The 72089-nt window shown below is 47.6% G+C and overlaps 1 protein-coding gene across 2 annotated transcripts; it reads left to right on the top strand.

The window, feature by feature from the left end:
- The first annotated feature begins 12869 nt into the window (after nucleotides 1-12869).
- Nucleotides 12870-65329, top strand: LOC144498925 (ras association domain-containing protein 8-like). Of its 2 annotated transcripts, none has more exons than XM_078220839.1 (6): nucleotides 12870-12916; nucleotides 47005-47158; nucleotides 51564-52468; nucleotides 61418-61574; nucleotides 62476-62583; nucleotides 65087-65329. In XM_078220839.1, exons 2-6 carry the CDS (start codon nucleotides 47032-47034, stop codon nucleotides 65113-65115), a joined length of 1326 nt encoding a protein of 441 aa, XP_078076965.1. In that variant the 5' UTR covers nucleotides 12870-12916; nucleotides 47005-47031; the 3' UTR covers nucleotides 65116-65329. The 2 variants fall into 2 exon arrangements, with proteins under 2 accessions (XP_078076965.1, XP_078076964.1); XM_078220838.1 differs by lacking the exon at nucleotides 12870-12916 and adding an exon at nucleotides 12943-13198.
- Nucleotides 65330-72089: the final 6760 nt, after the last annotated feature.

Below are 72089 nucleotides of genomic sequence, written 5' to 3'. Positions count from 1 at the left end.
ATCAGGAATCCATCCATCCGCGCTTTAAACATATTCAGCGAGGTAGCCTCCACCACCTCAGTGGGCAGAGAATTCCAGAGATTCACCACCCTCTGGGAGAAGAAGTTCCTCCTCAACTCTGTCTTAAACCGACCCCCCTTTATTTTGAGGCTGTGTCCTCTAGTTTTAACTTCCTTACTAAGTGGAAAGAATCTCTCCGCCTCCACCCTATCCAGCCCCCGCATTATCTTATAAACATCATATGCCAACTTTTATATTCTATGCCCCGTCCAATAAAGGCAAGCATGCCATATGCCTTCTTGACCACCCTCTCCACCTGTGCTGCCACCTTTTAAGGATCTGTGGACTTGTACACCCAGGTCCCTCTGTGTGTCTATACTCCTGATGGTTCTGCCATTTATTGTATAGCTCCCCCTTACATTAGATCTACCGAAATGCATCACTTCGCATTTATCTGGATTAAATTCCATCTGCCATTTCTCCGCCCAATGTTCCAGCCTATCTATATCCTGCTTTATTCTCTGACAATGTTCATCACTATCCGCAACTCCAGCAATCTTTGTGTCGTCTGCAAACTTACTGATCACACCAGCTACATCTTCCTCCAAATCATATGGTGTATATACCACTAGTCCAACCGGAAAAAGACCCCTCCACTGTTACCCTCTGTCTTCTATGGCTAACACAGTAAGAAGTTTAACAACACCAGGTTAAAGTCCAACAGGTTTATTTGGTAGCAAAAGCCACACAAGCTTTCGAGGCTCTAAGCCCCTTCTTCAGGTGAGTGGGAATTCTGTTCACAAACAGAATTTATAAAGACACAGACTCAATTTACATGAATAATGGTTGGAATGCGAATACTTACAACTAATCCAGTCTTTAAGAAACAAAACAATGGGAGTGGAGAGAGCATCAAGACAGGCTAAAAAGATGTGTATTGTCTCCAGACAAGACAGCCAGTGAAACTCTGCAGGTCCACGCAACTGTGGGAGTTACAAATATTGTGACATGAACCCAATATCCCGGTTGAGGCCGTCCTTGTGTGTGCGGAACTTGGCTATCAGTTTCTGCTCAGCGACTCTGCGCTGTCGTGTGTTGCGAAGGCCGCCTTGGAGAACGCTTACCCGAATATCAGAGGCCGAATGCCCGTGACCGTTGAAGTGTTCCCCAACAGGAAGAGAACACTCTTGCCTGGTGATTGTCGAGCGGTGTTCATTCATCCGTTGTCGCAGCGTCTGCATAGTTTCCCCAATGTACCATGCCTCGGGACATCCTTTCCTGCAGCGTATCAGGTAGACAACGTTGGCCGAGTTGCAAGAGTATGTACCGTGTACCTGGTGGATGGTGTTCTCACGTGAGATGATGGCATCTGTGTTGATGATCCGGCACGTCTTGCAGAGGTTGCTGTGGTAGGGTTGTGTGGTGTCTTGGTCACTGTTCTCCTGAAGGCTGGATAGTTTGCTGCGGACAATGGTCTGTTTGAGGTTGTGCGGTTGTTTGAAGGCAAGAAGTGGGGGTGTGGGGATGGCCTTGGCGAGATGTTCGTCTTCATCAATGACATGTTGAAGGCTCCGGAGGCATGGTACATTGGGGAAACTATGCAGACACTGCGACAACGGATGAATGAACACCGCTCGACAATCACCAGGCAAGAGTGTTCTCTTCCTGTTGGGGAGCACTTCAGCGGTCACGGGCATTCGGCCTCTGATATTCGGGTAAGCGTTCTCCAAGGCGGCCTTCGCGACACACGACAGCGCAGAGTCGCTGAGCAGAAACTGATAGCCAAGTTCCGCACACACAAGGACGGCCTCAACCGGGATATTGGGTTCATGTCACAATATTTGTAACTCCCACAGTTGCGTGGACCTGCAGAGTTTCACTGGCTGTCTTGTCTGGAGACAATACACATCTTTTTAGCCTGTCTTGATGCTCTCTCCACTCCCATTGTTTTGTTTCTTAAAGACTGGATTAGTTGTAAGTATTCGCATTCCAACCATTATTCATGTAAATTGAGTCTGTGTCTTTATAAATTCTGTTTGTGAACAGAATTCCCACTCACCTGAAGAAGGGACTTAGAGCCTCGAAAGCTTGTGTGGCTTTTGCTACCAAATAAACCTGTTGGACTTTAACCTGGTGTTGTTAAACTTCTTACTGTGTTTACCCCAGTCCAACGCCGGCATCTCCACATCATGACTTCTATGGCTAAACCAGTTCTCCACCCATCTAGCTAGCTCACCTTTTATCCTGTGAGATTTAACCTTTTGCACCAGCCTGACATGCCATGTAGACAGGGGCATGTTCTCCTTTACGTTTCCTGAAGTCAATGACAATCTCCTTTGTTTTGTTGACATTAAGGGAGAGATTATTGTTGCCGCACCAGTTCACCAGATTCTCTATCTCATTCCTGTACTCTGTCTCGTCATTGTTTGAGATCCGACCCACTACGGTGGTGTCATCAGCAAACTTGAAAATTGAATTGGAGAGGAATTTGGCTGCACAGTCATAGGTGTATAAGGAGTATAAGGAGTGTATAAGGAGTATAAGGTGTATAAGGAGTATAGTAGGTGGCTGAGAACACAGCTTTGTGGGGCACCGGTGTTGAGGATGATCGTGGAGGAGGTGTTGTGCCTATCCTTACTACCTATCCTTCAATGTCATAAAACATCTCAAGATTCCTCACAGCAGCATTACAAAGCAAAACTGGACATCAACTTGCATCAGGTGATATTAGGTTAGAGAGACAGGCAAAGGTAAGAGAGGGTTAGGAAGTGAATTCAAGAGCCGGGACCCAGGCAGCTGAAGAAACAAAATAGGTGGTGCAGAATGAAACAGGGCCCAGCTAGAGGGCCTGAAATGGATTGGTTTCCCATTAAGCTGGGAGTAGTCAGAAACCAGTCTAATTCTCTTTCTATTTGCTAGAAATTGTCCATTTTGTACATAAGCCCAAAGTTCAATTTCAGCCCTGGTTGGAACCGCTGAAATTCAGAGGAAATCAAGAGTTCCAGAAAGATCAATGCGTTCTATGATCAACCCGTCATCAATTTCTCTCTCTCCAATCCCTCAACCAGCCTTGTTCCATTTTAATAATAGAACATAGAACATTACAGCGCAGAACAGGCCCTTCGGCCCACGATGTTGCACCGACCAGTTAAAAAAAAAAACTGTGACCCTCCAACCTAAACCAATTTCTTTTCGTCCATGAACCTATCTACGGATCTCTTAAACGCCCCCAAACTAGGCGCATTTACAACTGATGCTGGCAGGGCATTCCAATCCCTCACCACCCTCTGGGTAAAGAACCTACCCCTGACATCGGTTCTATAACTACCCCCCCTCAATTTAAAGCCATGCCCCCTCGTGCTGGATTTCTCCATCAGAGGAAAAAGGCTATCACTATCCACCCTATCTAAACCTCTAATCATCTTATATGTTTCAATAAGATCCCCTCTTAGCCGCCGCCTTTCCAGCGAAAACAATCCCAAATCCCTCAGCCTCTCCTCATAGGATCTCCCCTCCATACCAGGCAACATCCTGGTAAACCTCCTCTGCACCCTCTCCAAAGCCTCCACATCCTTCCTGTAATGTGGGGACCAGAACTGCACACAGTACTCCAAGTGCGGCCGCACCAGAGTTGTGTACAGTTGCAACATAACGCTACGACTCCTAAATTCAATCCCCCTACCAATAAACGCCAAGACACCATATGCCTTCTTAACAACCTTATCTACTTGATTCCCAACTTTCAGGGATCTATGCACACATACACCTAGATCCCTCTGCTCCTCCACACTATTCAAAGTCCTCCCGTTAGCCCTATACTCAACACATCTGTTATTCCTACCAAAGTGAATTACCTCACACTTCTCCGCATTAAACTCCATCCGCCACCTCTCGGCCCAACTTTGCAACCTGTCTAAGTCTTCCTGCAAACTACGACACCCTTCCTCACTGTCTACCACACCACCGACTTTGGTGTCATCAGCAAATTTGCTAATCCACCCAACTATACCCTCATCCAGATCATTAATAAATATTACAAACAGCAGTGGCCCCAAAACAGATCCCTGAGGTACACCACTTGTAACCGCACTCCATGATGAATATTTACTATCAACCACCACCCTCTGTTTCCTATCCGCTAGCCAATTCCTGATCCAATTTCCTAGATCACCCCCAATCCCATACATCTGCATTTTCTGGTTTAAATATGTAGTGTTGCTTTGTCATGTCAAAGCCAATGCTTTGTCACATTGGTGAATGACACCATTCTCTCTGACACCCTGTGGTGTCTAATCCTCCTCTGCGTGTCACAGTGGAAGCAACTGCTTTCTCCTTTGACCTTTTCATGACATATCTTTTTGCCCCTTTAGCTCCTCTTCCTCAGCTACCTTGCAACCCCTGTGATATTGTCTGTATGACAAGAGCAGAAACTGATAGCCAAGTTCCGCACACATGAGGACGGCCTAAACCGGGATGTTGGGTTTGTGTCACACTATCAGTAACCCCCACAGCTCGCCTCCTGGACTTGCAGAACCTCACTAACTGTCCTGGCAGTACACAGAGACAATACACATCTCTTTAACCTGTGCTTCATGCTCCCTCCACTCACATTGTCTGTATCTTTAAGACCTGGTTGGCTGTAGAGATTTGCGTTTTAATCAGTATTCTGTAACTTGATTTTGAGTCTCTGTGCCCTGTTTGAGAGCAGATTTCCACTCCATCTGACGAAGGAGCAGTGCTCCGAAAGCTAATGGTATTTGCTACCAAATAAACCTGTTGGACTTTAACCTGATGGTGTTAAAACTCTTACTATATTGTCTGTATTGTCAGGGGATCACATTTCCTGGGCAATGCCCAGCTCTATCTCACCATCACTTGCTGTGACCTTTGGTCCCACTAGACTGTCTGTCTGAGGAGACTGGATAAAGCAGAGCGTCTTCTAATTAACCATACTGACATTATAAATCTGCCTCATCACCAGGTCCATTCCTCTCTCTGGCTACTCCAAAGGGTTATGCATAATCGCCTAAATGTTCCACACCAACACTAAGCTTACAGCACATTCCCTCAAACACTTTTACCTGCCTCTCTATCACCTCCAGTCTTGATTTCACCAGCATCATCCTTAATAGCACTCAAACAACCACCCCCCCCCCCCACCCACAAGCTCCAACTTGTCCAAAACTCTTCTGCCATTATCCTTTCCTACACAAAATTGGACAATCCCAACGATTTGATTGCCTACATTGACTCCCTGTTTCTCAATAGGTTTTCAAACTTGAAGGCCACACCCTAATGCTGGATCAGCAGCAGTAAGCTTGACTGATTCTCCTCAATCACCCTGGGACATGAGGACTTGCTGTACCATGCATCATGTTTAATTCCAACTGGGAAACAGCGTGGCACGGTGGTTAACACTGCTGCCTCACAGCTCCAGGGACCTGGGTTCGATTCTTGGTTGAGTCACTGCCTGTGCAGAGTCTGCACGTTCTTCCCGTGTCTGCATGGGTTTCCTCCCACCGTCTGAAAGACGTGCTGGTCAGGTGCATTGGCCATGCTAAATTCTCCCTCAGTGTACCCGAACAGGCGCATGAGTGTGGCGACTAGGGGATTTTCACAGTAACTTCATTGCAGTGTTAATGTAAGCCCACGTGTGACGCTAATAAAGAAACTTTGAACAAAATATTTGAGAAGCTGGAAATCTGAAATAAAAACAAAATTGCTCAGCAGGTCAGGCAGCATCTGTGGAGGGAAATGGAGTGAACTTTCCAGGTCCTTTCATCAGAACTGAGGAAAGATAGAAGTGTAATATTAGTGCAGGTGACCAAAGGCATGGTCAGAGAGGGAGCTTTGAAAGAGTCTACTTGTGACAATAAAAAATAAACTTAAAAACATTTCATAGAATCCCTTCTCTGACAGAAGATCTTATCCAAGCCCTATTCCCTCAACCTGACATATTTACCCCACTAATCCCCCCCTAACCTACACATTTTGGGACACTAAGGGTCAATTTAGAGTGGCCAATCTACCTAACCTGCACATCTTTGGACTGTGGGAGGGAACCGGAGCACCCGGAGGAAACCCACGCAGTCAATGGGAGAATGTGCAAACTCCACACACAACCCAAGGCTGGAAAAAAAACCCCAGGTCCCTGACATTGAGGCAGGAGTGTGTGCACCGTGCTGCCCCCGTCTTCATGTAGACCTTTTCATTTTATTAATTTGCAGGTTGTGGGTGTCACTGGCTAGACTAGCATTTATTACCCATCCCTAATTGCCCTTGAGAAGGTGGTGGTGAGCTGCCTTCTTGACCTGCTGCAGCCCCACAGTGCTGTTAGGGATGAACTTGCAGGATTTTGACCCGATGACATCGTTCCCATTGCACTGAACCTGGGATCCTTCTAGTTTCTATCGCTCAGTGTCCAACACTGGAGGCTATGTAGGAACAACAGTAGGCTAGCCAGTACTGGATAAGCAGAAACTTCCTTGAACTAAATGCCATTGTGTTCAGTCCCCACCATAAACTCTGTTCCCTTGCAACCAAATCCAGCCCTCTCCCTGACAACTGAACACAGGCTCTCTGTAACCTTGGGATACTTGACCCTGAGATGTACCTCCGACCATAACTGCATTTTCACTCCGATTATTTCCACCTCTATAAACAGGATGACTCCAGTCTGTGGTGCTGGAACCCTCATTCTTGATTCAATTTATTATCACATATATTGGTATACAGTGAAAAGTACTGTTTCTTGCGCCCTATACAGATAAAGTATACTGTTCGTAGAGTACATAGGGGAGAAGGAAAGGTGAGAGTGCACAATGTAATGTTCCAGTCATTGCTAAGATGCAGAAAAAGATCAATTTATTATAAGGTAGGTCCATTCAAAAGTCTGATGGCAGCAGGGTAGAAGCTGTTCTTGAGTCAGTCGGTATGTGGCCATTTTTGATCTTTTTCCTGACATAAGAAGGTGGAAGGGAGAATGTCCGGAGTGCATGGGTTCCTTGATTATGCTGGCTGCTTTACCGAGGCAGTGGGAAGTGTAGACAGAGTCAATGGATGGGAGGCTGGTTTGCGTGATGGAATGGGCTTTGTTCACGACCCTTTGTAGTTTCTTGCAGTCTTGGGCAGAGCAGGAGCCATACCAAGCTGTGAATGCTTTCGATGATGCATCTGTAAAAATTGGTGGGAGTCATTCATGCCTTTTGTTACCTCCAGACTTGAACATTCCAACACACTCCTGGTCAGCTTCTCACATTCTACCCCTTGTAAAATTTGAGAACATCCCCCGTGACTTAGCTTGCAACTGCTCGCTGACCCCCATTAGTCCCGATTTAAGCACTGCCTTACCTTTAAAATTCTTATCCTTTGTTGTCAAGTCTCTTTTGTGGCCTCACCACTCTCTCTGACTGTAAACTCCTCCAGCTCCCCCACCCTTAACCCTCTGCACTCCTCTAATTCCAGCCCCTCGTGCAATCTCGATTTTAATCCGTCCACCATTGGTGACCATGCCTTCAGCTGTCTGGGCCCTGAACTCTGGAATCTCCTCTCTAAGTCTCGCTGACTCTACCTCTGACTTTCCTCCTTTTGAGACAATCCTTAAAATCAACCTCTTTGATCAAGCTTTTGGTCATGTCCCGGTGTGGCTTGGTGTCAAATCTTGTTTGCTAATGCTCCTATAAAAGTCTACCCCTGTTCTTTTGGATTTGATTTATTATTGTCACATGTATTAGTATGCAATGAAAAGTATTGTTTCTTGCGCGCTATACAGACAAAGCATACCGTTCATAGAGAAGGAGAGAGTGCAAAATGTGTTACAGTCAAAGCTAGAGTGTAGAGAAAGATCAACTTATTGTGAGATAAATCCATTCAAAAGTCTGACAGCAGCAGGGAAGAAGCTGTTCTTGAGTTGGTTGGTACGTGACCTCAGACTTTTGTATCTTTTTCCCGAAGGAAGAAGGTGGAAGAGAGAATGTCCAGGGAGCTTGGGGTCCTTAATTATGCTGGTTGCTTTTCTGAGGCAGCGGGTAGTGTAGACAGAGTCCATGAATGAGAGGCTGGTTTACGTGATGGACTGGGCTTCATTCAGAACTTATACCTTTTATTTACGACTTGTATTCACATTCTTATACTCTTCTATGTTAAAAGTGCAACGCAAATGTGTCATGGGATACGGGTGTTGCTGTCACTGGCCCATCCCTAATTGCCCTTGAGAATCATAGAATCCCTACAGTGTAGAGGGAGGCCATTCAGCCCATCAAGCCTGCATTGACAACGATCCTAACCAGGCCCTATCCTCATAACCCCATGCATTTACCCTGCTATTTCATCTGACACTAAGGGGCAATTTAGCACGGCCAATCAACTTAACCCACACATCTTTGGACTGTGGGAGGAAACCGGAGCACCCGGAGGAAACCCACGCAGACACGGGGAGAACGTGCAAACTCCACACAGACAGTGACCCGAGGCCGGAATTGAACCCAGGTCCCTGGCGCTGTGAAGCAGCAGTGCTAGGTGCTGTGAGGCAGCAGTGTTAACCAATGCCACCCATGCAGAGAAGGTAATGGTAAGTTAGGTAACCTTCCTGAATCCTTTTTGCTATTTGATGAGATTGTGGGTGATCTGTACCCCATTTACCTCATTGTGCTCCATTAACACCCAGCCCAAAATAATCTCATCAGTCTCTGTCTCGAAAGCACTCAATCCACCCAGATCCTAACGATCCTAATCCGGATTGAATACAGGATACCTAACCAGGATAAGAATTTTAAAGTTAAGGATTGTAACTGTTTAAAAAAAAAGGACGGCACAGTGGTTAGCACTGCCACCTCACAGCGCCAGGGAGCCGGGTTCAATTCCCGGCTTGGGTCACCGTCTTTGTAGAGTTTGCACATTCTCCCCGTGTCTGCGTGGGTTTCCTCTGGGTGCTCCAGTTTCCTCCCACAGACCCAAGACGTGCTGGTTAGGTTGAGTGGCCATGGGGGCGGGGGGGGTGTGTTAGTGAAGTAAATAAGCAGGGCCTGGGTGGGATTGTGGTCAGTGTAGATTAGATGGGCCGAATGGCCTCCTTTTGCACTGTAGTGATTCTATGATCCAGCACCTCTTAGGGGGGCGGGGGTTCCAGATTTCCGTTGCCTTTTGTGTGATGAAGTGCTTGCCGACAGCACACCCATGAACAGGCCTATCTCTGATTTTTAAGATGATGCCCTCTTGTTTTACTTACACACACACATGCGCAGCAGAAGCAGTTTTGCTGCATCTTAAGTCACTTTAAACACCTTTTGCCCCTCCTCCAGGAGAGTCGCGAACGAGATTGTGCACAAGGCTTTGCCTCAGATCATCATTTCGGAGCGAGTCTCACACCAGCCAGCATTCCTGAGTGATGTGTTTCCAGTGCATACCTCACTTATCTGGTTTCACTCCCAACAGGTTCCTGTGCCCAGAATGAGTGAAAAAAGAATAACACAATGGCCTATTGCAATTCTCAGTTTCTTCCCTCTCTCTGTGAAACTGACCCTCTTTGGCAGGCTGCAGAATAGGGTCACAGACAAAAGGAGGAAGAATACCAAAGTGGTGGGAACAGAGCACAACCCATCCCTAATATCCCCCTCCCCCACTCCACCCCCCCCCTCTCCTCTAGTCTCAGGTCAGGCAGGCAGGAGCGGGTGGGGGGAGGGTTCCATCCACGAGGCAACTTTTGATGTGACCACAATGAAATATTTTCGGAAGTGGAGACAAAGGGAAGAGAGGGTGGGGGGGAAAAACTTCATATAAACCCCTTTCCTCGCCTCAGGATGTCTCGAAACACTTTACAACCACTGCTGTAATGCAGCAGCCAAACTTCACACTGCAGGATCACACAAACAGCAATGTGGTATTGAGGAGATAATGTGTTTAATGACTTGTATTTAAATATAATAATAATGATAGGACATGGGCCTTTTACATCCGTGTGAGAGAGCAGAGGTTCACAATGGCTCTGACAGTGCATCACTGCCTCGGTACTGCTCTTCCAACAGTGCAGCACCCTGTTATACCTGTTCATTCAGTAAGAAGTCTCTCAACATCAGGTTAAAGTCCAACAGGTTTATTTGGTAGCAAAAGCCACGAGCTTTCGGAGCGCTGCTCCTTCGTCAGGTAAGGTGACTACCATCGACACCGTGCTTACCTGACGAAGGAGCAGCAAGCGCTCCGAAAGCTAGTGGCTTTTGCTACCAAATAAACCTGTTGGACTTTAACCTGGTGTTGTGAGACTTCTTACTGTGTTTACCCCAGTCCAACGCCGGCATCTCCACATCATGAGTACTTGTTAATTCTCAGATACTTCCGACTAGGTTACTCAAAGTTTTGTCCCGATGCCCTTATTTGCAAGATAGGCAAAGGACAAATACAAGTAAAGGTTCAATAATTTTGTTAATAATAACACTATTAACCCTTAAATTACCCACATGAAACAAGAGAATACCCCAGATTCAAGTATACTACCCACAAAGATGGTTTGGTTAAACTGCAGGGCCGATTCTCTGGTCCGTCGTCACGAAGCTGAGTCTCGATGGCAGCTTCTTCCTTCCTTCCTTCTCTGGTCAGTCTTCCGGATGGTCAAGGTCACCTCCCTTGTCAAGTCTTCGCTGCTGGTGTGTCTGAGATGTGTACCTTTATCCCACTGCCTTCCTTTCCAGAAAATTCTCTGGTTTCTGGCCAATGAGGTCCTGGGAGGGGGTCCCAATACCCAGTGGGTTTCTTGATGTCTGCCTGACAGGACACCAGGGTCCGCCCCCAGGTGTCCATCTCCATGCTGTTGCTCACATGTTGCCAGATAAGGTAACTGCAGGAACTCTAGGTGACAAAGTCTGGGCTTCTGTCCTGGCTGGAGACAATACACACCTCTTTAACCTGTGCTTAATCCTCTCTCCACTCACATTGTCTGTACCTTTAAGACTTGATTACCTGTAAAGACTCGCACTCCAACTATTATCTTGTAAATTGAGTTTGTATCTATACATGCCCTGTTTGTGAACACAACTCCCACTCACCTGACGAAGGGGCAGTGCTCTGAAAGCTTGTGGCTTGTGCTACCAAATAAACCTGTTGGACTTTAACCTGGTGTTGTGAGACTACTTACTGTTCTAACAATAGGCCGGTGCATTTCAATGGGGTGCGATCTCCTGCTGGGTCTCAGTAGAGTGCAATGATCTTTGATGGGTGATTGATGGGACAGGCCCAGACATGTTCCTGTGTTTGTATATTTGATTTTCGTCAAGTCTGGCCTGCCTGAGGTTTGACTGTTTGATTTTAATATGTCCAATTCTTTCATTTAAGATATCCAATTTAATCAGCCTTAAAACTATGCCCTGATTATATTACCACAACCCCCTTAGTACTACTGTCCCGACAGAGCCGGGCTCCCTCAGTACTACGGTCTGCCTGACAGTGTAGCGCTCCCTCAGTGTTGCCCCCCCACACACAGTGCAGCACTCCCCTAATACTGCCCTCCTGACAGTGTGATTTCAAGGAAAAATTAGATATAGCTCTTGGGGCTAAAGAGATCAAGGGATATGGGGGACGGTAGCTTCACGAAATTGAATTTGATCAGCTATGATCAAATATGAATGGAGGAGTAGGCTCGAATGGCCTACCCCTATTTTCTATGTTTCTTCAGTACTGCTGCCCTGACAGTGTGGGCCTTCCTCAGTACTACCGTCCACACCTTGTCGTACCCCACCCCACCAGCTCTGAACAGTGCAACTCTGCTTTGGCACGGCCCTCCCGGGTAGTGCAGCGCTCCCCCAATACTGTCCCCCCCCCCCAACAGTGCAGCGCTCCTTCCGTACTGCTGCCCTGACAATGCAGAGCTCCCTCAACCCTTCAACAGTGCAAGGTTACCTCAGTACTGCCCTGAGTGTGCAGCATTCCATCAAAACTGCTCCTCTGACCATGCAGCATTCCTTCAGTACTGCTCCGCCATAATGACTACACTTTAAGAGCAATTCATTGGCTGTGAATCATTTGGCACCCCTTATGTCAGAGAATCTACAGTGCAGAAGGAGGCCATTTGGCCCATCGAGCCTGCACCGACAACAATCCCACCCAGGTCCCATCCCCATAACCCCACATATTTATCCTGCTAATCCCCCTGAGACTAAGGGACAATTTAGCATAGCCAATCAACCTAACCCACACATCTTTGGACTGTGGGAGGAAACTGGAGCACCCGGAGGAAACCCAGTCATGCTGTATAAATGCAAGTTCCTTTTTTTAACAGCTTGTTGTGTGCATGAGGGAGAAGGGAATTGAGGGACAGGGTGGGATAAGGTTGTTGGAATGCAGGAGACTGGTATGGAGCTTAAACGCTGACACTGACCAGTTGGGCTTAAAGGCCTGTTTATGGTTCTGTGTGAGAATAAGGCCATGATGTGTTGGACTGGGGTGAATACAGTAAGAGTTTTAACAACACCAGGTTACAGTCCAACAGGTTTATTTGGTAGCAAATAAACCTGTTGGACTTTAACCTGGTGTTGTTAAAACTCTTACTAAGAGTAAGGCGCCATCTAAATGAAACACGAAGCAGGGGGATTTTGGAAGGCAGGAAATGTCTTTGATTAGCCCAAAGCTTTTTCTGACACTCTGGAAAGCTGGCAGATCCTGTTTGAATCTGGTTTCTATACTGAGCAGCTCTCCCTTCCTGAACATAACAGGTGACAGGTAACGCCAGGGTGACTTGATCAGGAAGTGAAGCCTTGTTCTTCCTGCACCTGGACTGACGTCTCTCTCTGAGAGTAACTTGATGCTGTTTGAAAAGCTGACGGTGCCGTTCGGTTAGCAGTGTGGCCAGCAACAACGACAAAAAAAATAACCCTCCTCCGATCTGTTTTAATCCATTATTTTCTTGCTAAAGAATTGAATTTGAACGGCGGTGAGTGTCACCTAAACGCTGGGGCTCCTCCCACACCTGGGACAGTGAGGTTGCTGGTTGGTTGTGGAGGTGGGAGCGGCAGAACATTACATTGCGTTTACTCAACACTGGCAGTATCGAGAGGTGCTGGGCATTGTAACACTGGAGTGGCAGCAGCCTTCCTGGTCTGCGCTCGCTCTGTCTCTGTGTGGATTACAATTTAACAAGGACCATTTCACCCTGCTGGCTGCAGCAAGCTACTTTTAACCCGGACACCAGTCTGTGCACAGCGACAGGAGGGAGGTGAGTGACGGTCTAAAAACTCTCTTTAAACTACAAGCCGCTGTTCAAACATCGATCCCACAGTGAGTCTTAACATTTAGAACTCTCCTCGCAACTTTCCAATGGTCGATGTGTTAAAGGAGAGTTGAGTTGCCAGTTTCCTGGGCGCATAGGAATGTGTGTACATTATACTGTGTGTGTGTGTGTACAGGTTGGATTTTATTCAGGATAGGATGTTAGTAATCCCTCTGCCCCCTCCCCCCCCCCCCCATTTCAAGTTGAGTTTGGAAATGATTGTAGGGAGGGAACTTTGGTTTCTTGAGCTTTTTGGAGATTCTTTTCTCTCTACAATGTTCAGAGAGAGTTGGAAAACAATGGCAATCCTTTGCTGTCAAGCCTTATTTCGGCTTTGACCTGCTCCTTTTGTCCCAGAGGTTTAGCAGCTGATCTATCTCATATATCCCCCAAAGCCTTTCATCTGATGGGCCCCTGCTTTCTTGAGTTAGTGAGCTCAGTACAGCTCCCTGTGTGTGTCTCACCGTGTTTAAGTACAGCCTCCTGAAATGAATGTTTAGTGGAGTGTATAATTTGGGGTAATCTAATCTTAGATCTTTTTAATCGTGTGTGTGTGTGTCAGTGAGTTCTTACTCTAAACACTGTCTGATGCAAAAAGACGGACCTTTCAACAACTTAACTTATTCTGATGGAATTGGTTAACTACCTGAAGCATTTTACACAACATTCAGGGTCAGAGAGGCCACGCTTGCTTCTTTCCAAAGGACTTGCCAGAATCTCTGGTAAACAAATGAATTGAATCAACAGTGTATTCCTCAGGGCCTACAGGTAGCTAGCTGGCTGAAGAATCGCTCCTCGTGACCAAAAGCACTTCATGGACAGAAAGCGAACCAAACACTAACGATGATGTATTGGAGGAGGTCAGCAAAGATTGGTCCAAAGAGTTGGGGTTCAGCAGGTTTTTTAGCAAGCGAGATGGGTGTCAAGGGTCATCCTGGATTACAACATTCTACTATTGTCACACCGGCCTTCCGTTGACACACTTGTTGCTGGATGGCACACCCATCTGACAGGACACCTGTTTCCTGATGGCATATTTTGTCTGCTGATGAGACACCTGCCCATTGACGAGGTGATTGTCCACGAGCAGTGAATCTGTTGCCAGAAGGCCCACTGATGCACACCTCTCATGAAATTGTGTGTAGTTCTGGTCACCTCACTATAAGAAGGATGTGGAAGCACTGGAAAGAGTGCAGAGGAGATTTACCAGGATGCTGCCTGGTTTGGAGGGTAGGTCTTATGAGGAAAGGTTGAGGGAGCTAGGGCTGTTCTCTCTGGAGCGGAGGAGGCTGAGGGGAGACTTAATAGAGGTTTATAAAATGATGAAGGGGATAGATAGAGTGAACGTTCAAAGACTATTTCCTCGGGTGGATGGAGCTATTACAAGGGGGCATAACTATAGGGTTCATGGTGGGAGATATAGGAAGGATATCAGAGGTAGGTTCTTTACGCAGAGAGTGGTTGGGGTGTGGAATGGACTGCCTGCAGTGATAGTGGAGTCAGACACTTTAGGAACATTTAAGCGGTTATTGGATAGGCACATGGAGCACACCAGAATGATAGGGAGTGGGATAGCTTGATCTTAGTTTCAGATAAAGCTCGGCACAACATCTTGGGCCGAAGGGCCTATTCTGTGCTGTACTGTTCTATGTTCTAAATGGAGGGAGCACCGCGCTGTCAGAGGGTCAGACTCAGGGAGCACCGCACTGTCAGAGGGTCAGTGCTGAGGGGGCGCTGCACTGTCGGGTGATCAGTGCCGAGGGGGTACCACATTGTCGGGTGGTCAGTGCCGAGGGGGCGCCGCACTGTCAGAGGGGTCAATTTTCAGTTGCAACTTGAAACTTCATTTGCATAAAAGTTCCAATGATAGTATTTTAAAGGTGCAGGGAGTTCTCCCTAGTGTCCTGTGGAGCATTTATCCCTAACCGACATCATTGAAAATATGTATTTTAAAATTGCTATCTCATCGCTGTTAGTGGGAGCTTCCTTTGTGAAAATTGGCTGTGGACATTCCTACATAACACAATCACTGCAATGGGGAAGGGGAAATACGCCTGCTTTGTGCTTAGTAAGATCTGATTGGGCCTGTCCATATTTAGTTCATCAAGGATTCTTTGTATTTGCGGGGTATTTGATCAGTGAGAGGAAGGCATTAGTGTTTTATACCATGCGATGAAGCTGAATTTACACAAACTCTTCTGATGCAGAGTGGGTTGATTAATGTGCCAACTGATGTGAATTGAACTGTTTTGTGTCCGAGCCACGGCAGCTCCTGTGAGATAATTCTCTCTTGCTGATGTCAACTGAACTATAAATAGAATTTAAAAAAGCAGAAAGCAAACACAATATTACGGTGAATCTTTCCAGCGTGTGTTGACAGTCTCTCGAGGTAAACATAGGTGTGTCCCTATTCCTATCTTTCTAATCATAGCCAGAGAATGTCTTGCAGTGGCTTCTCTTATTCACATACTGTTACCTCGGGTGTCCCCCATCCTTCTGCCCCTCGGTGGCATCATCCAAAGTCGTGGCGTTATTTTTCATGTGGACACTGACACCAAGCTCTATCTCATTACCACCTCTCCTGACTCCACCATTGCTAAAATGTCAGACTGCTTACCCGACATTCAGTACTGGAGGAACAGGAATATCTTCCAATGAAATATTGGGAAGATTGGTGCCATTATTTTCAGTCCCCATTGCATACTCTGTTCCCTTGCTACCAACTCCACCCCTCTCCCGAGCAACAGCCTGACATTAAGCCTGTCTGTTCGTGACCTTGAAATAAGTTTCTGACTGCATATTCCTGCCATCACTAAGACTGCCCATTTCGCCCTCCGGGGAGGCGATGGCCTAGTGGTATTATCGCTAGAGTATTAATCCAGAAACTCAGCTAATGTTCTGGGGACCCAGGTTCAAATCCCGCCACGGCAGATGGTGGAATTTGAATTCAATAAACAATATCTGGAATTAAGAATCTACTAATGACCATTAAACCATTGTCGGAAAATCGCATTTGGTTCACTGATGTCCTTTTAGGGAAGAAAATCTGCTGTCCTTGCCTGACCTGGTCTACATGTGACTCCAGAGCCACAGGAATGTGGTTGACTCTCAACTGCACTTGGGCAACTAGAGATTGGCAATAAATGCTGGTCAGCCAGCGACACCCATGTCCCATGAAGGAATTTTTAAAAAAACACCTCCCCACTCAGCCTCTACTTCAGCTCGCCTGCTGCTGAAACCTTATTGCATGCCATTTTCTCTTCTGACTTGACTGATGATATCCTAGCCGGATTGCATCATTGGGATCATAAAATGGAGGCATCCAATACTCTGCGCGTGTTCTAACTCTTGCTTTAATTATCCCTTTCCTTTCTGGCATTGTCTCCTAGTCCCTCAGTGCCTCAAGTTTTAAATTCTCATTATTATGCATGAAGTATACCCCACCCCCAGCCCAAGGCTTCTCATCCTCCCTATCTCTGTAACCTCCTACCCAACCATCCTGACCCCGCTCCTCCGAGTGCTCTCTTCCTCCAGCTCCCTGTTTCACCCCCTCAACTCATCCTCATTAGCCCCCCATGGACCTATGGCTGGGCCACTGAATCGCCCGTGGCAGGACCTACCCTGACAGACACCAATGGTGGCACAGTGGTTAGCACTACTGCCTCACCACATCAGGGACCCAGGTTCAATTCTGGCTTCGGGTGACTTGTCTGTGTGGAATTTACACATTCTTCCTGGGTTTCCTCTGGGTGCTTGGGTTTCCTTCCATGGTCCAAAGATCTGCAGGTTGGGTGGATTAGCCATGGACTCGAGTGTCCCAAGATGTGTAGGTTAGATGGATGTGTGGGGTTATGGGGATAGGGAGAGGGCCTGGATAAGATACTCTGTCAGAGAGTCCGTGCAGACTCGATGGGCCAAATGGCCTCCTTCTGCATTATAGGAATGTAAAAATTCTATGACGGTGCCGGGAAATCCCAGCTAGAATCACTCCATTGCTTTATCCCTAAATTGAATGATATGAGTGGCTAAAGAAGGCTGTTTGGATTTTTAAAAAAACCTCGGCTGTTATAATGTCAGCGTGTGTGAGAGATTCGAAGGGCAGGTTGAGAATCCAGTGAAACATAATCATGATTTCAATACTAATAATTACTCTATCATTAATCACAGCTTCAGTTATTACTTACAAATTAATTTTTCACCAACTGGACAGAATGTAGAGTCTATTTCTTAGTCACTGAGCCAGTGAGGTACTCTGCGATCTTTTTACCTAAAGTTTACAGCACAGAAACTGGGCTATGTCAGTGTTTATAGAAACATAGAAGATAGGAGCAGGAGGAGGCCATTTGGCCCATTGAGACCAGTCCGCCATTCATTATGATCATTGCTGAAGTGCTGTATCCAGCCGCCTCTTGAATACATTCAATGTTTTGGCATCCTGTGGTAGTGAATTCCACAGGCTCACCACTCTTTGGGTGAAGAAATGTCTCCGCACCTCCGTCCTAAATGGTCTACCCCGAATCCTCAGACTGTGACCCCTGGTTCTTGACTCCCCCACCATTGGGACCATCCTCCCTATGTTTGAGAGAAACTTCCTGCAACCTTATTTCATCTCATCCGATCACCATTTCTCCCTCATGTCCTTAACTGCATCCATGCTATTCACCTCAACCACTCCCTGTGCCAGTGATGAGCACAGTCGCACTGCGCTGTCTTTCAGATGTGGTGAGCGGAAAAGGCTCCAGGGCAGGAGCTTGTCTTGAGATTTGTAGTTCCCTTATCCCCGCGCCTGCTCTGAGTGACTGACTCCTGTGTATTTTGCCGTGTGCGGTTATATCTGGTCTATCTCCCTGGTTTACACTTGACTGTATGACTTGCCCTCATTTGCATCACTCGATTGGAATGTTCAGCATTAACCGGTTTGTTGCCATGGTGACCTATGCAGATTGCACCAGGAATGTGTGAGATGGCGACCAAATGTGGAATTGGAGTCATTACTAAGGTACAATCCACTGCCCGGTGCTGAAATTGTCCAGGACGCGGTCAACAAGCAAAAATCTGTCCTCACTTCCCACCGGCACAGGAGGAGGCCATTCAGCCCCTCGAGCCTGTTACACAGTAACAGAAGCAGACCATTCGGCCTTCAAGCCGGACCACTCTAGTGAATCTGTGCCCATGAAGCTGGCGAAAAGACAGAGTGAATCCTGGGCCTGAAAGACATTCGACAGTCCCCATGTACCGGGACATTTCTCAGCCGTCACTGACAGCTGCTGAAAACAGATGTTGGGCATTTTGCATATGTGAAATTGTGGAAAACAAAACTTTAAAAATGCAAAGACAAAGCGCTAAAACTTTTTTTTTAAATGTGAAAGACCGGAGATGTGAGAAACCGGAATCGAGTATCTGAAATGCAGGAGATTCTCTGCATCTGTTGGATAACAGATCAGTTAATCATTTGGGTGAGGATTTCCAGCCATGCTTGTCCCCACAAGACTGGAAAATCCAGCCCAAGGTCAGTGGACCGTTGCATGGTCCCGTCCCGCCTGCTATGAATCCTGTGACGGACGGGACTGGAGAATTCCACCCACTGGACTTGCGGATAGCGAAGAGCATTGTCGGGCAATACAGCAGGATATAGATAGGCTGGAAAATTGGGCGGAGAGGTGGCAGATGGAGTTTAATCCGGATAAATGCGAAGTGATGCATTTTGGAAGAAATAATGTAGGGAGGAGTTATACAATAAATGGCAGAGTCATCAGGAGTATAGAAACACAGAGGGACCTAGGTGTGCAAGTCCACAAATCCTTGAAGGTGGCAACATAGGTGGTGAAGAAGACATATGGTATGCTTGCCTTTATAGGACGGGGTATAGAGTATAAAAGCTGGAGTCTGATGATGCAGCTGTATAGAACGCTGGTTAGGCCACATTTGGAGTACTGCGTCCAGTTCTGGTCGCCGCACTACCAGAAGGACGTGGAGGCGTTAGAAAGAGTGCAGAGAAGGTTTACCAGGATGTTGCCTGGTATGGAGGGTCTTAGCTATGAGGAGAGATTGGATAGACTGGGGTTGTTCTCCTTGGAAAGACGGAGAATGAGGGGAGATCTAATAGAGGTGTACAAGATTATGAAGGGTATAGATAGGGTGAACAGTGGGAAGCTTTTTCCCAGGTCGGAGGTGACGATCACGAGGGGTCACAGGCTCAAGGTGAGAGGGGTGAAGTAGAACTCAGATATCAGAGGGACGTTTTTTACACAGAGGGTGGTGGGGGCCTGGAATGCGCTGCCAAATAGGGTGGTGGAGGCAGGCATGCTGACATCGTTTAAGACTTACCTGGATAGTCACATGAGCAGCCTGGGAATGGAGGGATACAAACGATTGGTCTAGTTGGACCAAGGAGCGGCACGGACTTGGAGGGCCGAAGGGCCTGTTTCCTGTGCTGTACTGTTCTTTGGGTGAGTTTCTGAAAATAGAGCCACAGCACAGACGTTGCAAACACTGCCACACCTGTCGTGTCTTTCCTGCAGCTTTCTTTATGAATTGTGGTTTTATAAATAGGGGTATAGAATACTAAAGCGGTAACACTGAAACTGTTCCAATCACTGGCTCCTCCCCAGGTAGAATTTTGTCTCCAATTTCAGTTGTCCTTTTTGGGGAAGGATGTCAAGGCTTTGGAAATTGTGGAGGAGAGATTCACGGTGTGGATTCCAGGGATAAGGGACTTTAGTTATGAGCTGAGTCTGGAAAACTGGTGTCGTTTCCACTGAAGCAGAGGAGAGGAGATTAAATTATCAGGGTTTCAACAAGGTAAAAAAGGAACAAACTTCCCACTGGCCAGTGAAGTGCCTTTAGCAATCACCAGCTGCCCCAAAGTACTGTGGGTATTTCTTATCCAGAGTTGTTAAGACCTGAATTGGCCAACCAGAAACTGAGGTGCAGGCTAGCTTTAAAGGGGGAATAAATATTTGAAAAAGTAAAACTTTTAAGCGTCTGGGAAATTAGACAAAGGAATTTGTCTTTCATGTACAGATGTGAGGGGCTAAATGGCCATCTTCTCTGCTAGCCCATCCTGATTCTCAATCAGTGTGGTCTCGCTTTGTACGTTTTGCATAGATTAGTTGAACTGTTGGATCTAGTTTCAAACACAATCATGATTTCAATACTAATAATTACTCTATCATTAATCACAGCTTCAGTTATTACTTACAAATTAATTTTTCACCAACTGGACAGAATGTAGAGTCTGTTTCTTAGTCACTGAGCCAGTGAGGTACTCTGCGATCTTTTTACCTAAAGTTTACAGCACAGAAACTGGGCTATGTCCGTGTTTATAGGAACATAGAAGATAGGAGCAGGAGGAGGCCATTTGGCCCGTTTGAGTCCACTCCGCCATTCATTACGATCATTGCTGAAGTGCTGTTTCCAGCCGCCTCTTGAATACATTCAATGTTTTGGCCATTGTCGGGGGTTGTGGATGGGGGGGACATCTTTTGGATGAGATGTCTGACATGAATAAATGTCAACCCTCTCAGGTGGATGAAGATCCCATGATTACTATTGGAAGAAGAAGGGGGGGGGGGGGGAGGAGGTTATCCTGTTCAATTTTTATTCATCAAACCATGTCAGTAAAAACATGTTCTATGGTCATTATCACATTGCTGTTTTGGGAATCTTGCTGTGTAAAAATTGGCGATATATTGCAAGAGTAATTGAATTGAATTATTATTGTCACGTATTAACATACAGTGAATAGTATTGTTTCTTGCACGCTATACAGACAAAACATATCATTCATAGAATACATAGGGGAGAAGGAAAGGATAGGATGTGATGACACTTCAAAAGTACTTGATTGGCTGTAAAGCATTTGAGACATCTTAAAGCTATTAAAAGTGCCACAGAAATGCAAGTTATTTAATTCTTTGGTTGCAGTGAGGTTTGAAACGACAGTAGGCCCTATGGGTGTTTGACTGTTGGTGTACAGTTTGAAACCATTACGTAGGTTCTCAGTTATGCAATGGGACCAAAATGTTCTCTGCGTTTCCAAACCTCCAATCTTCCTGCAATCATCTGTCCCCATGTTACAGGGGAAGACCTCTCCTCATGTCCACCTTTAGTTAGAAGCACGTTTGTGTTCTGAGCAGAATAGTTCAAGAGCCTTTTGTTTTCTTGACAGTTTTCTATGTATCGACAAGGTTCCTGCAGTGAAAATTCACTTGGTGATACTCAGAAAATCTAAGAAACAGGGTGAGAATAGAGCGTAGAGGATCAACCTAGCTGCATTAGATTGATCCCTGGGATGAGTGGCCAATTGAATTGGGTCTATACACACTGGAGTTTAGAAGAAATGTGCAGAATACCGACTGGGTAGACACTGTTTCCACAGACTGGGGAATCTAGAACACAGTGAGTGGAAGGGACATAGATAAGGGGCTCAATCATTTAGGACTGAGACGAGGAGAACTTTCTTCACTGAAAAGGCAGAATTTTCCCATCCTGCCCTGCCATGGGAATCGTAGCGGGCAGGACGTGGACCATGCAAAGGCCCGTTGACCTTGGGTGGAAAATTCCGGCCTTGGGACAAGCAGGGCTGGAAAATTCCAATCACAGGGTTGTGAATCTTTGGAATTTTCTACCCCAGAGGGTTGTGACTGTTCCATCATTAAGACTGGAATAGATAGATTTTTAATCTTAGGGAATCCAGGGATATGCGAGTGGATGGGAAGTGACGCTGAGATGGCAAATCTGCCATGATCTTATTAAACCGTAGAGCAATCCCAAGGGCTGAATGGTTTACCCCTGTTCCTATTTCTTATGCTTGATTATGTTCCTGTAAGGAGTGTCTTCTTATTGGTTTATTTGCAAAGATCACACTCCCCTATTTTTTTTTTTACCAGAGCTCCCTTTCCTTGCTGCCCCTGCACTGGAAACCCTGAAGGATATAGGGCTGGATTCTGAGGTGCCCTGGTCTGTACACCTCCATTGGGCCAGCCCGCTCAGGTGACGAATGGCCAGCCCAACAGCCACTTAATGGCTGATATATAGACCGGAGGTGAGGCTTCAGCCCCACCGGGTAGCGCGTCCTGCCTGGGAGAGTTGCCAGTCAATCAGAGGCCAACAGTACTGGCAGCGCCACTGGGAGTCGAGGCCACTGTTGGTACTGCACTCATGGCTTGAAGAAGGGAGCTGCGCTAGATCTGGCAGGCTAGTCCGAAGTCTGGCAAGGGGGCTGGGGGTGGCCAGGATTTGTGTGAAAATGAGGGGGGGGGGGCGGTGGTTGGGCTTTGCAGGGGGGGTAGTGCTCTGCAATGGGTTCAGGGAGGCTTTTAAGGAGAGATCCTGCCTGCCTGCCACCAGCCAGCACAGAGAACCCTCCAGATAGAGAGGCTTAGGGAGGACATTCCAGAACTTAGGACCCAGTGAGAAGGTGAATGAAAGAATGTTCTGGTTAATATCACACGATTAAAACTCATGATGTACTCTGCAAACTTGCTTTCTTTTACTGGGGGCGGGGGGAGGCGGGGGTGGATATAGTGTAAGCATGGGCACATGTTAAAGTTGGTGGTGAGTCACATTGAGGCAAACAACAGGTTGTTAAGAGCAGGAACATGGGAGCCAATAAAGTGTCCCGTGTATTAATGAATGTGGAGGTGACGCATCCTCATGTTCTGGGTAATGATTAACTGCAGTGTACTCGCCGTTCAGGCTGCTTTGTACTGCAGTCAATGAGTGAACAGCCTCTCTCTCTCTCTCTCTCCCCAGTAGACATAGAGCAGCGCGTCTCCCACTACATGCTGTGCGATGGGGGAGAGGAAATGTTGACCCACCATCCCACACAAGCTGGTTGGTCAAGCGGGAGTCTGGGAGGGGACAGGAATCTGGAAGAGGTGGGGGCGTCCAGGAAGGAGTACCTCAGGATGGCTGGGGCTGGCAGTGACACATTTTTAGTCCGCTGTCCTAATATCTGCTTATGTTATTTGGTGTCAGTGAGGTAAATGACCAGATAATCTATTTGGTGATGTTGGCTAAGTTGGTTCTGTAATGTCCTTTAGGGAAGGAAATCTGCCATTCTTACCTGGTCTGGCCTACATGTACTCCAGAGCCACAACAATATGGTTGACTCCCAACTGCCCTCCAAGGGTAACTAGGGATAGGCAATAAATGCTGGCCAGCCAACGATGCCCATGTCCCATGAATGAAAAAAAAAGTGATAGACATTGATGAGGACACCCTCCCTCAGTACTGACCCTCTGACTGTGTTGCATTCCTTCAGTTCTGCAATGGGAGGGTCAGCCTGGATTTTAGGCTCATGTCGCTGGAGTGGGACTTGAACCCACACCGTTCTGACTCAGGGGAGGAGGGCTACCCACTGAGCCCAATAAGAACATAAGAAATAGGAGCAGGAGTAGGCCATCTAGCCCCTCGAGCCTGCCCCGCCATTCAATAAGATCATGGCTGATCTGAAGTGGATCAGTTCCACTTACCCGCCTGATCCCTATAACCCCTAATTCCCTTACCGATCAGGAATCCATCTATCCGTGATTTAAACATATTCAACGAGGTAGCCTCCACCACTTCAGTGGGCAGAGAATTCCAGAGATTCACCACCCTCTGAGAGAAGAAGTTCCTCCTCAACTCTGTCCTAAACTGACCCCCCTTTATTTTGAGGCTGTGCCCTCTAGTTCTAGCTTCCTACCTAAGTGGAAAGAATCTCTCCATCTCTACCCTATCCAGCCCCTTCATTATCTTATAGGTCTCTATAAGATCCCCTCTCAGCCTTCTAAATGATTGACAGTATGAACTCTTTCAGTAACAGCTTCCCATTGTAACTGACAAAGGCCACCATCAGTTTCACCAAGTGTTGGAATCTCTCTCTGATGTAATGCAATATATGCAACTACCAGAATATACTTTAATGAAAGTGGAGTTGGACTTGTTACACCAGTGTGAACCTGATGTAATGCACTGTGGCTTAAACACCCCAACTCTGATAAAAGGGACTCCAGTGGTGCAGAAGCAAAAGTGTGCAGAGTCTGTTCGGATTGCAGTTAGACCATCCTGTCCTTTGAACCCTCCTCTAGTTCACAGTTTCATCGATACTGCGTTGCAGCGGACTGCTTTATCATGCTGGGTAGTGTTTACATGGAACTCTGTCAAGAGATTGGTAAGTGGTTAAAGATTATACAGCTTACCCACTTTACTCAGTGCATTCACGCTAGAGTGACAAATTTCCGATAATAAGCCCATTGTAGAACGCTGGGTGTTTAACTCCTCGAGTTTCACCTGCTGAATTAAATAAAATTCTCCTGAAAAAATCCCAGAATGTTCAATACTTCCCAAAGTTCAAGAAGAACTTGCATTTGTATAGCACCCTTCACAACCACTGGTTGTCCCAGAGTTCTTTTGCAGCCAGTGACAAAGTTGTGAAGTGTAGTCGCTTGTGTGGATTTTTTGTTATTCGTTCTGATGATGTCGGAGTCCCTGGCTAGGCCAGTACTTGCCGCCCATCCTTCATTGACCTTGAGAATGCTGTGGAGAGCTGTCTTCTCAAACCGCTGTAGTCCATCTGTGCAGGTGCATCCACAATGCTGTTAGGAAGAGATTTTGACCCAGTGACAGTGAAGGAACGGCGATTATAGTCCCAAGTCAGGATGGTGAGTGGCTTGAAGGGGAATTTTCAGGTGGTGGTGTCTGCTGCCCTTGCCCAGCTAGGGGATCGAGGTTGCAGGTTCGGAAGGAAGTGTTGACGGAGCTTTGGCACTGCAGGAAACATGACAGCCAATTCCCACAGCAGGTTCCCACAAACAGATCAATGACCAGGTAGTGTGCTTTAATGCAGTTGGCTGAGGGATAAATATTGAGCAAGACACCAGGAAGAACTCCCCTACTCTTCAAAATAGCGTCGGTGGAATCTTCTACATTAGCCTGAGGGCAGACGGGGCTTCGATTAAGTGTCCCATCTGAAAGATGGGCCTGACAAAATACATTTCTCTGGGGAAAGAGAAACATGGCAGCAACAAATGTGGGTGAAATGTCTGCTGATTGTGAGCTGGTTTCAGGTCTGTAATGGAAAGCATGTACTACTCGTCCTCGGAGAAGGCAGCTTAAACTAGCTGCTTTGCAATTCAGAGCATCCTGCATAATTGTGGATGACATTTTCTCAATTGCTGAGTTTGCTCCTCTCTGAAGGAGCGCTGGGCTCTATGTGGGGTTGCGGGGGTGGGACCTGGGTGGGATTGTTGTCGGTGCGGGCTCGATGGGCCGAATGGTCTCCTCCTGCACTGGAGATTCAATCATTCTATGAAGCTCTGACGAAGGGTCATCGCGACTCAAAACATTGGCTCTATTCTCTCTCCTCAGATGCTGTCAGACCTGTTGAGATTTTCCAGCATTTTCTGTTTTTTGTTTCCGATTCCAGTATTTTGCCTTTATCTGGGTAACTCTCAATGAATTGTGCCTCTGCTGTCAGTCTACACACTTCCTGTACTTAAAAGGTAGAGAATTAAAACTAGTTTGGTAGACAACACTTTTTTAGTTTTCCTCCAGAAACAAAAGATAGTCCAACATCTAATAAAAGGCAGAAACTACAGATTAGAAAGGATCCGAGAATAATACAAAAGGAGACCATTCAGCCCAGCACGTCTGTGTTGGCCCTTTGGAAGAGCTAACCAATTAGTTCAACTCCTCTGACCTTTCCCCATATCCCTGCAAATATTCATCTCACCAATTCCCATCTGAAAGTTATTGAATGTCTTTTTTTGGTCACTCATTTTCAGGCAGTGCATTCCAGATCGTAACAAAGCTTTCGGGGATGGGGAGGGGGGCAAAGAGGTTACTGAGGGGGTAAGAGGTTCTGAAATGGAAATGGAAGAAGTGGGTGGAACAGTAAGATAAAGGCTAAATACTGCAGATGCTGGAATCTGAAACAAAAGCCGAGCGTTTCCCCAGCATTTTCTGTTTTGGTTGAAGCTGGTGAACAGAGTCCGTTTCGAAGGCCCCAGGAGACAAAGTGATCATTGAAAAACAAAATACCGCAGATGCTGGAGATCTGAAATAATAAAAACGAAATGCTGGAAAAGCTCAGCAGGTCGGGCAGCACCCGTGGAGAGAGAAACGGAGTTAATGTTGCAATGTGACCTTTTCGGAATTGATCATTTGATCATTAATCGCCTCAGAAGTGATCATTTGCCCTTTCTCTGGGCCTGCTGCAGAGCTGAGAACAGAGTGACAGGACAAGGTAAAAGTTGGTAAATAGTAAGAAAGGACGTGTGATTGTACAATCAGTAGAAGTTAATGATTTCCTGGTTATCGATGATGCGGGGTTAACAGTCAGGCACGTTTTAGTTGTGAACATATTTTCGGAACAGGTTCTCGGGCGCTGATGCCTGAGGAAGGGGATGATTGGAGTCTGTGTTTGTTCTAATGCATTCTTGGTGTGTCAGTTTCTGTGTGGGTCAGGGTCAGACGGAGCTCAGAACAGGTCAGGGAACATTCCACACGATAGACATATAACAGGTGGAAGACGTTCCAAACTTTCAGGAGCAGGAATGCGGAGGAGCATTCTCTGACTAGTTTCATAGAACAACGGTAACTACCTGCATTTTAAGTGGTAACATTTTGCAAGACAGCTCACAGGAATATTATCCGACAGCATTTGCTAAGATTCATTATTATATCCTGGAGCAAAACCCACCCACTCCAGCAAACTGATCCAAATAGTTTCACTGCCAATGTACTTGGAAAATCCATCAGCGTTTTCAACATTTTAGATTTTCTTCCTCCTCCTCTTTTTTGCTCACTCAGTCTTGCTTTGTCCCCTGTCTTTTCTCTTGTGTTCTCTCTCTCCACTTCCTCCCCCCCACCCCTCCCCCAAACGATGTATTTTTCACTTCCTCAGCTCCTCTCCCTATGCCTCTATCTAGCCTTCACCTTGCTTTCCTGTTGCTCCCTCCCTCTCTCTCTCTCTCTCTCCACCATTCACCCTGTCTCTCTCTCTCTGCCTCTCTCTTTCTCACTCACACGCTCTCGCTCTCCCTCATGTCTCTCTCTCTCTCTCTCCCCTCATCTGTGCCTGCTTAAAGTTTTTAATGTTTATTAGTGTCACAAGTAGGTTTACATTAACACTGCAATGAAGTTACTGTGAAAATCCCCTAGTCAGCACACTCCGGCGCCTGTTCGGGTACACGGAGGGAGAATTTAGCACGGCCAATGCACCCAACCAGCACGTCTTTTGGACTGTGGGAGTAAACCGGAGCACCCGGAGGAACCTTTCTTTCTGTTGAACAAAGAAAATTACAGCACAGGAACAGGCCCTTCGGCCCTCCAAGCCTGCACCGATCATGCTGTCTGACTGAACTAAAACCCCCTACCCTTCCGGGGACCATAATCCCTCTATTCCCATCCTATTCATGTATTTGTCAAGACGCCCCTTAAAACTCACTATCGTATCCGCTTCCACTACCTCCCCCGGCTGGTAATTGACTCTTCCACTCTGGGAAAAAGCTTCTGACTATCCACTCTGTCCATGCCCCTCATAATCTTGTAGACTTCTATCAGGTCGCCCCTCAACCTCCATCATTCCAGTGAGATTAAACCAAGTTTCTCCAACCTCTCCTCATAGCTAATGCCCTCCATGCCAGGCAACATCCTGGTAAATCTTTTCTGTACCCCCTCCAAAGCCTCCACATCCTTCTGGTAGTGTGGTGACCAGAATTGAACACTATATTCCAAGTATGGCCTAATGAAGGTTCTATAAAGCTGCAGCATGACTTGCCAATTTTTAAACTCAATGCCCCGGCCGATGAAGGCAAGCATGCCGTATGCCTTCTTGACTACCGTCTCCACCTGCATTGCCACTTTCAGTGACCTGTGTACCTATTGGATTCTCTCTTTCTCCCTCCATTTCTGCATTTTCACCATTTTCTCTGTCTCCGCCTCCCCTCTCTCCAGTTTCCATCTCTCCCTCTGTCTGTCTGTTGATGCGGGGTATTATTTGTATCAACCAGTGGGAGACAGCACAGTATTATTAGAACTCCTGTCCAATGGGAATATTTTGTCACCCAGCCTGGAGACTGGGTGTGCAGGGAAAGCAGGGACTGATTCACAGTAACCTTATCCACCGTATATTTGACCGTGACACAGGTGTTTCTGTAAACAGTAAATCTAATCTGGCGTGGAGTCAGTCTGACCATTTGAATGTGTGGGATTAAAGAAAGAAAGAACTTGTATTTACTTTTCACAATTAGGGGATTCCATCAAAACATTTCTTTAAAAATGGTTTTGAGAGTGTTGCTGGCTGGGCCCATATTTAGTGCCCATTCCCATTTGTTCTGGAGAAGGTGGTGGTGAGCTGCCTTCTTGAACTGCCGCTGTCCCTGTGGTGTAGGTGCACCCACAATGCTACCCACTGTGGGTGGGGTTAGCACTGCTGCCTCATAGTGCCAGTTCGATTCCTGGCTTGGGTCACTGTCTGTGCGGAATCTGCATGTTCTCCCAGTCTCTGTGTGGGTTTCCTCCAGGTGCTCCAATTTCCTCCCACAGTCCAAAGATGTGCGGATTAGGTGGATTGGCCATGCTTTAAAAAAAATTGCTCCTTAGTGTCAGGGGGACTAGCTAGGGTAAATGCACGGGGTTATGGGGATAGGGCCTGGGTGGGATTGTGGTGGGTCCCAGACTCGATGGGCCGAATGACCACTTTCTGCACTGTAAGATTCTATGACCCGGGTTCGATTCCCAGCTTGGGTCACTGTGCGGAGTCTGCATGTTCTCTCCGTGTCTGCGTGGGTTTCCTCCGGGTGCTCCGGTTTCCTCCCATAGTCCAAATGACGTGCAAGTTAGGTGGATTGGCCGTGCTAAACTCCCCCCCTCAGTGTACCCGAACAGGTGTGGAGTGTGGCAACTCAGGGATTTTCACAGTAACTTCATTGCAGTGTTAATGTAAGCCTACTTGTGACTAATAAATTAACTTCAATTAGGGAGGGAATTCCAGGATTTTGGCCCAGCGACAGTGAAGGAACGGTGATATCTTTCCATGTCAGGCTGGTGAGTGGCTTGGAGGGAAATCTCCAGGTTGTCATGTTCTCATGTACCTGCTGCCTTTGTACTCTTTGATGGGTAGGGGTTGCGAGTTTGGAAGGTGCTATCAAAGGAAACTTGGTGACTTGCCACTGCATCTTGTAGATGGTACACACTGTGCATCGGTGGCAGGGGAAATGAGTGTTTAAGATGTTGGGTGGGGTGCTGATCAAGGGAGCTGCTTTGCCATGGACGGTGTTGCACACCCTCGGTATCATTGGAGTTGCACTCATCCAGGTGATGAAGTTGTGTGTAATGGAGGAATAATGACAATCAATGTATGCACAGCTGTTTGTGTCTCTTACATCCACCTGAGAGGGGAGACAGCGGCCATTCTTGAACCTATCATCCGAATGACACACTCCCTCAGTGCTGCACAGGGATTGGCTTATGGGATTCTATGCTCAAATTTCTGGGATGGGAGTTGACCCCATGACCTTTTGACTTGAGGCGAAATGCTACCCACCCGACCACAACGGATAGTAAAAAAAATCAGCAACCACAAAAACTGCCCTCGTGAAGAGTATCTGTACTAATCCTTCACTTCTCAGAATGGTTTACCTTGTTACTATGGTACCATTGAATCCTTACAATGCAGAAGGAGGCCATTCAGCCCATCGTGTCTGCACCAACACTCCAAAAGAACATCCCACCCAAGTCTCCCCACCCTCCTCCCCCGTACATCTGACGCGCTAAGTGTAATTCAACTATGTAAATTTTAAATTTAAACTAAGCTTGAAATTGTTTCCTCCAGGTGCTCTGGTTTCCTCCCACAGTCCAAAGATGTGCGGGTTAGGTTGATTGGCCAGGTTAAAAATTGCCCCTTAAAGTCCTGGGATGCGTAGATTAGAGGGATTAGTGGGTAAATATGTGGGGGTAGGGCCTGGGTGGGATTGTGGTCGGTGCAGACTCGATGGGCCGAATGGCCTCCTTCTGCACTGTAGGGATTCTATTCTATTCTATTCTAATTCAAAGTTATTGTTAATGTGTAGTAAAGGGATATCTGTGTGCAGCTAATTTGCTAGTGTAGTAAAATAAAAACTAAAAAAAAAACAATCCTATTACTACAGAAAATGCTGTCCTGGCGCTAGGAGAATTCATCAGTTCGTGGTAATGGCAGAGAGAGATTTCCACTCAGTTTGTGCATGTAACTCATCCCAATTGTGTATAATGGTCATCGTCATAAACCCACACATTTGCCATGATTAATCCATTCTAACCTGCACATCTTGTGACACTAAAGGGGCAATTCTGTATGGCCAATCCATCTAAGCTGCATATCCACATCATATCTTTGGAGTGTGGGAGAAAACCAGAGCACCCGGAAGAAACCCATGCCGATGCAGAGTGAATGTGCAAACTCCCCACACACAGTCACCTATGTTGAGCCTCTCGGTTGCAGTTCAGTAATAAAAGATGATGCAAGTCCAGCTTCTTCACAAACTCACTTTATTCTCTTTCAACATACACACACCCAGTGCCACCTGCAACACCTTTATATATCTCGGTGAGTACTATTAAATAATTAACATACAAATTAGGTCTAAAGTGGAAGGTTGCAGTTAACCAATTCCTAACAACCCAAGGCTGGAATCGAACCTGGGTCACTGGTGCTGTGAGACAGCAGTGCTAACCACTGCCGCTAATCTTCAATGGACATATGACTTAAGGACAAGCTTTGATGGTGGGTGCCAATGGCTGAATTGAGCACTGAAGGCCAGTATCCATCCTTGCATGTTCAAGCCTTCCTTGTACACACTGTCCAGCCTCACACTAGGCTTCTTGTATCTGCTGTATTGGTTTACAATGTGGCTGAGATCTCTCAGCGGCATGGTAGCACAGTGATTAGCACTGCTGCTTCACAGCTCCAGGGACCTGGGTTCGATTCCCGGCTTGGTCACTGTGTGTGGAGTTTGCACATTCTCCTCGTGTCTGCGTGGGTTTCCTCCGGGTGCTCCGGTTTCCTCCCACAGTCCAAAGATGTGCGGGTTAGGTTGATTGGCCAGGTTAAAAATTGCCCCTTAGAGTCCTGAGAGGGCAAGGTTTACAATTGGGGGAGAGGGAATTATGATGCGATTAGGCAAGAATTAGGGGGCATAAGATGGGAACAGAAACTGTCAGGGAAAGGCACTAATGAAAAGTGGAACTTTTTCAAGGAACAAATACTGGGTGTCCTTGATAGGTATGTCACTGTCAGGCAGGGAGGAAATGGCCGGGTGAGGGAACCATGGTTCACGAAAGAGGTGGAATGTCTTGTGAAAAGGAAGAGGGAAGCTTATGTAGGGATGAGGAAACAAGGTTCAGATGGCTCGATTGAGGGTTACAAGTTAGCAAGGAATGAGCTGAAAAAGGGGCTTAGGAGAGCTAGGAGGGGACATGAGAAGTCCTTGGAGGGTCGGATCAAGGAAAACCCCAAGGCTTTTTACTCTTATGTGAGGAATAAAAGAATGACCAGGGTGAGGTTAGGGCCGGTCAAGGACAGTAGTGGGAACTTGTGTATGGAGTCAGTAGAGATAGGCGAGGTGATAAATGAATACTTTTCTTAAGTGTTCACCAAGGAGAGGGGCCATGTTTTTGAGGAAGAGAAGGTGTTACAGGCTAATAGGCTGGAGGAAATAGATGTTCGGAGGGGGGATGTACTGGCAGTTTTGAATAAACTGAAGGTCGGTAAGTCCCCTGGGCCTGATGAAATATATCCTAGGATTCTTTGGGAGGCAAGGGATGAGATTGCAGAGCCTTTGGCTTTGAACTTTGGGTCCTCACTGTCCACGGGGATGGTGCCAGAGGACTGGAGAGTGGCGAATGTTGTTCCTCTGTTTAAGAAAGAGAATAGAAATGACCCTGGTAATTATAGGCTGGTTAGTCTTACTGCGGTGGTTGGTAAATTGATGGAAAAGGTCCCTAGGGATGGGATTTACGACCATTTAGAAAGATGCGGATTAATCCGGGATAATCCGCACGGATTTGTGAAGGGCAAGTCGTGCCTCACAAATTTGATTGAATTTTTTGAGGAGGTAACTAAGTGTGTTGATGAAGGTAGGGCAGTTGATGTCATATACATGGATTTTGATAAGGTCCCCCGTGGTCGGCTTATGATGAAAGTAAGGAGGTGTGGGATAGAGGGAAAGTTGGCCGATTGGATAAGTAACTGGCTATCTGATCGAAGACAGAGGGTGGTGGTGGATGGAAAATTTTTGGACTGGAGGCAGGTTGCTAGCAGAGTGCCACAGGGATCAGTGCTTGGTCCTCTGCGCTTTGTGATTTTTATTAATGACTTGGAGGAGGGGGCTGTAGGGTGGATCAGTAAATTTGCTGATGACACCAAGATTGGTGGAGTAGTGGATGAGGTGGAGGGCTGTTGTAAGCTGCAAAGAGACATAGATAGGATGCAAAGCTGGGCTGAAAAATGGCAAATGGAGTTTAACCCTGATAAATGTGAGGTGATTCATTTTGCTAGGACTAATTTAAATGTGGATTACAGGGTCAAAGGATATTCTGAAGACTGTGGAGGAACAGAGAGATCTTGGGATTCATATTCACAGATCTCTAAAGGTTGCCACTCAAGTGGATAGAGCTGTGAAGAAGGCCTATAGTGTGTTAGCTTTAATTAACAGGGGGTTTGAGTTTAAGAGCCGTGGGGTTATGCTGCAACTGTACAGGACCTTGGTGAGACCACATTTGGAATATTGTGTGCAGTTCTGGTCATCTCACTATAAGAAGGATGTGGAAGTGCTGGAAAGAGTGCAGAGGAGATTTACCAGGATGCTGCCTGGTTTGGAGGGTAGGTCTTATGAGGAAAGGTTGAGGGAGCTGGGGCTGTTCTCTCTGGAGCGGAGGAGGCTGAGGGGAGACTTAATAGAGGTTTATAAAATGATGAAGGGGATAGATAGAGTGAACGTTCAAAGACTATTTCCTCGGGTGGATGGAGCTATTACAAGGGGGCATAACTATAGGGTTCATGGTGGGAGATATAGGAAGGATACCAGAGGTAGGTTCTTTACGCAGAGAGTGGTTGGGGTGTGGAATGGACTGCCTGCAGTGATAGTGGAGTCAGACACTTTAGGAACATTTAAGCGGTTATTGGATAGGCACATGGAGCACACCAGGATGATATGGAGTGGGATAACTTGATCTTGGTTTCAGATAAAGCTCGGCACAACATCGTGGGCCGAAGGGCCTGTTCTGTGCTGTACTGTTCTATGTTCTATGTGTAGGTTAGAGGGATTAGTGGGTAAATATGTGGGGGTGGGATTGTGGTCGGTGCGGACTCGATGGGCCGAATGGCCTCCTTCTGCGCTGCAGGGTTTCTATGACTACTTATCTCGAATTGTATCAAAGAGCCTGTGCCTCAGCTCATCACTCCACTCGCTCTCTGAGCTATAACAGGGCTCTAGGTAGAGACTGTCAATGAAATTGGGCTGGATCTTTCAAAGGGGCTGTTCCATCCATCTCCACTCCCCATGATTCACCAAATGCACCGTCTTAATGAGCTGTGCAGACAAGGCCGGACTCGAGCCCTAGTTCAGGTCTGAGCGAAGTGAATTCAGACCAAGTAGGTTGGGGCTCTTTAGAAAGGAGAAGACTGAGGGAGAGCTTTCAAACTTTGTAAAAGTTTAATAAGGTAAACCGAGATCAGGGAGACCACTACTGGTGTTATAAATATAAGACGGTGAGTAATAAACCCATGATTGATTTGATTTATTGTCACACGTACTGGGTTACAGTGAAAAGTATTGTTTCTTATGCGCTATACCGACAAAAGCATACCTTTCATAGAATACATAGGGGAGAAGGAATGGAGCGGGTGCAGAATGTAATGTCACGGTCATAGCAGTCATTCCAGAGATGTGCGGGTTAGGTGAATTGGCCATGCTAACTTGACCTTAGTGTCAGGGGGATTAGCAGGGTAAATACGTAGGGTTATGGGAAATGGGCCTGGGTGGGATTCTTGTTGGTGCAGGCTCGATGGGCTGAATGGCCTCCTTCTACACTGGAGTGGTTCTACAGCTAGGATGTAGAGAAAGATCAGCTTAATATATGATAGAACTGAAGGCAGCAGGGTAGAAGCAGTTCTTGAGTCTGTTGGTGTGTGTTTTCAGACTTTTGTGTCTTTTTCCCGATGGAAGAGTGTATTCCTCCACAGGGTGGGGGTCCTTGATTATGCTGGCTGCTTTCTCGAGGCAGCGGGAAGTGTAGACGGTGTCGATGGGTGGGAGGCTGGTTTGCGTGATGGATTGGGCTGCGTTCACAACCCTTTGTAGCTTCTTGCGGTACTGAGGCCATTCAGGAGGAACCTCTGACCAGAGAATGGTGAGAATGTGGAACTCCATACCAGGGGAATGGTTGATGGGAATAGATAGAATGATGGGGGAGATGGGAATAGAAAGATATGCTAATGGGTGAGAGGATATTATCATGGACTATAAACACTACTGAAGGTCAATTGAGGTGAATAGCATCTCAGCATGAATGGCACAATTTGAAGATTGGGAGAGTTCTGATATCCTGGACCAATATTTATCCCACAACCAAAAGCTAAAGCTGCTCATTATCACATTGCTGTTTGTGGGAGCTTGCTGTGCACAAATAGGCTGCTAAATTTCCTACATTACAACAGTGACTACACATGGAAAGTATTTCATCGGCTGTAAAGGTCTGGGGATGTGAAAGGCGCCACTGAAATGCTCATTTCTATTCCTGCTTTAATAGACCTTTTGTGTTTCGCAGCAAACTCTCCTCCGTCTCCTGTAACTTGAGTTCCCTCCTCCCCTCTGTAAAATACTCAGGAAATGTTTGATTAAAACACCCAAACACTGGGTGAAGGTGAAATGAAAACAGGAAATTCTGGGATTACCCAACAGGTCGGGCAGGATCTGTGGAGAGAGGATCAGAGTTAACGTTTCAGGTCTGTGATCTATTGTTAGATCGGCAGTAGGGGAAGTGGTTGCCATTGTGAATTTACACACACGTTGCAAGTGGTTCCTCTGGCTTGTGGATGTGAGCGTGCTGGCTGTTCAGAGGGAAGCAGATTTCAGCACTGTAAACACAGGGATCGATCACACATCTAACCTACACAATGGCTAAGGCAAAGTACAGAATGTCCCAAAGCAAGTCCATACAAGAGATTAGCTGAAAAACATAGCAAGGGAAGCGGCTTCTCTTCCACAATCACTTCCGCTTTGTATCGGCGAAAATGAATTGGGGTATAGGATATGTATTTCCATATTTCAACAGTAACTATGATTCAGTACTTAAATGTCGAGCTTTGGGATATTCTGAGTTTGCTCAAGGTGCTATAAAAATGTAAATTTTGTTTGCTTTCTTTCTCCCTCATTCCGTGTGAGCACAAACAGCGAGGTATGAGATGTCAGTGCCACCTTTTGTGGTTTCGGAGGTGATTTGACTGTTTACTTCACTCCTGCTAAGTTCCGCTTAATCACTAGCCCCGGGTTCTGTTCTGTCAGTCTGAGCTGTCGGTTTGTGACTTGCTTACAGGCAGGGGTGTTGCCACGGGTGGAATAGTGAATTCACCACCGCTTAACGCAGGTTTGGGGAAGCGCATTGCGTCCAGACTCCCTCTGTCTTGCCCCTCACATCCATCTGGAGTTGAGGCCATTTAGCCCCCTTTTCCCCGATGCTGCTCACATTTATTTTCCAATTATTTATTCACTTCCCTTTGAAAGTTATTCTGGACTCTGCCTCCACCACCCCCGCCTGCTGGGGAGTCTTGGTAACCTCCTGCGTGAAACAAATTGTCCTAACCCCACCCTTCAGGAACAGAGGCCCTCAGGCCTGTTCTGCTGTTGAGTTGGATCATGTTGGATCAGTACCTGAACTTCATCCACTCGCCTTAGTTCCATTAACCCTCCCTCACCTTAATTGACAAGGTACTATAAAACTCTATTTGAACATTTCAGTTGCCCCCCCCACCCTGTCTCTAGGGGCCCAGAGTTCCAGATGAACACAAGCGGTGATCTTAAATTTTTTTGCATTATGCAAAGTTGCAGAATTTCTCAAAGGTTAGTCAAACGATCCTGTAATTTCCATAGTGTTTAACATAGAGACAGACCAATAATACCGCAATGTGCACAAATACAGCACGTAATGCACTGCTCCCTCAGTACTGACCCTCTGACAGTGCAGCACTCCCTCAGTACTGACCCTCTGACAGTGCAGCGCTCCCTCAGTACTGACCCTCTGGCAGTGCAGCACTCCCTCAGCACTGACCCTCTGACAGTGCAGCACTCCCTCAGCACTGACCCTCTGACAGTGCAGCGCTCCCTCGGTACTGCCCCTCTGACAGTGCAGCGCTCCCTCAGTACTGACCCTCTGGCAGTGCAGCACTCCCTCGGCACTGACCCTCTGACAGTGCAGCACTCCCTCAGCACTGACCCTCTGACAGTGCAGCGCTCCCTCAGCACTGACCCTCTGACAGTGCAGCGCTCCCTCAGTACTGACCCTCTGACAGTGCAGCGCTCCCTCAGTACTGACCCTCTGACAGTGCAGCACTCCCTCAGCACTGACCCTCTGACAGTGCAGCACTCCCTCAGCACTGACCCTCTGACAGTGCAGCGCTCCCTCAGCACTGACCCTCTGACAGTGCAGCGCTCCCTCAGCGCTGACCCTCTGACAGTGCAGCGCTCCCTCAGTGCTGACCCTCTGACAGTGCAGCGCTCCCTCAGTACTGACCCTCTGACAGTGCAGCGCTCCCTCAGTACTGACCCTCTGACAGTGCAGCGCTCCCTCAGTACTGACCCTCTGACAGTGCAGCGCTCCCTCAGTACTGACCCTCTGACAGTGCCGCGCTCCCTCAGTACTGACCCTCTGACAGTGCCGCGCTCCCTCAGTACTGACCCTCTGACAGTGCAGCGCTCCCTCAGTACTGATCCTCTGACAGTGCAGCGCTCCCTCAGTACTGACCCTCTGACAGTGCAGCGCTCCCTCAGTACTGACCCTCTGACAGTGCAGCGCTCCCTCAGTACTGACCCTCTGACAGTGCAGCGCTCCCTCAGTACTGACCCTCTGACAGTGCAGCGCTCCCTCAGTACTGACCCTCTGACAGTGCAGCGCTCCCTCAGTACTGACCCTCTGACAGTGCAGCGCTCCCTCAGTACTGACCCTCTGACAGTGCAGCGCTCCCTCAGTACTGACCCTCTGACAGTGCAGTGCTCCCTCAGCACTGACCCTCTGACAGTGCAGCACTCCCTCCGCACTGCACTGAAACGTCAGCATAGATTGCGTTTGATTGTCTGGGATCTGTTTTGAACTCTCAGGTTCTGACTGGGGTGAGAGCTGTTTACTGAGCCGGGGCTGATAATTGCTTCTCCAAAACCCATTGCCCCTACACAAGACAGCCTGTAGTTAACTGTTCCAGCTGACCTTTCACCCTCCTTGTAAAAAATTAAAGTTACAGATTATTTATTAGTCACAAGTAGGCTGACATTAACACTGCAATGAAGTTACTGTGAAAACCCACTGGTCACCACACTCCGGCGCCTGTTCGGGTACACTGAGGGAGAATTTAGCACAGCCAATGCGCCCTAACCAGCACGTTTTTCGGACTGTGGGAGGAAACCGGAGCATCCAGAGGAAGCCCACCCAGACACAGGGAGAATGTGCAAACTCCACATTGACAGTGACCCAAGCCGGGAATCAAACCTGGGTCCCTGGCGCTGGGAGGCAGCAGTGCTGACCACTGTGCCACCGTGCCGTCCAGTGTACTTCAATTCAACCAAAAATCTGCTGTCCATGTCCTGACTCGCGCCAAGTCCCGTTCACCCATCATCCCCTTAGCTCACTGACCCACATTGGTCTTGATTATAAAACTCTTATTGAGTTTTTAAATCCCCCCCCCGCCGCCCAACCTTCCTGGGATTGGGTTTTGTATTTGGGGCCATAATGTTGGAGTCAAATGGGGGGTTTCAACACTGCATTGTCCAGAGAAGTCGCCGATTAGTGGCCAGAGCGAGCGTTTAGTGTCCAATTACTGATAGCAGGTGGACTTTCGAGGGCCAATAAGTGGCCACAGCAGTGACCTTTGTGTGTGGGGAGGAGATTTCCTCTTCCTCCTCTTCTTCCTCTTCCTCCTCTTCTTCCTCTTCCTCTTCCTCTTCCTCTTCTTCCTCTTCCTCTTCCTCTTCCTCTTCCTCTTCCTCCTCCTCCTCTTCCTCCTCTTCCTCCTCCTCCTCTTCCTCCTCTTCCTCCTCTTCCTCCTCTTCCTCCTCTTCCTCCTCTTCCTCCTCTTCCTCCTCTTCCTCCTCTTCCTCCTCTTCCTCCTCTTCCTCCTCTTCCTCTTCTTTTCCTCTTCTCTTCCTCTTCTTCCTCTTTTCCTCTTCTCTTCCTCTTCTTCCTCTTCCTCCTCTTCTTCCTCTTCCTCCTCTTCTTCCTCTTCCTCTATCGTGCTGCTACACCAACCCAGCCTGCTCTGCCATTGGGAGAATGTATCTGGCAGTGCGGATGGCTTGTAGACTGATTGATTGAAAAATTCCAGTTAGCCCCCATTCCATGTCCATAATTGGCCATTCGATTATCTTAATCAGCAACGTTCTGCTTGTGTCGGTAACAGTCCCGCTCCTGATCCAGCCACCGGCAAAATGACTCAGACAGAATGGGACTAACCCCACCTTGGTCGGCAGAATCAAATTACCTGGTTGTCCCTGCTCTCACTCCAAAATCTGGATAGAAATCCTGTCCCTATCTCCGTAACCACCTCCAGCCTTGCGACCCTCCCAAGATATCTCCCCGACTCTCAGTTGGAGCTTCTCTGATTTTAATCACTTCACCATTGGTGGCCAGGCCTTCAGCAGCCTGAGGCCTAAGCACATTCCCTCCCTAACCCTCTCCGCCTCTTTTTCCTCCTTTAAGACCCTCTTTGAAACCCATCCCCCTTGACAAAGCTTTTGGTCACCTGTCCTGACGTCTCCTTGTGATGTCTTACTCTGTTGAAGGTGCTAGGTTGTTTTTTCTGATAAACCTGAAAGACCAACAATCAGTTAAACACATGATGGGGAAACCTAGAAACATAGAAGATAGAAGCAGGAGGAGGCCATTCAGCCCTTCGGGCCTGCTCCCGCCATTCATTACGATCATGGCTGATCGTCCAACTCAATAGCCTAATCCTGCTTTCTCCCCATAACCTTTGATCCCATTCGCCCCAAGTGTTATATCCAGCCGCCTCTTGAATACATTCAATGTTTTGGCATCAACTACTTCCTGTGGTAATAAATTCCACAGCCTCACCACTCTTTGGGTGAAGAAATGTCTCCTCATCTCCGTCCTAAATGGTCTACCCCGAATCCTCAGACTGTGATCCCTGGTTCTAGACACACCCACCATTCCCCCTGCATCTACCCGGACCAGTCCTGTTAGAATTTTATAAGTCTCTGAGAACCCCCACTTTTGTCTGAACTCCAGCTAAAACAATCCTAACCTAGTCAACCCCACATAGTACATCAGTCCCGCCATCCCTGCCACTACCTCTCGGGGCAGCTGGGGATGAGAAGCAAATGGTGTTTTGCCTGCATCCTGTGAACGAAAGTAAGTTGGTCGATGGTTTTGGGGACTGACAGCAGGCAGAATTCTGACCTTTGCTCGACAGGAGAGCTGGATGGTGGTGACCTGTCCTTTGCTGTTTCGTACCTGCTGCACTGCGACTGGCAGTGGCTTTGCAGCCTTTAGTTCCCCCACCCGCCCCCAATAACACTTAATCAATCACCAGCTCGAAGACTGCGCAACCCTCTCGAATGGAGTGTGTTTGCAGCCAGCATTGAAAAGCAGAGTGAGGCAAACGGGCCCCCTCCTCATTGTGTGGGACATACGGTGGATTCAGCTGAACACTGCCCCTGCGACAGCGAGGTGGCAGCTATCTGAGCGATGCTAATCTAATGGAGGGATGGCTCGAGATTTCACCAGCAACTGAAGGGGCTCTTTGTAAAGCCAGCAGTTCTGGACTGAGGCCAGCTCCCTGTGCAGCTGAACTGTTAACACTGCAGATACAAGAAGCAGAAACGGCTCAGACCGGTCAGCTTGCTGACGGAATAAAAAGCAAAATGCTGCGGATGCTGGAAATCTGAAATTGACACAGAAAATGCTGGAAAATCTCAGCAGGTCTGGTAGCAGCTGCAGAGAGAGATGCAGAGTTAACGTCTCTGGTCCGTATGACTGAAGAAAAGTCATATGGACTGGAATCGTTAACTGATGCTCTCTCCAAAGGTACTGCCAGCTTTTCCAGCACTGTTTCTATTGTTCCCACTCGCGCCTGAATCAGATGATTTTGGGTTCAATTCCTGGAGGCTTGAACTCAAACTGCAGACTTGTGCTGCACTGTCAGAGGGTCAGTACTGAGGGAGCGCTGCACTGTCAGAGGGGCAGTGCTGAGGGAGCGCTGCACTGTCAGAGGGTCAGTACTGAGGGAGTGCTGCACTGTCAGAGGGGCAGTGCTGAAGGAGCGCTGCACTGTCAGAGGGGCAGTGCTGAGGGAGTGCTGCACTGTCAGAGTCTGTACTGAGGGAGCGCTGCACTGTCAGAGGGGCAGTACTGAGGGAGTGCTGCACTGTCAGAGAGTCTGTACTGAGGGAGCGCTGCACTGTCAGAGAGTCTGTACTGAGGGAGCACTGCACTGTCAGAAGCGCAGTACTGAGGCACTGAACTATTTTCTGGGCCTGTCCCTGGTTCTGCATATCCTGTTGCCCTAATGGAAGATAGTAGAGATAGGGTTGCCAACTCTGGTTAATGTATTCCTCGAGCTTTCCTCAATGTGATCTCCCACCTCCAACTGTTCTGACCCCACGCACCTGCCATTGGTCACCTGACATAACCATCCTCATCCCTATCAATAAGCTTCCTAAATCAGTCGACCAGTACATCCGTCTGTGTCCCCTATTCCCAAGCTCCTGAAATCGGCCATCTAATTCTGTTATCAATGACCCATCGGCCAGGATCAACCATTGTTCGCTGACCTACAATTCCATGGGGCCCTGTCCCCATGACCATTTGGGTAACAAACTCTTCATTAGTCAATTGGATGTCAGTCAAAGAGCCTTTGATCCCGTCTTCACAGCTTTTGTAACTAATAAACGGAAGAGCTCACTTGTTTAACACCCCAAATGATCCCCTCCTCTACATATTTTGCCTGCAGTGTTTAAGATATAAACCCTGACGTCTCCAGGCCAATCCTGGAGGGTTGGCAACCCCTACCTCAGTGTTACGTGCAAACAGCACAGATCACATTTAGCTTCCAACGCGGGACAGTCCAAGTGGAGCATGAAAACACTGCCCTGTATGAGCTCCGCAGCCAACATAATGTAGAAATAAACCAGTGATTGTGCAAACCCAGACCCAGCTGCCTTGTTAGAAATTAATCTCAGGCTGCAAACACGAAGCTCAAACTCTCCCTGTCACTGGAATCTAAGAAGGTGAATGTTCCCAGTGAATTATCTACTGTGTTGACACATGGAATCAAACCAATGTCACAACACCAGGCACCGTGGTGGAATACTGAGAGTATTCAATGTCACTAACACTCAGTCTCTCTTTCCAGCTCTGGGCTGCTTTACTGGGATCACCTATAACCCCTAACAAACAAGCAATTAATTAGAGTTCTGTCCCAGAAAGGAGCCATTCAGCCCATTGTGCTGAAAGGGCTATCCCTTCTCTTTCCCCTTAGCCCTGCAAAATCTTCCTCTTCAAATATTTATCCAGCTCCCTTTTGAAAGTTCCTGTTGAATCTGCTTCCACTGCCTTTTCAGGCAGCACATTCCAGATCACAACAACTGACTGCATTTTAAAAAAATCTTATCTTCCCCTGGATTTTGTTAACCAATGATCTTAAATACTTTTTTTAATGGAGCAGGTTTCACCGTTCCTGTTAATCCCACTAACTAGTGATCCTGGTGCCTTCCACTTGCTGTTTCTCACTAGTTGTCCAGTTGTGCATTAGTGAGAGGGAGTGGATTGCAGAGGAGAATTTGTCTGGATTATTTATTAGCTTAAAAGTGAACCCAAAATGGGGAAAGATTGCACAGACTATAGAATCCTACAGTGCAAAAAGAGGCCATTCGGCCCATCGAGTCTGCACCAACCACAATCCCACCTAGGCCCCATCCACATATCCCTACATATTTACCCACCAACCCCTCTAACCTATGCATCCCGGGACACTAAGGGGCAATTTAGAATGGCCAATCAACCGAGCCCGCACATCTTTGGACTGTGGGAGGAAACTGGAGCACCCGGAGAAACCCATGCAGACACAGGGAGAATGTGCAAACTCCACACAGACAGCAACCCGAGACGAGATTCGAACCCAGGTCCCTGGAACTGTGAAGCAGCAGTGCTAACCACTGTGCTACGGTGCCGCCCAGGTCTTCCTGATATGAGCCTGGGGATGTGTGATGACTGAGATGAGGCAATGTTTAAAGTTTATTTATTAGTGTCACAAGTAGACTTGCATCAACACTGCAATAAAATTACTGTAAAAATCCCCTAATGTACACTTCTGTAAGGGGAATATGGTTGAGATTATATAGTGCTAGTTACAGGTATTTGCGTGCAATTTAACAGAATCTTCTTCCATTTGCTTGAATTCATCCTCAGGATGTGGGAGTCACTGTTGGGCCAGCACTTATAGCCCAGAGAAGATGGTAGTGGGCCTTCTTATTGAGGTTGATACAACTGAGTGTCTTACTCAGCTATTTCATGGAGCAGTTAAGAATCACTTTGCTATGGGTCTTGAGTCATGTTTTTTATTAACTTGTGGGACATGAGCATCTCTGACCAACATTTATTGCCCATCCATAGTTGCCTTTGTTCTGAGGGCAGTTGAGAGTCAACCACACTACTGTGGCTCTGGAGTCCATTGTAGGCCAGATAGGTAAGGACGGCAGATTTCCTTCCCTAAAGAGCATCAGTGAACCAGATGGGTTTTTCCAACAATTGACAATGGTTTCATGGTCATCAGTAGATTCTTAATTCCAGATTTTTTTTTTAGTATTGAATTCAAATTCCACCTTCTGTCATGGCGGGATTCGAACCCGGGTCCCCAGAACATTAGCTGAGTTTCTGGATTTCTAGTTCAGCAATAATACCACTAGGCCATCGCCTCCTCTAATATCTTGGGGAGACCCATATGTAGGCCTAAGCAGCTAAAGATGGCAGATTTCCTTCTCAATTGAACCAATTAGTTTTGACATCAACCTGACAGCTTCATACTTTTAGTGGTTCCAGTTGGTTTATTTTAGATTGTTTAACCTGAATTTATTTTCTCAAAACTGTCGTGATGTGTTTTGAACCCATGGGCCAGCATTTTAAACTCTCCCCACTTAGGTGGATGGGAGGAGCACAAAATTGAGGGGATCGGCCAGCAGCTCTCTGAGGGGACTTCCTACTGAGTGGCCCACAGTCACTTAACAATCATTTGAGTCTGAATTGGCAGTGGGGCACTCCTTGTTGGTGGGATTGTGTTCCCCACGGACTCTGTGGATGGAGGAAAGCAAAAAACATCAGGGCATGCTGTGTTACCGGGAATAGACCCACTGTACTCCTGAACCCAAAGTAACCCATTGTAACTATTACTACTATAGCTTTGGGCGGTACGGTGGCGCAGTGGTTAGCACCGCTGCCTTACAGCGCCAGGGACCCGGGTTCAATTCCAACCTCGGGTCACTGTCTGTGTGGAGTTCGCACATTCTCCCCATGTCTGCGTGGGTTTCCCCCGGGTGCTCCGGTTTCCTCCCGCAGTCCAAAGATGTGCAGATTAGGTGGATTGGATGTGCTAACTTACCCGTTTAGTGTCAGGGGACTAGCAGGGTAATTACATGGGGTCAAGGGGATAGGGAGTGGGTGGGATTGTGATTGGTGCAGACTCAATGGGCCAAATGACCTCCTTCTGCACTGTATGATCTTTTATAATGACGGGGTGACATCTAAATGGGCATGGTTGGATTAAATAGAGACACTGTTATGTCGTGTGTCTCCCAAAGGTTTGAAACAATGGAAGTAAAGTATGTTAAATTGCATTCAAATAACTGGGGTGTAAACCTAGATCATACTGGATTGATACAACAATATTACAGATGTCATTGATGTAAATCTACAAAACATACAACGCAGTTTTTTAAATTCTTCCATGGGATGTGGGCGTCACTGGCAAGGCCAGCAGTTGTTGCCCATCCCTAATTGCCCTTCAGAAGGTGGTGTTGAGTCGTCTTAAACTGCTGTGGTTCAGTGTTGTCGGTCCACCTGCAGTTGCTGTTCGGAAGGGAGTTCTGGGATTTTGACCTAGGAACAGTGATATATCATAGAATCCCTACAGTGCAGGAGGAGACCATTCGGCCCACTGAGCCTGCACTAACAACAATCCCACCCAGGCCCTATCCTTGTAACCGCATGTATTTACCCCAATAATCTCCCTGACACCAAGGGTCAATTTAGCCTGGCCAATCAACCCAACCCGCACATCTTTGAACTGTGGGAGGAAACCAGAGCACTCGGAGGAAACCCATGCAGACACGGGGAGATTATAGAAGATCATACAGTGCAGAAGGAGGCCATTTGGCCCATTGAGTCTGCACCAACCACACACAGTCACCCGAGACCGGAATTGAACCCAGGTCCCCGGCGCTGTGAGACAGCTGTGCTACCCACTATGCCACTACAACTTGGGATGATGTGTGACCTGGAGGGAAACTTGCAGGAGGTGGTGGTGTTTCCATGCATCTGTGGTCCTTGCCCATCTCGATGCCAGAAGTCATATGTTTGGGAGGTGTTGTCAAATGAGAACTGGCAAGTTGCTGCAGTGCATCTTCTGTACGGTACACGCAGCTCTCATTGTGCACCAGTGGTGGGGGGATTGAATGTTTGAAGTGATTGTTGAGGTGCTGATCAAGTGTGTTGCTTTGCCCTGGATTGGGTCAAGCATCTTGTGTTGTTGGAGCTACACTTATCCAGGCAAGTGGAAAGTATTCCATCACACTGACTAGTGCCTTGCAGGTGGTGGACAGGCTTTGAGGAGTCAGGAGGTAAGCTACCTGCTGCAGAACTCTCAGTCTCTGACTTGCTTTTGTAACCACAGTATTTATATGGCTGGTCCAGTTTGATTTCTGCTCAATGGGTGACTTTCACCATATATCTCTTACGGGGAGGAATAGTCAGTGCTAATGTTAACTGAAGTGTTACCGATGGAAGTTCTGGCGTGACGTTTATGTGACTCCGTACTGAGTTAGACCCAGGAAGTGGTGCGCTGTCAGAGGGACCGTTCTGAGGGAGCACAACAATGTCCAAAGGACAATATTGAGGGAGTGCTGCATTGTCAGAGAGGTAGTACTGAGGGAGCACCGCACTCTTTCAGATAAGACATTAAACCAAACAGCACCTGCCATTTTACGTGGATCTTGAAGAACAGGAATGTCCTTGGTCAATAATTATAGAAACATTAAAGATAGGAACAGGAGGAGGCCATTAGGCCCTTCGAGCCTGCTCTGCCATTCATTACGATCATGGCTGATCGTCCAACTCAATAGCCTGATCCTGCTTTCTCCCCATAACCTTTCACCCCATTCTCCCCAAATGCTATATCCAGCCGCCTCTTGAAAAAATTGAATGTTTTGGCATCAACTACTTCCTGTGGTGATTAATTCCACAGACTCGACACTCTGGGTGAAGAAATGTCTCCATCTCCGTCCTAAATGGTCTATCCTGTATCCTCCGATTGTGACCCTTGGTTCTGGACACTCCCACCTTCGGGAACATCCTTCCTGCATCTACCCTGTCTAGTCCTGTTAGAATTGTATAAGTCTCTGAGATCCCCCCCCCCCTCATTTGTCTGAACTCCAGTGAAAACAATCCTAACCTAGTCAATCTCTCCTCGTACATCAGTCCCGCCATCCCTGGAATCAGGCTGATAAACCTTTGCTGCACTCCCTCGAGAGCAAGAACATCCTTCCTCCAAAAAGGAGACCAAAACTGCACACAATACTCGCGGTGTGGCCTCACCAAGGACCTGTATAATTGCAACAACACATCCCTGCTTCTGTACTCAAAACCTCTCGCAATGAAGGCCAACATGCCATTTGCCGCCTTTACCACCTGCATGCTTACCTTCAGCGACTGGTGCACAAGGACACCCAGGTCCCGCTGCACACTCTCCTCTCCCAATTTATCTCAGCCATAATCTCTGAAAAAGATGAATTGCTTGATCGTGATCACGTGACTGTGCAGAAGCGAGCTGCTGCTGTTCCTCCATTGGCCAGAAAGGGTTTTGGGATATCCTGAGGTGTCAAAAGGTGCTATGAAAATGCAAGTTGTTATTTTGGGGCTTTGGGTTGAGGACAGGATTACATGTTGTGATAATGCCTCCCATGCTGGAACAGCGACAACTCTTTGATCAAGCTTTTGATCATCTGACCTATTATTGCCTTGTGTAGCTCAGCGGCATACTGTGTTTAAAAATGTTCTTGTGAAGTGTCACGGGGTGTTTTATTATTTTAAAGACGCTTTATTAATATAAATTGTCATTTTGTAATCCATTCTGACTGATTAGACTAATGAAGCGACAACGGCCTGTGGCTCCATGCACCAGTCCGTCTTCGGGAAGAGGACAGAACGTTTAATTAAAGAGGAAAATGTACATTCGGTGTCATTATTTTGTTGTGTGTGTTGAAATGGGACCTGGTCTCTCTGTTTCAGAGCTGTCTCCACACTGACTGGGTCACTCGATGCCAGGAACGAGCTGCGCAGCGATGGAATTAAAGGTTTGGGTGGATGGAGTCCAGCGTGTGGTGTGTGGAGTCACTGAGGAGACTACCTGCCAGGAGGTGGTGATCGCCCTGGCACAGGCCATAGGTGAGTGCCCGGATTAACTGGGATGGAACAGGGCCAGGGGGTTTGGGATGGGAGGAATGGAGATGGTGGGATTATGATGAGGCAATGGGGATGAGGAAATGGGAGATTGGGATGAGGGAATGGAGATGGGGGAGTTGGGACAAGGGAATGGGGGACTGGGGTGAGATGAGTTTTGAATCCAATAGAAGGGGTTGCACTGGGGCAATAGGGTGGAGAGTTGGGATTCGATAAGACAGAGATTCTGGTGCCATTACTGCCAACTCTGCCACTGGAAAAGACTGTCATTTGGGCAAGGAACAGGCCAGAGTAACGGGCTGGAATTTTACTGCCCTGCCCGCCACGGGAATCTGAGCCGGCAGGGGGGCGGAACAAAAACAATTACAGCACAGGAACAGGCCCTTCGGCCCTCCAAGCCTGCACTGACCATGCTGCCCGACTGAACTAAAACCCCCTACCCTTCCGGGGATTGTATCCCTCTATTCCCATCCTATTCGTGTATTTGTCCAGACACCCCTTAAAACTCACTATCGTATCTGCTTCCACTACCTCTCCAGGCAGCGAGTTCCAGGCACCCACCACCCTCTGTTTAAAAACAAAACTTGCCTCGTACATCTCCTTTAAACCTTGCCCCTCGCACCTTAAACCTATGCCCCCTGATAATTGACTCTTCCACCCTAGGAAAAAGCTTCTGACTATCCACTCTGTCCATGCCCCTCATAAGACTTCTATCAGGTCTCCCCTCAACCTCCGTCATTCCAGTGAGAACAAACCAAGTTTCTCCAACCTCTCCTCATAGATAATGCCCTCCATACCAGGCAACATCCTGGTACATCTTTTCTGTACCCTCTCCGAAGCCTCCACATCCTTCTGGTAGTGTGGCGACCAGAATTGAACACTATATTCCAAGTGCGGCCTAACTAAGGTTCTATAAAGCGGCAACATGACTCGCCAATTTTTAAACCCAATGCCCCGGAACGTGGAAAGATCCATTGACCTCGGGTGGGGTTTTATAGTTTCGGGAGAGTGAGACTGTAAAATCCCGCCCACTGGGTCAGATGTTAGAATGCTCAAATCCGCAACAGGTCAGGGGTCAAGAAGGGTATAGTGTGGGGTCACGAGGTCAGGAAGGGTGGAGTGAGTGAGCGATGGGCCGCAACTTGACAACTGTGAAAGCTGGCCTCTTGAGCGTCCCTGATTTGAATGGCTCCATCATTGACAGCCATACCTTCAGCTGCCTGGATCCCAAGCTCTGGAATTCTCTGTGAACCACTCTGTTTGACAACACTGCCCACTCTGGGACATTGTACTCTGTTAAATATGCAAAATGAAGCCACACTATTGTTTCTATTGGGTACTGCTTCACGTTCTTCTTATTACCACATCAGTGGGGAAAAATAGACTATTATTCAAATATAAAAACAGAAAATGCTGGAAAGACTCAGCAGGTCTGGCAGCATCTGTGGAGGGAGAGAGAGTTAACACTTCAAGTTGCTGCTCAGTCTTTCCGGTATTTTCTGTTTAAATTTCAGCATCTGCAGTATTTTGCCTCATTATCCGATATAATGTCAATTCCTTCCACTTGGAACGGGCTGCTTGGAGGGAAAATTCCTCACACTTATGGATGGGTGAGTGAGGTTTGTATGGAGTGTGGGACAGAGGCTGGTAGCTTCATCCACCCACCCACCCCCACACACTCAGAGACTCCAGCTCCTCAGTAATGGAGAAACAGATACATTATCACTCAGCCATTCTACATTTAGAATCATAGACCAAAAGAGAAAATGTTGGAAAATCTCAGCAGGTCTGGCAGCATCTGTAAGGAGAGAAAAGAGCTGACGTTTCGAGTCCAGATGACCCTTTTGTCAAAGCTTAAAAGGCAGAGAAAATGGGAGATATTGGAGACTGGGGGAACAGCATCTCATCTTCCGGCTGGGCACTTTACAGCCTTCCAGTCTCAACATCAAATTCAACAACTTCAGATTATTTGGTCTCCCCCCATCTCCACCCCCTTTTGTTTTCATTTTATTTCATTTTTCCTGTTCTCTACCTTTTTATTTCTTTTTTTGTCTTTCTTCATTTTTCTTCCCCCTACCTTATCCCCCTTCCCTTAACTTTTCTCCTCCCCACTTCCCCTTTCTACATTCTACCTCTGTCCCATCTTCTCCCCCCCCCCCCCTCACCCAACATCTTCATCTGTCACAGTTTACAGCTTCTCTGCCATTTGGCCATTCACACCCTTTATTCTCTCTATGGGCTGCCATTAGCAGCCTTTTCCCCTGGTTTCTGTGGCTATGACTCATCTTTCATTCCCTCACCCTGCAGTATAAATTGACAAAGGGTCATCTGGACTCGAAACATCAGCTCTTTTCTCTCCTTACAGATGCTGCCAGACCTGCTGAGATTTTCCAGCATTTTCCCTTTTTTGGTTTCAGATTCCAGCATCTGCAGTAATTTGCTTTTATTTAGAATCATAGAATCCCTACAGTGCAGAAGGAGGCCATTCAGCCCATCAAGTCCGCACCGACTCTCTGACAGAGTATTTTGCCCAAGCCCTATCTCCATAACCCCATGTATTTACCCCAGTAACCCTCCAACCCACACATCCTGGGACACTAAGGGGCAATTTACCACGGACAATCCACCTAAAACACACATCTTTGGACTGTGGGAGGAAACCGGAGCACCCGGAGGAAACCCACGCAGACACGGGGAGAACGTGCTGACTCTGCACAGACGGTAGCCCCAAGGCCAGAATCGAACCCGGGTGCCTGGTGCTGTGAGACAGCAGTGCTAGCCACTGTGCCATCGTGCCGCTCTTAGGGACTCTGGGTTAGTTTAAAAATCAGGTTCTGTGATGTTCATGTTGGGCATTCGTTTAACTTTTTGGTTTGAGACCAGGCAGCTGAAGGCACAGCCACGGATAGTGGAGGTGTTAAAATCCGGGACACTCAGGAGGCTGGAATTCATGAGGTGCTGTTATTGTGAGGGTTGTGGAACTGGAGGAGTTTGCAGAGATAGTGAGAGGTGAGGCCATGGATTAGTAAAGTTAGGCCTGTAACTATGGTAGAAAACCGCTCGTGTGATCTTGCAATTCTGGCGGACACGCTATCCGTGGATGTTGGATGTTGTCCTGCCTAAAGCCCTGCGAGACCAGTGTTAATGATTCAATTCTTTAAGCCACAGACGTGAAGTTTGTTGAATGATTCCGCTAGCTGGTGTCTCAAGATGTGATATCAGGACATTGAGTAGCCTTGCTGATTGTGTTACATTCAACCAATTTCACTGTTACATTGCTGTTTTGTGACTATTCTCGCATAGCAAGAGAACCTTTCACCAGCAGACAAAAAGACAAGGCAGGAGAATGATAAGCATTGGGTCACAAATCAGCAGCCGGCAAATACTTCTACTCTGAACTGAGCTCCCTAGAGTCACCCAGTCAGTGAGTTAGAAAAGATCTCAATCTTGGATTTTAAGATTATTTTTCATTCTTGGGATGTGAGCATCGTTGGCAAAGCCCACGTTTATTTTCCATCTCTTGTTAGAATGCTCCCATTAGAATGCAACTGAATGACTTGCCAGGTGAGTTCAGAGGGAAGTTAAGAGCCCACCATGTTGGCGTGGGATTGGAGTTACATATCATAGAATCCTTACAGTGCAGAAGGAGGCCATTCGGCCCATTTAGACTGCGTCGACGTCCAAGACGTGGTAGGTTTTGTTCCTGAAAGGACATTAGTCAACCCGTTGGGTGGAGGGCAGCAAGATTAAATGACAAAGGGTTGGTGATCCTTGAGAGGGTGCAGCAGAGATTTACCAGAATGGTTCGAGGATGAGATATTTTAGCCTCGAGATTAGGTTGGAGAAGCTGAGGTTCTGCTTGGAGCAAAGGGAGATTTAATAGAGGTGTACAAGACTGTTAAAGGTTTGGGTGAAGGAGACGAGGAAAAGCTGTTCCTGTTGGTCGATGGTACAAGGACTAGGGGACATGGTTCAGATTTTGGGCAGGGGATGAAAGGGGAATGTGAGGGAGAACTATTCTGCACAGTGGGTGGTAATAACCTGAACGAAAGTCAGGAGGCTGCTGGAAGCAGAGACAATGAGTGATTTCAAAAGGCAATTGGATGGGCAGTGGAAGGTAAATGAACTTGCAGGCTCTGGGGATAGAGTGGGGGAATGGAATGCCCGACAGCAAGCTGGCATGGGCTCAATGGACAATAAGACCCTGTGAACACCTCTAGTCAATAAATCTCCTCTTGACCCTCGCTGTTGTGAGGAGAACAGTCCACACCTTTATTTCCTGGAGACTTTGGGCTTGTTGCTGGAGGAAGGCTCTCTGTCCCCCTCTCCTTGCACTCCTCTTAACAACATTGATTTGAACTCTGACATTTGACCCTTGCTCCCCTTGCAGGTCAGACCGGCCGCTACGTGTTGATTCAGAAACTGCGCGATAGTGAACACCAGCTTCTGGCCAATGAGTGCCCACTGCGATTGTTGGCCAAGTGTGGGCAGTATGCCAATGACGTTCGATTTCTATTACGCCGCACGGGCTCCACTCACTCCGAGAGACCGATCTCGAGCAACGGGGCCCAAACTCCGGAACCTTCCCTCAGCCGGACTGCCCTGTTCCCTGCTAATCCCACCAATCCCGAGCTCTCAAAACGGCGCGAGCCGAAGAAATCCCTGACCTTCACAGGGGGGGCGCTGGGAGCTCCCAATCTCGCTGTCCAGAACAAATGGCGGGGGAAGAAGCTAAGCGACGCGGAGGGCCAAGACAAGGTCTCCAAGCCTCCAGCGAGCAAGGAAGATCTCTTTAAACTGATACTAATTCAGCAGGAGAAGCTGAACTCTGTCTCCGCCCAACACGAATCCTTCGACTGCCAGATAAAATCCTGGGAACAGCCCGGCATTCCCGAATTTGAGAAGCATCTGGTGCAGCTGGAGCAGGTGATCATGAGGAACGAGGAGGAACTGGAGGAGGAACAGTTCTGGGAGCGGGAACTGCAGCTGGAGAAGGAGCGAGAGAAGGAGCTGCAGCGACACCTGAACAAACTGAAGCAAAGCTTCAGGGAGAACATGCAGAGGCTGCACGAGATTAGCAGCAGGACTGCCCTCTTGGACAGGGAGATCCTGCAGGAGGAGGGCGAGCGAGTGCGGAGGCTGAAGACCTCTCAAAGGGCGAGTCACACCAACACGAGGGAGGCCATCGACCGAGTGAGGGCAGAGATCGAAGCAAAAACCCAGCAGAACCAGCAAATACAGACATCCATCTCTGAAGTAGGGAGGACGTTAGAGGAAGCAGACAGAAGATTGCAGGTGAGATTAATCCTGTGGGGGCATAGTGCATAGAATCATACACTGCAGAAGGAGGCCATTTGGTCCATCATGCCAATGCCATCTTTCCGAAAGCTATACAATTAGTCACACTTGACCTACTTTTTCCAACAGCTTCCCTCCGAATAGTTATCCATTTGGAATTTATTACTGAATTTGTTCCCATACCCTTTCAGGGAATGCGTTCCAGATCACAACTTGCTGCGTTTATGGAAAAAAAGTTTCCTTCGAACTCCTCCTCCGAACTTTTCCCTATTACCTGAAATCTGTGACCTCTGATTTCTCTTCCCCCACCCCAGCCACAGGAAACAGTTTCTCCTTAGTCACTCTATCCAATTAGGCCATTCGGCCCATTGCGTCTGCTCCGCCATTCAACCATGGCTGATGTGATTCTCATCCCCGTTCTTCTGCCTTCTCCCCATAACCCTTGATCCCCTTATTAATCAAGAACCTATCTATCTCTTGTCTTCAAGACACTCAATGACCCGGCCTCCACAGCCCTCCGTGGCAATGAGTTCCACAGATTTACCACCCTCTGGCTGAAGAAATTCTTCCTCCATCTCAGTTTTAAAGGAGTGTCCCTTCACTCAGATTGTGCCCTCGAGTTCTAGTCTCTCCCACTAGTGGAAACGCCCTCTCCACAATTATTAATTAAATCTCCCCTTTGTGCTGTAAGGAAAACCACTCGAGTTTCTTCAGTCTCTCCACATGAACTGAAGTCCCTTGTCCCTGGTCCTGTTCCAGTAAATTTCCATTCCCTTTCCATGGCCTTCCTAACTCCATCCATGATACTCCAGAGTTTTATCAAGGTTTAGGGTTGATGTCTCAGTTGAAATTTTGGGCAGGTGAATGGAGTTTAGATACAGATCAGCCATGAAACGTCAGACCAGGAGGAGGCCATTCAGCCCTTTGAACCTATTCCGTCATTCAGTTAGATCATGGCCAATCTTGTATTTTAACTCTATTTACCCACCTCGGTTCCTTAACCTTCAATACCCTTTACCAACCAAAAATCCATCAATCTCAGTTGTAAAACTTTCAATCGATCTCCAACCTCAACAGTGTTCTGAGGGAGAAAGCTGTAGATTTTCACCACGTGATGAAGTGCTTCCTGACATTGCTTAAATGTCGAGCCAGGGTTTTTAGGTGCAATGTCCTCTTGCTCTGGACACTCAGCAGAGGAAATAGTTTCTCTTTACAAATCCTGCTGATTACTTATCATAAACAGCTTGATTAGAACACCCCTAAATCTTCTAGGCCCAATAGATGGCAACCTATGACCCATGATTTCCCCATGGTCAGATGGGGGTGGATGGGTGGAGACTGTGGATTAGTGGCAATGTCACTGGACTAGTCAAGAAGACCAGGAAACACCAGTTCAAATCCCACCACGGCAGCTGGTGGAACTTGGCTTCAATTGGTAAAATCTGAAATTGAAAGCTAACTTCAGTAATGGCAACCATGACAACTATAGAACATAGAACAGTACAGCACAGAACAGGCCCTTCGGCCCACGATGTTGTGCCGAGCTTTATCTGAAACCAAGATCAAGCTATCCCACTCCCTATCATCCTGGTGTGCTCCATGTGCCTATCCAATAACCGCTTAAATGTTCCTAAAGTGTCTGACTCCACTATCACTGCAGGCAGTCCATTCCACACCCCAACCACTCTCTGCGTAAAGAACCTACCTCTGATATCCTTCCTATATCTCCCACCATGAACCCTATAGTTATGCCCCCTTGTAATAGCTCCATCCACCCGAGGAAATAGTCTTTGAACGTTCACTCTATCTATCCCCTTCATCATTTTATAAACCTCTATTAAGTCTCCCCTCAGCCTCCTCCGCTCCAGAGAGAACAGCCCTAGCTCCCTCAACCTTTCCTCATGAGACCTACCCTCCAAACCAGGCAGCATCCTGGTAAATCTCCTCTGCACTCTTTCCAGCGCTTCCACATCCTTAGTGAGGTGACCAGAACTGCACACAATATTCCAAATGTGGTCTCACCAAGGTCCTGTACAGTACTATGTCCTGTACTATGATAGTAATCTATCATAGTTTTTTTTAAAATCCTCATCTGGTTCACTAATGTCCTTCAGGGAAGGAGATCTGCCATCCTTGGCTGTTTTTTATAATTAATGTATAGGATGTGGGTGTTACTGGCTAGGCCAGCATTCATTGCCCATCCCAGTTGCCCTTCAGAAGGTGGTGGTGAGCTGCTGCCTTGAACCACTGCAGTTCCTGAGGTGCAGATTCGCCCGCAGTGCCGTTAGGGAGTGAATTCCAGGATTTTGATCCAACAACAGTGAAGGAATAGCGATTATTTCCAAGTCAGGATGGTGAATGACCTGCGAGGGAACCTCCAGGTGGTTGTGTAGTTGAGTCTTGTCCTTCCAGATGGTAGTGGTCATGGGTTTGGAAGGTGTTGCCTAAGGACTTGGTGAGTTCCTGCAGTGCATCTTGTAGATGGTACACACAGCTGCCACTGTTTTTGTCGGTGGTGGAGTGAATGTTTGTCGAAGGGGTAGCTGTCCTAGAATCCTAACAGTGCAGAAGGAGGCCATTCGGGCCATTGAGTCTGCACCGACCACAATCTCACCCAGGCCATCTTCCTATAACCCGGTATTTACCCTCACTAATCACCCCCCCCACCATGGCCACAATCCACCTACCCGCACGTCTTTGGGCTGTGGGAGGAAACCCATGCAGACGGGGGGAGAATGTGCAAGTCACAGACAGTGACCCGAGGCCGGAATCGAACCCGGGTCCCTGGCGCTGTGAGGCAGCAGTGCTAACCACTGTGCCACCGTAACGCCCATAAATCAGTTGGGCTGCTTTGTCCTGGATGGTGTCAAGCTTTTTGAGTGATTGGGCCTATCTGTGACTCCAGATCCGTAACAATGTAGTTTGACTCTTTAAGTGTCCTCTGAAGGAATTTCTTGGGCAAATAGGGATGGGCAACATATCGGAGAATAAAATAAAACATTGACTGCAGATTGGGTGGGAATTTCCAGTCTCAACGGTCCGTCAAAATTGTCTGTCCCTCTGGCATCGATCCCCATGGTGGACGGGACTGGAAAACTTTCATAGTTCTGAAGGACTGAATGGCATCCTCCAATTACTAACCTATACCTTGGATCTTGATATTGAAATTGAGGAATGCACTCCAGTTGTCAGAACTATCTCCTCCCCTTTAAGCACTGTTGGGAGGTGCTGTCTTCTGAATGATACGTGCAGTCTGTCTGAGTCTCAGATTGATGTAAACCACGCACTATTTCCAAAAAGAGCAGCTGAGTTCTCCATGGGGTATCCGTCAAGATTTATTCCTCAGTGGATAGAGCTGTGAAGAAGGCCTATAGTGTGTTAGCTTTTATTAACAGGTGGTTGGAGTTTAAGAGCCGTGGGGTTGTGCTGCAACTGTACAGGACCTTGGTGAGACCACATTTGGAATATTGTGTGCAGTTCTGGTCACCCCACTATAAGAAGGATGTGGAAGCGCTGGAAAGAGTGCAGAGGAGATTTACCAGGATGCTGCCTGATTTGGAGGGTAGGTCTTATGAGGAAAGGTTGAGGGAGCTAGGGCTGTTCTCTCTGGAGCGGAGGAGGCTGAGGGGAGACTTAATAGAGGTTTATAAAATGATGAAGGGGATAGATAGAGTGAACGTTCAAAGACTATTTCCTCGGGTGGATGGAGCTATTACAAGGGGGCATAACTATAGGGTTCATGGTGGGAGATATAGGAAGGATATCAGAGGTAGGTTCTTTACGCAGAGAGTGGTTGGGGTGTGGAATGGACTGCCTGCAGTGATAGTGGAGTCAGACACTTTAGGAACATTTAAGCGGTTATTGGATAGGCACATGGAGCACACCAGGATGATAGGGAGTGGGATAGCTTGATCTTGGTTTCAGATAAAGCTCGGCACAACATCGTGGGCCGAAGGGCCTGTTCTGTGCTGTACTGTTCTATGTTCTAAACAACATCCTCAAACTGAATATCAGGTCATTCTGATTCTGTTTGTGGAATCTGTGTAAAAGATCCACTCTTGCACTTTCTGATTTGATTTGATTTATTGTCATGTATTAGTAAACAGTGTAAAGTATTATTTCTTGCGCACTATACAGACAAAGCATTCCGTTCATAGAGAAGTAAAGGAGAGGGTGCAGAATGTAGTGTTACAGTCATAGCTAGGGGGTAGAGAAAGATCAACTTATAACAAACAGTGACGACACTTCAAAAGTACTTCATTGGCTGGAAAATATTTCAGGATATCCTGAGGTCGTGAAAGATGCGATATAAAAGCAAGTTTTCATTTTTTTCCTCTGACAGTGCAGCGCTCCCTCAGTACTGACCCTCTGACAGTGCAGCGCTCCCTCAGTACTGACCCTCTGACAGTGCAGCACTCTCTCAATACTGACCCTCTGACAGTGCAGCATTCCCTCAGTACTGATCCTCTGACAATGCTGCACTCCCTCAGTACCGACCCTCTGACAGTGCAGCACTCCCTCAGTACTGACCCTCTGACAGTGCAGCGCTCCCTCAGTACTGACCCTCTGACAGTGCAGCACTCTCTCAATACTGATCCTCTGACAGTGCAGCACTCCCTCAGTACTGACCCTCCTGACAGTGCAGCGCTCCCTCAGCACTGACCCTCTGACAGTGCGGCACTCTCTCAATACTGATACTCTGACAGTGCAGCACTCTCTCAATACTGATCCTCTGACAGTGCAGCACTCTCTCAATACTGATCCTCTGACAGTGCGGCACTCTCTCAATCCTGATCCTCTGACAGTGCAACACTCCCTCAGTACTGACCCTCCTGACAGTGCAGCACTCCCTCAGCACTGACCCTCTGACATTGCAGCGCTCCCTCAGTACTGACCCTCTGACAGTGCTACACTCCCTCAGTACTGACCCTCCTGATAGTGCAGCGCTCCCTCAGTACTGACCCTCTGACAGTGCAGCACTCCCTCAGTACTGACCCTCTGACAGTGCGGCGCTCCCTCAGTACTGACCCTCTGACAGTGCAGCGCTCCCTCAGTACTGACCCTCTGACAGTGCGGCACTCCCTCAGCACTGTCCCATTGATGGAAATTCCTTCAGGTCCCTGGCCCCGAAGCTCTGGAATCCTCACCCCTAAACCTGTATCCCTCTCTTCACTATAAACTGCTCCTTAAAACGCACCTCATTAACCAAACATATGGCCACTTGTGTGACGACGGCTTCTGCTTTTGTCCTGTAAAGCTGCTGTGATTGGCTTGGTGTGTTTTATTAAGTCAATCCTGCTTCAGAAGTACACGTTGCTGCTGTTTTTGGGAGATGATGTGCACATGTTAGGCTGCAAAAATGTAACTGAAAAAGTAACTACTGTTCAAAAGCACCTCATTGGCTATGAAGCGCTTTCAGATGCCCTATGGTCATGAAAGGTCCTACAGAATGTCTTCCAGTTATCAGTACAACAACTGCTCCATCTGATCTCAAACACACAGCTCTGGTGCCACCCTGTGGCGAACACAAACCATTGCTCAGTTTAACTGGGATATTTGCATATTCCCAGATTGTTGTCTTGTGTCTGTTTATTCAGGTGTCACAAGGGGTGATGGCTGTTATGGGGTCAATTTCGGGAAATGAGTAGAGCCTACATAAAATAAGGTTTATTTATTAGTGTCACAAGAAGGACAAGTAGGCTTACATTAACACTGCAATGAAGCTATTGTGAAAATCCCCTTGTTGCCACACTCTGGCACCTGTTCGGGTACACCGAGGGGGAATTTAGCACGGCCAATGCCCATAACCAGCCTGTCTTTTTCAGACTGTGTGGGTGGAAACCGGAGCACCCGGAGGAAACCCACGCAGACACGGGGAGGACGTGCAGATTTCACACAGACAGTGACACAAGCCGGGAATCGAACCTGCATCCCTGGCACTGTGAGGCAGTAGTGCTCACCACTGTACCACCAGACTACACTTAAGGATATGTAAGGATAGGGGTGACTAGACACCTTAAAAAAAAACCTTTTCAGCTGATTAGAAAGATTTATTAAGGGTGGGTCATGTCTCAGAAGCCTGACTGATTTTTGTTATTGTTTTAAAGAGGAATGTGGATGCCTGTTATTTCTACAGAGTTCCAGAAAGCATTTGATAAAGTTCTTTTATAGGAGAAAGTTGGTTAAAATTAAAGATCCTGGATTATTGACTTGGTCAGGAAATTGGTTGAGTGGCAGAATAAGTTAAAGTTTATTTAATTAGTGTCACAAGTAGGCTTATTTAACACTGCAATGAAGTTACTGTGGTCACGTTCCGCCACGCTCCGGCACCTGTTCGGGTGCACTGAGGGAGAATTTAGCATGGCCAGCACACCTAACCCGCACGTCTTTCGGACTGTGGGAGGAAACCCATGCAGACACGAGGAGAACGTGCAGACTCCACACAGACAGTGACCCAAGCCAGGAATCGAACCTGGGTCCCTGACTCTGTGAGGCAGCAGTGTTAACCACTGTGCCACTGCAGGAATAATGGCAGATAGGAAGGACATGACCAGCAGTGTCCCACACTATATATTAAGCCTTTGACTATTCACCATATCTATTGCCGACCTTGATTATGGGATGTATGCTACATTGCCAAAGACATAAGAATATCATGAGCATTGTAAATGGAAGCATAAAATTACAAAGTGAAATTGATAATTGCTGAAAAAAAGACCTGTCAAAACTTTTTGTCTTGCACTCATCAGAACACTTGGGAAGAATATCAACATAAAGGGATTAGGGATGACAGATTTAAAGCAGAGGTGAGGAGAAATTACTTCTTTCAAAGGGTCATGAGTCTGCGGAATTCACTACCCCAGAGTGCAGTGGATACTGGGACATTTAAGGAAGAGGTGGACAGAATTTTAGTTAGGGGTTAAAGGGCGATGGTGAAGGGACAGGAAAATGGAGCTGAGGCTGAGGTGAGATCCGCCATGATTGTATTAAATGGCGGAGCAGGCTCGAGGGGCTAAACTGCCGACTCCGTTCTTGTGTAACTGATGGGATTGATTCAGAGAAACTATTTCTGCTGGGTTGTGTAGTCTCGGACTAGGAAGCAGACTCTAAAATTAGAGTCAGAGCTCTGGTGAAAGAAATTCAGAAATACTTGCACACAAAAGGTGATAGAAGTTTGAATCTTTCAAACAGAAATATTGCTGGATCAATTATGAATTCTAAATCAGAGATTTGATGGATTTTTGTTATCTGAAGGGGTGGATGTGTAGGGGTGATCAGCCATCATCTCATTGAGTGGCAGAATATAATGGGGCTGCTTCCTGTTCCTGTATCTCCCTCTGTGACAGTGCAGCACTCCCTCAGAACTGACCCTCTGACAGCCCAGCACTGCCTCAGTACTGACCCTCTGACAGTGCAGCACTCCCTCAGTATTGACCCTCTGACAGTGCAGCACTCCCTCCCCCAGTACTGACCCTCTGACAGTGCAGCACTCCCTCAGAACTGACCCTCTGACAGCCCAGCACTGCCTCAGTACTGACCCTCTGACAGCCCAGCGCTCCCTCAGCACTACCCCTCTGACAGTGCAGCATTCCATCAGTGCTGACCATCTGACAGTGCAGCACTCCCTCAGTACTGCCCCTCTGACAGTGCAGCACTCCCTCAGCACTGACCCTCTGACAGTGCAGTGCTCCCTCAGAACTGACCCTCTGATAGTGCAGCACTCCCTCAGAACTGACCCTCTGATAGTGCAGCACTCCCTCAGAACTGACCCTCTGACAGCCCAGCGCTCCCTCAGTACTGATCCTCTGACAGCCCAGCACTGACCCTCTGACAGCGTAGCGCTCCCTCAGCACTACCCCTCTGACAGTGCAGCATTTCTTCAGTGCTGACCATCTGACAGTGCAGCACTCCCTCAGTACTGACCCTCTGACAGTGCAGCACTCCCTCAGTACTGACCCTCTGACAGTGCAGCACTCCCTCAGTACTGACCCTCTGACAGTGCAGCACTCCCTCAGTACTGACCCTCTGACAGTGCAGCACTCCCTCAGTACTGACCCTCTGACAGTGCAGCACTCCCTCAGTACTGACCCTCTGACAGTGCAGCACTCCCTCAGTACTGACCCTCTGACAGTGCAGCACTCCCTCAGTACTGACCCTCTGACAGTGCAGCACTCCCTCAGTACTGACCCTCTGACAGCGCAGCACTCCCTCAGTACTGCCCCTCTGACAGTGCAGCGCTCCCTCAGTGCTGCATGGGCAATGTCAGCCTGAATTACTTGTTCAATTCTCTGTGATGCAAGTTCAGTTTTCAGACTGAGGTAACCATCCTCCTTGCATGCTGGACACTGGGCAATGTGAACACAACCATTCTCCATATTCCCAAACCACACTTTGTGTTGTTGCTTTACTCATTATGATGGATTTGGGATGAGTGTTGCTGCTCCTGCGGAGTCGGTTAAGAGGAGGGATTGAGGACAAAATTAGCAATGAGTGTACTTGAGTGGGCTCCCCGATGCATTCCTGCCTCTGAGCAGGATCTAGGTTAGAATCATAGAATTCTACAGTGCAGAAGGAGGCCATTCGGCCCATCGAGTCTGCACCGACCACAATCCCACCCAGGCCCTATCCCCATAACCCCGTGCATTTACCCTGCTAGCCCCCCCAACACTATGGGGCAATTTAGCATGGCCAATCCACCTAATCTGCACATCTTTGCAGTGTGGGAGGAAACTGGAGCACCCGGAGGAAACCCACACAGATATGGGGAGAATGTGCAAACTCCACACAGACAGTGACCCAAGCCGGGAATCGAACCCGGGTCCCTGGCGTTGTGAAGCAGCAGTGCTAACCACTGTGCCACCGTGCCGCCCATCACAACACCTATTTGTGTACTTGTGTGCCTTTTGTTTTCTGTCCTTTATTTCTGAATAAGAGTTGTGTTTTTAGGTCAAAACGCAAGAGCTGGAGGAGTTAAATAAAGAGCTGAGACAGTGCAACTTACAGCAATTTATCCAGCAAACCGGCAGTGTGGGAACGCAGATCAGAAACGAAGAGGAGACAACGACGGAAGAAGCAAACCAGCCGCCTGCTCACTGCAATGGAGGTGAGGAACTAATCATCGTCGCCATAGCGCCCAAACCCCCCGGGAACCCCTCCCAGCCCAGTCAAACAACCAACAGGTCCTGCCTCCGGGGGAGGCAGTGGTGTACTGTTATTGTCGCTGGACTAGTAATCTAGGGACACAGGGTAATGCTGTCTGGACCCGGGTTCGAATCCCACCACACCAGATGGTGAAATTTGAATTCGATAAAAATCTGGAATTAAGAATCTACTGATGGCTATGAAATCATTGTCGTTAAAGCCCATCTGGTTCAGTAATGTCCTTTCGGGAGGGAAATCTGCTGTCCTTACCTGGTCTGGCCTACATGTGACTCCAGAGTCACAGCAATGTGGTTGACTCTCAATACCCTCAGGTAACTAGGGATGGGCAATAAATGCTGGCCCAGCCAGCGACACCCATGTCCCATGACCAAATAATAAAAAACATTCATGTGGTGGGAGGAGCAGAGATACCAAACAGGTGTCAGGGAAGGGGACTCACAGAGAGGGAGCTATCCCAACCTGAGAAATCCATTCAGCACCTTGGATAGAGTGCAATGACTTCAGTTATGTGGACAGACTGGAGAAACTGGGGCAAAGAAAAGACAAGAGATGTGATCGAGGTGTTCAAAAGCACAAAGCATTTCATTACATGAGAGTACGACAGTGCCACTAACTTGCAGAGCCACGTGTGACACTGACTCACTGATCCGCATGTGACAGTGAGATTAACTCACTAACCTGCACGTGGCACTCGGCGACATGCGTGTGACGGTAACAGTGACTCACTAGCCTGCACGACACGCAGTGACAAGCGTGTGACGGTGACACGCAGCGACGTGTGTGTGTGTGTGTGTGTGTGTGTGAGATGGCAAACCCATTTTATTTAATTCTATTTTTAACAGATATTCACATTTCGGATTTTGACTCTCCGCCGCGACAGACAGCGAAACAGTTCCTGGGGAACCCGCGAAACCTCCAGAACCCTCTGGTGTCGAGCCTGAACCCGGAAGGTGTGTTCGTTTGAACTGAGTGCATGCCTCGTGCTAACACACTAGCCGGTGGCAAAGGGGGCCTGTTAACGCACAGCAACTGCATCTTTGACATGGTCAATGTCGGAACAAACTCCAGCTTTCCAGTTTGAGGATGAGATACCCCTCTGTGTGTGTGTATATATATTACCTGGTTGGTGGTGCAGTATCTGCATGAGCCATGGTAACCGTTCTCTCTCTCTCTCTCTCCTTCTTTCTCCCCCTTGTGTTCTCTTTTTATTTGATGCTATGCATCAACTTGCAATTAACTGAGAATGACACAGAATACGTTACAGTCTCCTCTGATCCCTGCAACATTACCTTATCCAATCCTTCTGAAATTCCTTTTAGAAAATAATTCAAGGGGTCATCTTTCTCATCTCCATTGGTTGCATTTTATTTTGAGCAGAATTACATGACATTTTACAGCACAGGAACAGGCCATTCGGCCCAACTGGTACACGTAAGCTCATCGCGAGCCCCCTCCCACCCCTTATCTCGCCCTATCGGCGTATTTCTTTCTTCCTCATTTGTTTCTTTAGCTTCCTCTTAAATTCTCCACCTCGACCACTCGCTATAGTAGCGAGTTCCACAATCTCGCCTCTTTTCTTGAAGTTTCTCCTGAATTCTGTAATGGATTTCGGAGCCAAGGACTTGGGGTATCATAGAATCCACACAGCACAGAAGGAGGCCATTCAGCCCACCCAGCCAGCACCGACAACATTCCCACCCAGCCCGTAACCCCATGTAGTCCCCCCAACACTAAGGGGCAATTTTGCATGACCAAGTAACCTAACCTGCACATCTTTGGAGTGTGGGTTAGTATTCAGAATACAGTATTCTAGATTAGTGACCATTTTTATATTAATTGATTCCTCTTTTCTCTTACCTGAGTTTATTCCCTCCCCCCAATCAGCTGACTCTTTGGGGTTTGGGTCCAATGGGCACCAAGTAACCCATTGTATCCGCGCCTCAGAGGCTGTGCACTGCAGAGGGGTGAACCAGCCCTATCCTCTGGCGATCTGTGGAGGTGTCCACCAATGCTGATACTCCCTCCCCCATCCTAGGATATTCAGTTGAAATCAGTGCCAGTGAGATTTTGGAGTACAGATGTTAGATCCGCCAGTTTCTCGCATCTCTGTAACTGGGTAGCAGTCAGAAACAGAAACACTAGACAGAATTTGACATTCCCCCACCCCCCCGCCTCCCCCAGTGTGGATTCTGAGATGGTGGGGGAGGGGGATGGGATGGGATGGAGTGTAATATTGTATGGATGGGATTCCCTCTGGAACCGCTCATGCCCACGTGCAATTTCACGTGTGGTTGGCAGGACCGTGGGTCGGAAACCTGCCCTTTCACCTATCAAGGCCCATAAGTGGCCACTTAAGTACCTTTTCCCTCCCAACCGCAATCTTTGAGCTGGTACGAGGGGGTGTGAGTAGGGTGGGAAACAGAAACTTTTCTCCAGCTCAGGTGGGAAGGGATTTGGGGCGCCCTTCCTCTGGGATCTTGGAGCTCTGGCCCTCCACCCCACCCCCCCCCCCCCCGAGACATCCTCTATCCTCCCACCCGGGACTTACCTTGAGAGCGGTCCTCTGACCACAGCAGTGCTGTGCTTGGACAGGTTGGAGAGCTATTGGCTGGCCGATCGGATTGGTCGACAGTCCTCACAGCCAGAACTTTGTTCCAATGGCGGATGGCAGCCTCGTCACCTCCATGCTCAGGTGAGCGATAAATAGCAGTGGGCTTCTGAGAGTCAGCGATAGCGGCATCAACCATTCATGGAATTCCAAGTATCTATTCTCAGTCAGACCACTCTTCTCTCATGCTCAGTGCCACACGATGCAGCACCCACCCCCCCCACCCCTCCTCCCCATTCATCCTCTCCCACACAACATTGAGGTGGGGGGGGGCGGTCACCCCTTCGGACCCAACGACCACTACCCCAGGGGGTAAATAAAACTCATGCGAGGGAGCTCAATGTTTATCAAGTCACTGTGAGTCCTCAGGTTGTTGATACCAAACATCACACAGCGCAGTCCCCCCAAAGATCTCACAATCAGAGCAAATAATTGTCCTAATCCCCAGTGGTTGGTAACTCCCCCTCTAACTCTCTCCTTCACAGACACACACACACTCTCGTTTTCTGTATCCTCCTGCTTTGATCTCATCTTTCTATCTCTCTCTCTCACTCTATCGCATCCCCTCTGTCTCTCCTCTCTTCCATCTCTCCTCATTATTCTATCTCTCCATGTTTATCTCCATTTCTCTCTCTCTCTCTCTCTCTGCATGCCAGTGTGGGAAAATGATGAAGCTAAGGTTTACTGCAGACCTGAATATATATATGAAGGAGCAGCCTTTCCATTCCAGTTTCACTTAAGAGTAGGTTGCGAGAATAACAAGTATTTATTTTTCAAATAACTAGAAAAATAGCATTTTAAATTTCAAGCCCCATTAACTTATTTACATAATTTTTTTGTTTCAGAATTTCATCATTGGATAGTAGGTAGCTGACAAAAAAAGAGCAAGACACTGTTTGAAGCTGTATACTGAATTCAGGTTGATATTGTTTCAATGTCATCTCTGTCCAATCTGGCTTGTACATTGAGGAAAAAAATGTGTTAGGTTGGTTATTAACAGTAGCATGTCATGTAAAGGAACATGTCATTCAGAAATGTTTTAAAACTTATTTTAAGTATATATTCAAAATAAATCAGAACTGGAAATCAGTGCGTGTTTTTATCGTGTATTTTTGTGACGGTTTTCTATAGTTTAAGTGGAAAATGTCAGAAATACTGAGTAGATCAGTTATTGTTGAAAGAAAAAGACAGACGTACATTTCTATAGCGCCTTTTGGCACCACAGTATGTCCCAAAGTGCTTCATAGCCAATGAAGTACTTTTCAGGTGTGGTCACTGTTGTAATATAGAAAATATGGCAGCCAATGTGTACATGTTAAGCAAACAACGTGATAATGACTAGATAATCTGTTAGTGAAATTGATTGAGGGATAAATATTGTCCAGGACACCAGGGAGAATGTCCCTGCTCTTCAAACAATGTACCCGGGGACTGTTCTATCCACCAAAAGATAGACTTCCAACAATTCATCGCTCCTTCAATACTGATCTTCCAACAATTTGGAGCGTCTTCAGCACTGATGGGTGGCGCGGTGGCATAGTGGTTAGCACTGCTGCTTCATAAGATAGATAGATAAGTCACCGGGTCCGGATGGGATGTACCCCAGGTTACTGTGGGAGACGAGGGAAGAGATTGCAGAGCCTCTGGCGATGATCTTTGCGTCGCCGATGGAGACGGGAGAGGTGCCGGAGGATTGCAGATGTGGTTCCTATTTTCAAGAAGGGGAATAGGGGTAGCCCAGGAAATTACCGACCGGTGAGTCTAACTTCAGTGGTTGGTAAGCTGATGGAGAAGATCCTGAGGGACAAGACTTATGAGCATTTAGAGAGGTTTAGTATGCTCAAGAATACTCAGCATGGCTTTGTCAAGGGCAGATCGTGCCTTACGAGTGGAGTTCTTCGAAAATGTGACTAAACACATTGACGAAGGGAAAGCGGTAGATGTGGTTTATATGGATTTTAGCAAGGCGTTCGATAAGGTCCCCCATGCAAGGCTTCTAGAAAAAGTGAGGGGGCATGGGATCCAAGGGGCTGCTGCCCTATGGATCCAGAACTGGCTTGCCCAAAGGAGGCAGAGTGTGGGCATAGATGGGTCTTTTTCTAAATGGAGGTCGGTCACCAGTGGTGTGCCCCAGGAATCTGTTCTGGGACCCTTGCTGTTTGTCATTTTCATAAATGACCTGGATGAGGAAGCGGAGGGATGGGTTGGTAAGTTTGCCGACGACACGAAGGTTGGTGGGGTTGTGGATAGTCTGGAGGGATGTCAGAAGTTACAGAGGGACATAGATAGGATGCAAGACTGGGTGGAGAAGTGGCAGATGGACTTCAACCCAGATAAATGCGTAGTGGTCCATTTTGGCAGGTCAAATGGGATGAAGGAGTACAATATAAAGGGAAAGACTCTTAGTACTGTAGAGGATCAGAAGGACCTTGGGGTCCGGGTCCATAGGACTCTAAAATCGGCCCCGCAGGTGGAGGAGGTGGTTAAGAAGGCGTATGGTGTGCTGGCCTTCATCAATCGAGGGATTGAGTTTAGGAGTCCGGGGATAATGATGCAGCTATATAAGACCCTTGTCAGACCCCACTTGGAGTACTGTGCTCAGTTCTGGTCGCCTCATTACAGGAAGGATGTGGAAAAGATTGAAAGGCTGCAGGGGAGATTTACAAGGATGTTGCCTGGATTGAGTGACATGCCTTATGAGGATAGGCTGAGGGAGCTCGGTCTTTTCTCCTTGGAGAGACGTAGGATGAGAGGAGGCCTAATAGAGGTATATAAGATGTTGAGAGGCATAGGTTGGGTGGACTCTCAAAGGCTTTTTCCCAGGGTGGAAATGGCTGCTACGAGAGGACACAGGTTTAAGGTGCTGGGGGGTAGGTACAGGGGAAATGTTAGGGGGAAGTTTTTCACACAGAGGGTGGTGGGCGAGTAGAATCGACTGCCGTCAGTGGTGGTGGAGGCAAACTCAATAGGGTCTTTTAAGAGACTCCTGGATGAGTACGTGGGACTTAATAGGATGGAGGGTTATAGGTAGGCCTAGAAGGTAGGGATATGTTCGGCACAACTTGTGGGGCCGAAGGGCCTGTTTTGTGCTATAGTTTTTCTATGTTTCTTCTATGTTTTTCTATAATGCCAGGGACCCGGATTTGATTCCCGGTTTGGGTCACTGTCTGTGTGGAGTTTACACATTCTCCCCGTGTCTGTGTGGGTTTCCTCCGGGTGCTCCGGTTTCCTCCCACATTCTGAAAGACGTGCTGGTTAGGTGCATTGACCCGAACAGGCGCCGGACTGTGGCAACCAGGGGAATTTCACAGTAACTTCATTGCAGTGTTAATGTAATCCTTCCTTGTGACTAATAAATAAATTTTATTTTCCCGACAGTTCTGTGCAATTTTGCTGTTATTCCTACCAAAATGGATGACCTCACATTTACCAACATTGTACTCCATCTGCCAAACCCTCGCCCACTCACTTAGATTATCTATATCCCTTTGCAGACTTTCAGCGTCCTCTGCACACTTTGCTCTTCCACCCATCTTAGTGTCATCTGCGAATTTTGACACACTACACTTGGTCCCCAACTCCAAATCATCTATGTAAATCGTAAACTATTGCGGTCCCAACACTGATCCCTGAGGCACACCACTAATCACTGATCGCCAACCAGAAAAGCACCCATTTACCCCCACTCTTTGCTTTCTGTTAGTTAACCAATCCTCTATCCATGCTAATACATTACCTGTAATGGGTAATTAGGGGTTCGTGTGATCTTTACCCAAGCAGTTAATCTTCTTTTCTCTTCCAAAGCAAAACCAAAACCAGCTTAAGAGCACAGGTTTCCAGGCATGTTTTTTTTCCAAAGCCATAAGCCACCATGTTTTTTTTTTAAACATGCAGTCGTGGGACATGGGTGTCGCTGGCTGGCCAGCATTTATTGCCCATTCCTAGTTGCCCTTGAGAAGGTGGTGGTGAGCTGCCTCCTTGAATCGCTGCAGTCCACGTGCTGTGGGTTGACCCACAATGCCATGAGGGAAGAAATTCCAAGATTTTGTCCCAGCGACCGCGAAGGAACGGCGATATATTTCCAAGTCCGGTTGGTGAGCGGCTTGGAAGGGAAATTGCAGGTGGTGATTCCACTTTTATGAAGAGTCCACCGGGGTCAGGAGGTTATCAGCTTCTTTAAAACTGCTTAATTACCTTTTCTTGTAAAATGCTGCAACCGGACTCCTTGCTGTGACCCGCTAACGGACATTGAATTTAAAAGCACAAATTCCTCCAGAATCATCTTAGTCCTTGAAGATGAACCATTTTCTGTTTAAACTATTAAAGCGTCAATGACACTGGTATCAAGGAGCCCTAGCAAGGCTAGAGTCAATGAGAATCGTGTGGGAAACTCTCCGCTGGTTGGTGTCATACCTAGCACAAAGGAAAATGGTTATGGTTGTTTGAAGTGAGTCTTCTCAGTCCCAGGACATCACTGCAGGAGTTCCTTAGGGTAGTGTCCTAGGCAAAACTGGGAGGGTGCTTATTCCGCAGGCTGCACTGATTATTCAGGATCGCTGGCTGCCATATCACAGCCGCCTTCCTGCACTGGCTGGGCGGTGCAGGGGGGGGGGGGGGGGGGGTGGTGGTGGGGGAGGTGTGGGGCGGGGGGGGGGGGGGAAGGGGCGAGAGGGGCATGCTGCTCAGTCTGTTCTCCTTTCTCCAAAAGAAGCACGGTAGGTGGCACAGTGGTTTAGCACTGCTGCCTCTCAGCGCCAGGGTCCCAGGTTTGATTCCAGCCTTGGGTGACTGTCTGTGTGGAGTTTGCACGTTCTCCCCGTGTCTGCGTGGGTTTCCTCCGGGTGCTCCGGTTTCCTCCCACACTCCAAAGATGTACAGGTGATGTTGATTGGCCATGCTAAATTGACCCTTCGTGTCAGGGGCGTGGGCAGGGTAAATACGAGGGGTTTCGGGGATAGGGCCTGGGTGGGATTGTGATTGGTGCAGACTCGATGGATCGAATGGCCTCCTTGTGCTCTGTAGGGATTCTATGATGACCAGCAAAGGTACAGAGTGTGCCGCTGACCAGATTCACCCACAATGCCCTAACTCCACACCAATGAAAGCATTCCATCTCTTTTGATTGTGATATATGACTGGACGTCAATCTGATTCTTTTTAACCGGCTTTAATATCTTTATAAGTAAAAATTCAGTTTGTTTTAATGCTGTTTATAAAATTACGACATGTAACTTGCAGCAGAGACTGGTGACTAGTCTCTAATTGCAGGAGATTTTAGGGCAATCCTAGAGTGGTGGCAAATCAAAATCTGGTGGAAACTCAGCGACTCTGTTAGACTTTCCTGGTGTTTCCGACAACTGAGACAGTGCTGGAAGATACGCACAGTCTCCTCAGCGATTTGCCTGCTGGCATTTGGGGGCTAAATACTTGACGTGAAAAATTTGTAAGACGATGAGAACATGGCAAGAGGCACTGGTATGAGGAGCTAAGTGGCCTCCTTTAACGCTATATCTTTCGGGAATTGTATGATTCAATCTTCTCTCTCCTCTCTGGCTGATCTGTCAGGCTTTTGCATCTAGTTAACGCAACACCAGATGGCCCTCTGATGGGATTAAGCACAATTATACGGCATTGCCTTCCCTTGTGTTCCTTTTGCTATTATTCTAGAGGGTCTGAGAATAATAACAGCTGGTTACTACCAGACCAATTCAAATACTTGTTTGGAGGTTACCACTTGTGCCTGGTCTAAGTGTGGCATTGGTTTGGTTTGGTCATTCCCCTCCCACTTCAGTTGAGACGGATAAAGGGTACGGAATCGTAGAATCCCGACAGTGCAGAAGGAGGCCATTCAGCCCATCGGGCCTGCACCGACTCTCCGACAGTGTATTTTACCCAGGCCTTATCCCCGTAGCCACACGTATTTACCCTCCTAGTCCCCCTAAACTACACATCTTTGGACACAAAGGGTCAATTTAGCATGGCCAATCAATCTAACCCGCACATCTTTGGACTGTGGGAGGAAACCGGAGCACCTGGAGGAAACCCACGCAGACACGGGGAGAATGTGCAAACTCCACACGGACAGTCACCCAAGGCCAGAATTGGACTCGGGTCCCAGGTGCTGTGAGGTAGCAGTGCTAACCACTGTGCCACCATGCCACCCATAGTGCTGGACAAGTAATCCAGAGGCCTGGACTAATGATCCAGAGACACGAGTTCAAATCCCACTACGGCACTTGGGGAATTTAAATTCAATTGATTCAATAAATCGGGAATTAAAAGTGAATTAATAATGGCGACCACAAAATTTCTGGATTGTGGCTAAAAGCCATTTTGGCTCCTTAATGTTCCTAGGGAAGGAAATCTGCCACCCTTACCCGGTTTGGTGATACCAGACCCACAGGCCAGGCTGATTCTTAACTGCCTTCCAAAATAACATTGCAAGCCTCTCAGTTTAAGGAAATTAAGGATGGGTAACAAATGCTGACCTTTCCAGTGACTCCCACATGACGTGTACGATGGGTTACTGAAGGCCACAGACCAACTGGACATTGAACAAGGTGTCTCCATTACTGTCCACATGGGTGCCAGCATCGTGGACAGGAATCTATGGGTGGAGTTGAGCTCATTCATAGAAAACAACCTGGGATCGTAGCGCCTGCCTCCCATTCCCTCCTGCACTGTAGGGATATTATGATTGTACAATGATTCTGATATGTGTTGAAGGTCTCTGATATAACAGCAGTCAGCTTCAGGCAGTGAATTGGATTATTCTTCCAATCTCCCCAATATTAAGGGAGCCACTGGAGGTCAGCGAGCACGGAGATGAGGGGTGAGTAAAACTTGGTGCAATTAGGATATGGAAAGCAGAGTTTTGGATGACCTCAAGGGTAGAACGTGGGAGACCGCCAGGAGTGCTTTAGAATAATCAAGTAACAAAGACATGAATGAGGGTTTCAGCAGCAAATAAACTGAGGTAGAATAGAGCCATAGAAGCATTGGAAGAGGCCATTCTGCCCATCATGTCTGTGCTAGCCATCTGCAAGAACAATTCAGCTCGGCCCACTCCACTGCCTTTGCCCTGTAAACCTGCAAATGTTTTCTCTTTAGGTAATTTTCCATTGGGTTAAAAATGCTTTTCCTCACAATGGCTTTTGCCACTTATCTTAAATTAGTGTCCACTGGCTCTTGAGCCTTGCACCAATGCGAACAGTTTCACCCAATCTATTCTCTTCATGCTTTTGAACACCTCTTAATTCACCTCTTAATCTTCTCTTCTCTAAGGAAGATATACCCCCAGCTTCGAACCTATCCACAGAACTGAAGTCTCTCATTCCTGGAACCATTGTTGTAAATCATTTCCGTGCCCTCTCTAATGCCTTCAAACCCTTCCTCAATTGTGGTGCGCAGAATTGAACACAATATCATAGTGGGGGCCAAATCAGTGTCTTTGCAATGGTTCACCACTACGCCTTTGCTTTTTTGTACTCAATGCCTCGATTTATAAAACCTTGTATCCCGGATGCCTCAGCACTGGCTTTCTCATTCTGACCTGCCGTCTTCAACAATTTGTGCACTTATACCCAGGTTCTTCTGATCCTGTAGAACTGAACTCTTGATTTGACATTGCCTTTCTTCATTCCTCCTATCACGATGTCTCATTTCTCTGCGTTAAATTTCATCTTGTGGGGATGCCGGCGTTGGACTAGGGTGAACACAGTAAGAAGTCTCACAACACCAGGTTAAAGTCCAACAGGTTTCAAATTTCATCTGCCGTCTGTCTGCCTATCGCACTGGTCATGATACAGAGGCGGATATAGATGGTCTTAGTAATAACATGGGTATGTG

This window comes from Mustelus asterias, chromosome 9 (assembly GCF_964213995.1).
Source record: "Mustelus asterias chromosome 9, sMusAst1.hap1.1, whole genome shotgun sequence".
NCBI classification, from domain to species: domain Eukaryota; kingdom Metazoa; phylum Chordata; class Chondrichthyes; order Carcharhiniformes; family Triakidae; genus Mustelus; species Mustelus asterias.
This window is presented reverse-complemented; position numbering and strand designations above follow the sequence as displayed.

What these genes read in the sequence shown, in the direction of transcription:
- LOC144498925 (XM_078220839.1), top strand. Translation starts at nt 47,032, where the DNA reads ATGCCAGGAACGAGCTGCGCAGCGATGGAATTAAAGGTTTGGGTGGAT. An exon ending in CGCCCTGGCACAGGCCATAG is followed by an intron (nt 47,159 to 51,563) that starts GTGAGTGCCCGG and finishes CTCCCCTTGCAG; the next exon opens with GTCAGACCGGCCGCTACGTG. An exon ending in GTCGAGCCTGAACCCGGAAG is followed by an intron (nt 62,584 to 65,086) that starts GTGTGTTCGTTT and finishes TTTTTGTTTCAG; the next exon opens with AATTTCATCATTGGATAGTA.